Below are 71,218 nucleotides of genomic sequence, written 5' to 3' on the forward strand. Positions count from 1 at the left end.
AATCAATTCAATACATTGGAAAAGTATAGCATATATTACAATACAGTGTTAAGCTTCTGACAGCTATGATAGCAAATGATAACATGACACTGGATCCCAAAAATAGATGGGAGCTCGAGATGTCAGAGGAATCAGACGTGTTAATACTGACTGTAAATACACCCACGCTATGTTTAAAAGCCGCTGCTCTGTTTAAACGTAACACCTATTGCACCATATCTGCAATTCAGCTAATTCTTGCAGGCTTTTGGAGCACATGAGTGGTAATGTAAGGATTGAGAACCCCTCCCAGAGGGAATGGCTCGGCCATATCAATGACAAATATTTACATTTCATTGATTCGTTGTGGAAGACATTTGGCTTTCTAAAGAACAGGAGGGCCACCTGCATTGGTTCAAGAATATAGATTGACAGACAGACATATGTACGCACATCGTAGCCCGCCTGTTCACAACAACACCACTCACATATGAGTTTCCCCTTACAGTCAACCTTTCACTCACTCTCTACTCTCTCACACGGGCTATAAATACTGACTCCTATTAGTCCAGTGTTACATTCTCCCACTCAACCCCCGCCCTTTCTCTGTCTCTCTCTCTCTCTCTCTCACACACACACACACACACACACACACACACACACCACAGAGCGAGTGAGCTGCAATGACGTATTGCTGGCTATCTCATTAGACGATATCATAAAAAGCCTGTTGCCACAGCAACGGCTCCCTGTATTTCCATGGCAACCAACCGCCATGTCAAGATGGTGCATTCTCCCCCACTGAAAGGGGAGGAGACAATGACGACCAATGGTGAGCAATGGAACAGCCAGCAGCCTAAGAGGAGGAGGAGGAGGAGGAGGAGGAAGAGGGCGAGAGTTGGAACAGCCTGACCCCTGCTGGTTACATTGGAGTGTTGCAGGACACATCCTGAAAAAGATTTAGGGATGAGGGTGGGAAGATTTCAGAATATTACAGTGATGAAAGTGATAAGTGAAGCTGAGAGAGCTTAGAAGTATAATTAGTATTCATAGTGTTTAACTCACAAGTACAAAGTCTGTCTGGCCCAGAGTCTTGAGAATACGAAGCACTGCATCGTGAACTGTGACAAACAGTCTGCTCTTTGGGATGAACTCTGAGAAGAAACCTGCAGTTTCCAGCTGCTCCACGACACACGCTAATATTTGACAGAGAAGCATGCATGACATTGAGCACCCTCGTGAATGCACGAGACGGAAAGCATTTTATGATTCTAGAAATAAATATTTATGTTTGACTGATGCGTCCGACAGGGAACAATGTGGCGCCGCTGAGGCTGAGACCTTGACGCATTCATTATCTAAAGCTGCACTGCCTTGAGTCCACATTAAGGACATTAACTTTGTCTCTGTTTTGTCTGATGTGCTACTCACCTTGGCAGCCTGCGAGATAGATGTCCAAATCAATCTCTCCAAAGTCCCTGAATATCTGGGAGGAAAAGACATATATCACTTTATTCTTTTATCATATATTCCTTCTTTTAGAAATGTAGATGAACATGCATCCCTCTCTTCTCTCGTCACATATTAACCACTTTGTTGATTAAATTAACGATGTCAACACACACAGATCTTGGCACACACATACATTCTTCAAGGTCTTCACAGTGACTGTGTCCACAAAGCTGGTTGTCGAAATGTCCAAGATGATGCTGTGCGTGTCTGAACCGCAGGCACTTCTCTTTTCTTCATCACTGTGGTGGGATACCTGAGTGATGCTGTCATCCCTGTGGCAACCCGTGTCTGAGTCAGAGTCTAACATGGTTGTGTCATGCTGGTAAGCCCAGTTTACTTGGCCTTTACTACCTGTAGAGGTTTCTGTCAGGCTTAAGGCTACACCATTCCCCTGGCCCTTCAGTCCTGCAGAGACTTTCCTCTCATTCATCTCTGACTCCTTCAAAGAACATGTGCCAGTGGGCAGGTGGCTGACTGCTTTTTTCTGCCAAAAGGTTGAAAAAGTGGAAATAAGTATTAGTAACTTGTCAGTTCAAATCCATAATTTGTGTAATTTGAGGTAATCTCTAAATGTGTCATGCAGGATATCATACATGCTTCTTTGCCTCCTTTTTAGCTTTCTTTTTCTCTTTCTCTTGTTTACGCTTCAGCTTTGTGTCTTGTTTTTTCTTCGCCGTCAGCAGCTTCCCGATTTCAATTCCACTCTGCACATAAAGCCGAGCATCACATTAAAGAGAGAGAACAGAAAGTGAGACGAGTGAGAGAGATAATGAAAGCAATTAAGGGTGTTGTAGAGAGCGGACAGGGATTACATCTTGTAATCAAAACACACGTCCACGTTCATGGACACACACACACCTTCTCTTGCAGGGCGTCCAAGTACATCTCAGCATTTGTGTAGTAGATCGTTGTAGATGAACGGAAGATTTTAATTCCTGGAATCTCTTTAGCCTGCAGGGACACATAAAGGAGAGGAGTTCAAAAACTCACACCCTGTTCTGCTCTCATTTGCACTTTTTACCTCCCACAGGTATTGTCTGACTAAATGGACCTCTTAATGACTGAAAGTTGAACTAACTCTATCCACAGTGTTCAGTAAAGGGTCAGTTCAGCCAAATTTCATGGGAAAAAAAGCAGATTTTCTCATTTACCCGTAGTTGTAATCTAGTAATGCAATATAGTTTTGCTTTTGTTTGCCCAATTTTTGAGATATCAGTCTCTGAGATTTCTGCCGCCATCAAATTACAATGGATGTGAATTACTGTGTTTAAACAAGACTAAGAGTCTATAGCCATGCTAGCAGCTCTGTGAGGCTTTACCTAAGCACAGCCGTGCTTTGAGCTAAATGCTAGCATCAGCATGCTAACATGCTCACAGTGACAATGCTAACATTCTAATGTTAAGCAGGTAATGTTAACCATGTTCACCATCTTAGTTTAGTGTGTTAGCATGCAAGTATTCTCCTAAAACATAATATAAATTTGACCTGATGGTGATGCTATATGGGAAGTTATGGGATCATCATGCAACCTAGAGGTTGAGGAAAGGTCAGGGGATCACCAAAGTCATTAGGTTTCATTCACCATGGATGGTGCACTATTGATATCTGTGCCACATTTCATGGCAATCCATCCAATAGTTGTAGAGATATTTCAGTTTGGATCAAAGTGGTGGACTGACTGACAGACACTGCCATTCCTAGAGACACGCCGCTAGCATGGCTAAAAATTCAACAATAGCAATATGGAGTTACATTCGCCTGAAGAAATAGTCAGATGAAACCGTGAAACTGTAGATTATTGAATTGGGACATTTCTTTCTGGAAAGACATTCACCTCCATTTTACAGGGTTCACAGGTAGAGTTCTCAGCTGCAGATATCTATAATATCTATATATCTATAATGATATGGGTGAACCGACCCTTTAACTTTCTGTGGATGAATATGGTACTGAGCATCTGTCATTTATCACTAAAACACTCTTACCTGCTTGTAGGTGTCTGTGTCCAGATACAGGTCAGTGCCTGGCACGTGGCCCAAGATAGAGTAGCGGGGTCTGAAAGGTATTAAAATATAATATAAAAATCTGATCAAAATCTCTCATCGTATTTGCTTATACATCAATAATGAGTGGTGTGTCGTTACAGTTGTGTCCTGAAGATGACAGTGAGCATGGAAAAGCCAATGGAGACAGCCAGGCCCAGGTCCAGATTGAGCAGGATGGTGCTTATGAATGTTACCAGCCACACCAGCTAGAGGGCAGCATACACACTTACAGTCAGCAGGTTCAAAGAGCTACGAGGTTCACACAGTATTCAACTGAGCAGAATGACTCCTAAAGAGGATTTAGTCGTACCAAATCAACCTTGTTGGTTTTCCACAGCGTAGGCACGTCCATGAATTGCTTGAACATTCCTTTCAAATTCACAAACACTATTGTGGATAAGACAGCCTGAGGAACACACACACACACACACACACACACACACACACACACACACACACACACACACACACACACACACACACACACATACACACAGATGTATTTGCATATACCCACAGCCTTATTGTATATTCAATTGTCTAAATATGCCTAAATAGATACTGATCATTAGAGAAAATTGGTACTGGAGGGAGTGTGTTACCTTGGGAAGATCTTCAAAGAGGGAACCTATTTTCAAAATCGTGATCAGCACAATGATGGACGAAATCACTCCCGCAACCTGACAAAACACACACACACAATTATTGTACAATAAATGGTTAAGTTGAACATAAGAATTAGATGTAATCATAGATATTTGTGCTGTTTGTGTGTGTGGTTACTTGTGTCTTGCCCCCTGTGCTCTCCTGGACGAGGCTGCGAGACAAGGAGGACGTCACAGAGTAACACTGAAAAAAGCCACCAACAGTGTTACTAAGACCCAAAGCCACCAGCTCCTGCAAAAAGAGAAACAGCAAGTCAGACACAACATTTCAAATTAAAGCAACAACATGCACATTTAGGCTGAGAAACAGATCACCTTTGATGCTGACATTTGATGCTACTACATCTACGTGTGTAACCATGGGGTCAATAACATAATGTACTGTTCATTAATTGTATGGCCATGTCAACACATCACTGCCAGGCTGAGAGCGGTGCCAAGCATATTTAAGACACACTTGATTGCATAAAGCTTGTTGGGCATTAATGATTCAGCGGGCCAGCTCTTAGAGGCTGTGCAGTGCTCCCAGCCTGTCTCTCTCTGCAGAGCAGGATGATCCCAGTCACATGCCTCTGCAAGTGTGTGTTTGTGTGAATACGTCTGTGTGCTATAGACAAGAATAAGAGATAGAACATTAATAATTTTTTCCAATAAAGTGATGACAGGACCTGATGTACTAGCAAAGGGAAGCAGTTCAGACTCAGGCTGTGGTTTGGCATAAAGAATGAATAATCAGAAGAGAATGAATAAGCAAAAAAGAACATCTCCAGGACAGAGAGGGTGATACATACTCTTCTGTAGTATCTCACTTATACATATTTGTTTCATGCAACATGTATCTACATTTTATCTTGTGCAGATAAACTGCTAAATACTTTTTGTATGTGTCCCACTGTAGGGTGAATCCTGGATGGCTTTGTAACATGACGTTATGCACTGGGAGAGATTTGAAGCATTATAACATTTGGAGATGGAACTTGCGTAATTACTGGCGTAAATGCATCTTTGGCCGACTCATTAAGAGGTTTAGGCGATCAAATTTCAGTCTGTCATTAGTATTAGGATATAATCCAGTCATTGATGTTGCATAAAATTACTTTGAAAGGACTACACAGAAACAAGAGAAACGTCTTTTCATAAATTGCACAAACATGCAATATAACATTCAAATGCATAATTGCAATTTGTAAACAGCGCTGTTGAAAAACAACACCACACTTACAGTAAAATAGATAATCTGTTCTTTATAGCTTGAGAAACGAGACAGTTAAAATGGAAAAACATGTTGAGTTAGGGACTTGTTGCTTCTGTCATGGCTGCAGTCTGAATCTGACATGAAAGAATGTATTGCTTTTGTAACTCTTGCCGATAGAATAGATTAATTGATTTGATTTTAAATTGAACCGAGCACCTGAAACAAATATGCACAGAATGAAAAATAGGTCTGTGAAGTTATTCATGGCTCTGGTGTCAGTAGAACTCTCACAGCTATTTGTGAGCACCACCGTGTGTGTGTGTGTGTGTGTGTGTGTGTGTGTGCCTTTGTATATTCAAAGGTTTATGTGGGTGTCTATTCCTCACCTGGTTGCTATCCACCTTGTAGCCATGTTTGAGGGCAAATGTTTTGCCCAGTGAAATGTTGATGGCGTAGCCCACAATGGCCACTGCAAAAGCGTCGCCTATCACCTTTGAGAACAGTGTAGCATCTGGAGCTCGGGGGGCCTTGAGCCTGGAGAAGGAGGAAAAGCTGAATGTTTCAGGGTTTTATCAGTATCACCTTGTGCAGTACGAAGAGTCCTGACACAGGCATTTCTACAAACAGTTCGGGGTAGTAGGACAGCTCACATTTGCCCAGTAGTTGTTAAAAACTCTTGACATTAAAGGAAATTTAACATAAAAGCTTGCTTGACCTAAATGTAGAGGTGAATTATCTTAAACTCCAGCAGCATGTGCGACCCTTAGCTGACTTCCAATCTTAGCACAGGCAGTAATGCTGTTCTTATTCAACACACTTAGAAACAAATCTCTCTCACTTTTTCAATAATTTAGAAAAAACGCCCAACCTTCAACCTTCCATGAATATGAAAATCTGTTGGTTACCTAAAATTAAAGGCAAACACAAGAAGAGCACAGAGTATCTTTTGTGTATATTACAATAATCTGCTATTATATTCTGTGTTCACACGTCCCGGTTTCATGCCTTCTGGTGAACATCTGCTTGCTTATGGACTTTTCCGTCGCAGTAGCTTTTCCAGGAACAGAGGCCTTTTTTAGAGACTCACTCACACAAATACACACTCACACTCTGTGATCCTGTGTCTTATTTTGTCTTATCAACAGCTCCACATATCTGACAACCAGGAAATGTGGCACTTTTGTGTCAGTGATCTTGTTAAACAGTCTTGCACTAACAGCTGTCCTGAATCTCACCTCTACCCCCTCTCTGTCTCTTTCTCTTTTGTCCACACACACACTCACACACGCACACACATTTCAAACACACAAAGATGAACTTACCCACTGGGAATCTCTCCAACCACATCAATCATATATTTACTCGGAAGTCCGCAGAAGTGGGTGATGATTGTTGCTGCTATGATCTGTTGTGGCACAAGGAATGTTGATTCAGTGTGTGGGGTAAATCATTACTGTCAGCTCATACAACCCCTCTTTTTGGCAAGTGTAAAACACTGTCATCAGTCCCCCATTCCAGTATGATTACTGTGATCAAGGTGCCCCCTGCTGGACCATTAAATGAATGCACCTGCTGTATAAGTGACACAGAAAAGAGAGGAAACGGCAAAGCAGAGGACTTACCACTATGAGTTCTATCGGGATGGGCAGAGGCAGCTTCTGTCTGTAGCATTGATTCATTTCTTTGACTGCAATGAGAACAGAGAGCGCCACCAGGCTGACCACCAGCTCTGGCACTTTAGTCTCAGGCAGCAGCTGGCAAATATCCACCAGAGTCTGGGGGGGGGGGGGGGAATATTTGATTTGGATTCTAATCATTTTGTTGTGTTTTGCAAAGCGTTCCTGTGTCTGCCACTGGTAATCATGCTTTCTGAAACTGCTTTTCTTGTATAGTTTGAGAGTGATCATCAGAATGTCTTTTCAAAAATGGCCTATTGTTTAATCTTAATGTGACTCACTTGTTTAGCTGGTGGGTGTTAGTGAAGTTGCTTTTTGGGTGGAACAACTAACACCTATATATATATATATATATACAAATGAGAAATGCGCTCAAATTAGTGAGCTTTAGAGGTGCTGGAAGGCAAATTTTGTTACCTTTGGACAGAGCCAGGAGAGCTGCTTCCTCATTTCCAGTCTTTGTGCTAAGCTAAACTAACCAGCTGCTAGCTCTAGCTTCATATATAACGGACAGACACACGTATGGTCATAGTATTGATCTTCTCATCCACATCAGTTAGTTACTTTGTTAGTCAGAAAGGGAACATCTGGTTGAATCAACACCCCTGACAGTCCCATCAAAAACTAAACATTATCAACCAATCTCTTGTCAGTACCCATATGTGATTTGTGTAATGCATGACATACTCACATAAATAAGGGAGAGAGGACCAGTGAAGCGAGCCGGTGTGACTCCAAATAGGTACTTGAGCTGGGAGACGCATACGTGACATGCTGATCCTGTGGTGTATCCTCGAACCAGTGGCTCAGACAGGTAGGTGACCACAAAACCAAACCTCACCACACCCAACAGCATCTTAGAATGGAAAAAGAGAGAGAAGGTTAGCCAAAAGTCATGAAATATGACTTAAAATGGTTCTTCTGTACCTTCAGTAAAAGTTTTCACTTTGGTCAAAATGGTCACACTAACACACCTGAAAGATCCCTGCCAAGACTGTGAGGGAACATGCTATTTGTACTCTGTATGCGTCCCGAGCATCGATGTTCACACTTCCTGTTCCATTAGTAGCATTTACAATAAAGTTACTGTCTGGTGCCAGCCTCTCCGTCACGCTCCCAATCATGATGCTGATCACAGCAAACGTACCTGAACATACAAAACACGAGCATGTGGACACATAATCATGCACAAAGACACAAGCAAGGAGGAGTTTCAGAATCAGAATCAGAATCAGAATTACTTTATTGATCCCCGGGGGGAAATTGTACAATTGTAATTGAAATTGTAATTGTTTGTTGTGCATGTTCTTTCAGTTCTTTACTTTTGAATCACTGCCACTTTCTCACACACTTTTCTCGCTCACCTATGGAGATGTGTCTGGAAGTACCAAAGATGAAGTAGACCAGCACCGGGTAGAGGGAGGTGTAAAGGCCAAACACTGGGCGTAAGGAAGCCAGGAGAGCGTATGCCATGCCTGGTAAAAGAAAATAAGAAACAAAGACTGTCTCTTACAAAACAAATTCAATGATAGTTAGGATGGACACATTTTGGCTATTTAAAACATTTAAGGACTGGTCAATTGATACCACCCTCATATATGTTCATTAAATATGAAGCTACAGCCAAGAGAAAATTAGCTTAGCTTAGCATATAGACTGGAAACAGCTAGTCTGGCTTTGTCAAAAGTTACAAAAATCTGCCAACCAGAACCTCTAAAGCTTACTAATTAACATGTTCTATCTTGTTTGTTTAATCCATTAAAAAAGTGTAAAAACCAAATGGCCAAGTGCAGTGACTTCTGATCACCACTATTTGTCGTTTTGACACTTTGGTTTTGTATCAAACAAACGAGATATGACGTGTTAAGTAGTTAGCCAGGCTAGCTGTTTCCCCCAGTCTTTATGCTAAGCTAAGCTAACCCTCTCCTGGATTGATCTTCATACTGAACAGACACACATGAGCGTGGTGTCAATCTTCTCTTCTCACTCTCAGCAAAGAAAGAAAATAAGTGCAATTCCCAAAATGTGAAACTGTTCCTTTAGAGTGATACATTTGCTATGTTTGTGATGTGTGATGTGGATAAACTCCCTCCACTATACACATTCATACATACAAACCCTGTGGCAGATGCATGATGCCCACACTGCAGCCAGAGATCAGGTCTCCTATGGCATTTTCTCTGAAGGAGTACTGAGGCAGCCAGCTGAGAACGGGGACCCAACTCAGCACTGTGTGCTTCAGCCTGGGCACCGAACACCTGCAACAGTCATCCCAGAAATGCATACCATTCAAATTACTGAGCACATAATTTCACTTTCTAATTCTTCACTGATGTCTCACCGGGGAGAGTTTGTGTCTACCTGAAAAGTCACCAAAATGATATGTATATAAAGGTTTTTAGTTTTAATCTTCTATTTCATGTGTAAGGCGAGGATTGATTAATAGTGATAGTAATACTGTAAAACATATGAATACATTTGTGAAATATTTACATTATTGAGCATTTGTGTTTCAAAAATAGGAATAGTTATAAAAACAAATTCAAATATCCTAGAATGAGACTTGTAACACCTGCTACAGTTTTTATCAGCTGGCCTTTTAAAGCAGTGACACACTGGATAACACCAGCATGTAAATTAAAATGTAAGAATGGCTGCATAAACAAATATTGGATCTCTTATTCCTTGAAGAGGTTTAACAACTTGTTACCACCGCGAGCACAAACTTTTTTGTGTTTTCCCTCTCGGCTGAAGTGTTACTAGGTAACCGTTCATCAATTGAATTGGACATACTTGGTAAAATAAAATAAAGAATGTCTTGTATTATTGTGATTGCTTAATATTTGTCTTATATGGTGTGTCACAGGTTATTATGAAAGCTTCCAGCTTAATAAAACTGTGAACTTTGCTCATCCATTATCATTAAAGGTTTCAGATGAAACTATTGGTCAGCCTTTTTTAATCAGCACCGTTCTGCGTTGAGACCAAACTAAACATTCACACGCATAAATCTGCATCCAACCACACAAACTCATTCATGAGTCACTTTTCACAGGTTGAGTGAGCAGTTAGAGGCACACTAATGCAGAAATACATTCACATCCAAACCCAAACGTATCCTTTGTGTCCGTTTGTGTCATTGTTTATCTCACTGTTTTCCAGATTCCTCATTTGTGACACCTGCCTCCCCCGTGCCTTCTCCTCTTAATATTTACCTCAGGGACTCTTTCACCCGTTCACCCACGGTTAGTTTAGTGGACCATGTCCCTTTTTGTGCCACTTCATCCAGACGTAACTCGTCCAGAACCTGCCTCTGCACAAAATACTCCCCAGCCGAAGAGTCCCTCTCCTCCATGTCCATGTCTGTTAGACTGAATTCAGCAGACCTTCGTAAAGCCGGTGTCTCTTTGAGCTCCTCCTTTTCTGCCTGAGGGTCTTCTTGAATGGACAGGACTGTTGCAGCTGCACAATAAAAGCCAAACACAGTGTAGAGAGAGAGGAGCCTCCTCACGGTTCAATACTGATTGACAGTGCTTGTTTTTGGACTGTGGGAGTGACTGTACCTTTCCTGTCCTTATATGAGAATAACCCCCCCCCCCTTACAGTAAACACCGTAACAAACTGTCCCAACTGGCAAAGCTTGACACCTGGGGACACACTAAAACACTGCAACTGACAATGGAAATTCACACACGTTCTATGTTAAAGATTAAAGTTTGTCTTGTAGTGTTTTCTTTCATTGTGCTCCATGAACCTGACTCAGTTGTGGAACCAACAGTATGTATTATGTAGTATTTTGTCTTATTGTTTTCTGTGAATAAAGACGCCTCTACACATCAAGCAACCGTCTCCTATCCTGATCGCTGGACACTCTCTGTATAACATGTAAGGTCACTTACTCTCACACACACCATGTTCAGTGTCAGCACTGAATAACATAAAATAAAAGTACAAAACAGAACGAATTACTAGACACTAAAAATCAGAAACAGAACAAGAGGTGAAATGGTTCACACATTCTCATTTTAAGAACAAAGTCAAACCTCACAGATGGAGTATCATACACAATATGTATATATGTTTCTCTATATACATTATATATTTTAAAAGGACCCGATATATCACTTAAAAAGCCAGGTAACCTTATAACTTCAATTCATCAGTCACACACCTGACAGGGCTTTGATGTTTATGTTGAGCTGGTTAACGTTTAATAGGGTCTTTGTCAACACAGCCTTCATTATTGATTGAGGTTTATCTTCTTATCCAGTCTGTGTGAAAAGAAGCAGCATATACAAGCAGGTTTAAGAAGGATAAACTAGTGTAGAAAAACTCAAAATCTGATGAGAGTAAGGATGCTGTGGATACCACTTTCTAAAATAAAATAACTTATAGATAGAGTGGTTAACATAGCCAGTAAACTGAATAGAACAGCATTTTTTTTATTTCACTTTCTAGCATCACTATCTTCCTAGATTGCACCCTACACTCTGCGTATCAGGACATCTTTGTGATATCATTAATGTTTTACATTTTACATGTTGTCTTCAGTGTTTTATGTTTCAATGAATAAAGTTGGATCTTAAGTCGAGCAGCTGGTGGTGTACACTGTTTGTCATTAAAAAAGCCTGAATTAGAAACTTACAGTTACATGCCTCCGTCCTGCAGCACGCCTGTTCATAATGTCTTTTTTTTGTGCAATTCTAATTTAAGTTTATGTTGTCATTTCCGAGCCTCTCCTGGTTTTTATGTTTTCCAATGACCACCGGCAAAAAAAAAAAGCTTTTTACGTAAAGGAACAACTGACTCATGGGAGATTTCACTGTTGTGACTGAAATGACTAACAGCAATGGATGAGTGTTAGATGAGACAGGAAACTTTCTTGCACATATTAACCCCGACCCCTGTCACACACATGTAAATGTGTACTGTTAAAACTCGGGAACATTTTGATGACCAAGCACAGTTGAAAAGATAACTAGTATGAACTGAGGGGACATTCTACAGTCTCACTCACATCTCACCCCATTTACAGATTACATTCACAAAATTAGATCAAATGTTTCATTTTTAATTAAAGACGGAACTCATTTTAGTCAAGATTCATGCATGTTGTTCTTTTGGGTCCAGATACATTTGATGTGTATGTTTGATATGTTTACCTTTGATGTTATTCAACACTACTTATTTATATAAAAGTGGATATTGTTAGAAAAATCTTTTCATACAAGACATCGTATTCCTGGAAATGTAAGTAAGTTTGATACTTGTGCTACTACTACCACCACACAAAAGCTATCTTTTTTACTTCCCTGCTTGCTTGCTACAGTTTTGATGCATTCTCAATGACAGCGTGTGATGTTTAAGTGTTATAACTGACTCAGGTTGTGGGAGGTGTGTCCTGTGCCTCATCATAGTTGGTTGTTTATTAGTTATTATAACAAAAACTATACTGATGCCTTAAACCAACATATAATCCTAAAACACATCAATGAGCCACACACTGTTCTTTCATTATCATGAACATGGGCATCGAGTCGATCCAACATACACCGTCCGGCTGCTGTAAATGCACACTAGAGCACCAAAAGTGTATTAATCCGCCACTGAAAACAGTCCCCAAAAAATGCATTATTTACCCCTCATTGAGTAACATTTGCTAAAAACTAAAGTGCCTAAAACTAAAGTGTGGTGTTTTCATGGGATTCTTAGACTTTGAATAACACCAGCCTTTAAATCTATTATGGAACAGTCTCTGTTCTTCATGTCATGAACAGGACCACTATGGAAATAAGTAGTAGTAATAGTTTTTATGTTTTCATACTGTTTCATGCATCAGGTTTGTGCCTGGCAGCTTGATTTTGCTTCATGCATTTTCTGTTTTGTAATATGTCTTTGAACGTCTATAACCCACATAATATCGAATCTGTGTCCTTACATATTCTGCATATTTTTGTTACGTCTGTATTGATCAAATCAAACCAAATCAACCAAAACCAAACATTAGCATAGTAGGGCAGAAAGAGATAAAGGCGGAGAAGGACTAAAGGGAAAAGAATCTCAGGTTTATTATTGCTAATATTGCTGCTAATATCAAAAAGCTTTCAGGGGTATTTTTTTATTTGGTTGCCGAATAATGTTTGCTTTTCATCCTCAAAATGTGTTTTCTAAATGCAGGGAACACCTGCTGAACCTGACAAGCACAAAAGCAGAATAAAAGAAACCTACATATGTGCTGCACAGGATAACAAACAGAATAAGGGAGCTGAGCAAAGACAAGTATTCAGAAAAATAAACTCGTAAACCGTTATCTCGTGTTTGATGTGCCAATAACTCCATGCGAGATTTCCAAATACGGGATCTTCTTCTTTCTTCTTGTATTAACTCTTATCAATAGGTAAATAGCGAGATAAATCATTTAACTGCCAGGATGAAGAGGTGAGGTGCTTGATAACCTGTTATGGGTTACAGATTTCCTCGTGGCCAGAGAGGCAAAGTCGGGGGGGGTTTCTGACCTAGTTTCTCAAAAAGGTTTCATTTGTAGTTATAGGTGTAGTTGGGAAGGAGTACAAATGATAATGCTAGAACAATGTGACATTATGTTCATAACAGAGGAAGCAAGCAAACCTTATTTACACAGTATAGCACTTCTCAAAAATGACAAAGTGCCATGTGGGAAGGAGAAAGAAGGATATAAAAGAGAAGAGAGTATATAACAAGACTAAGATTATGGCCATGCTAGCAGCCCTATGAGGTTATGCTTTGAGCTAAATGCTAACGTCAGCATGCTCAGAATGACAGTGCTCACATGTTGATATTTAGCATGTACAGTATCATGTCTACCATGTTCACCATATTAGTTTAGGGTGTTAGCACAAATTACAACTGAGACTGATGCGAATATCATTCATTTTGCAGACCACCAGAAAGTTGGATAATTAAAATTGTTGACCTGATGATGACGCTGAATAAAATGTCTGGGGATCATTTAAGTTATTACGATTCAGCCTGAGGGGAACATGAATGTTTGTACAAAATTTCGGGGCAATCCATGTAATAGTTATTGAGACATTTCACTTAAAACCACAAATATTAACTTCATGGTGGCGCTAGAGGAAAAATCAGGGGATCAACAAAGTCAGTAGGATTCAACCTCTGGGGACCATGAATAGGTTTTGAGATATTTCAGTCTGGACCAAAGTGGTACAGACCAACAAACTAACGCCGCCATTCTTAGAGCTATGCTGACCTACTGAGAAGTGTCTAACAAAAAGTTTAAGAAAAGAATTGATACTTGAATTCATCAAATCTACATTCAATTTAAAGTTGAATCAGACATACATGAAACGATAGTTATTTTTAAAGCACACTTGTCAACAAAGTGCTATAAAATGGCTTAAAATGCGCTTATATATGATTATATATTCTCAAAACTTTCTGTTTGCAAATTAGCCTTTTTTGTTGTTGCAGTTTTAGATACTTTCACTTCATCAGTAAAATGAAGATCCCTGATCTGTGAACTGAGGCCTTCCTGAGGTGCTCACTTGGCCAAAGGTCCTGATGAAGAGCTAGGATTAGCGCTGGCAGCGTGACAGCACTGTCATCGACACATGAAAGAAAGCATGTTTCACATGTGGAGACAAGCTCACATTTACACATCGTGACCAGGAGTCACTGATTAATCTGCGCCGACTGTAAACAGCAAGGACCACATTGTTTTGCTCATGCTGTTGTGTAATACAGTATGCTCAACTGTCTGTGGAAAAACAATTAGCCTGAGATAACACTGTACTGAGATTCATGTCACCTCCAATAACCTGTCCAGGAAGCAGACACGTGTCCTGTCACAATTAGACCTGTGACAGAGTCTCCAAAATTGCAATTATGTGCTCAGTGTGTATGCATTTGTGTAAATATTTCACTGTATTGTGGTCTTCAGACACCCATAAAATGTGCCACTAAATGCAGTTATTTCTTAGTGTTTTTAACAAAGCTGCATGAAGTCACAATCAGAAGCAGCAAACAACTATATAACCATAAAATCTGCTTTCAAGTGTACTGTAACTTCAGGTGTGTTTTAAAGTGTAATGATTACCAGATAAAGTATAACTGCTTATGTAATTTCTTCATCTTCTATGTGAAGCCCTATAGGTATTGTCCTGTGTTCTCTGTGTTACCATAACAGTTAATGTGTGCTAACTATACACTGGGCTTTGCAATTGCTTTGTATCGTTGTCTTTCCATCAGATTGGAATAATTTGCCTGACTCATTCAGATTGATTCCTTTTTTTCTTTGCTTGTTTACCTTAAATCTACTTGCTCGTTTGTAATTGCATTTACCTTCATTTTTAGTTAATAACTTGACTCACTATTTTGACATAATGTTTTTTGGTCTGTTTTTTGTTTTTTTTTCAATTAATTTTTGTACATATGACACAGATGTAACAGATGTAGTAGGTGTGGTTTGGGATGGTGGGAGAGCCGTTATGTGTATGTCCTTGTTGATGTTACTATGTTATTTGTTTTGTGTCTTTGGATTGTTTGATTTATTATCAGTATAATTCTATCCCCTTGTAAACAAGATGGTGCATCTCAAGGGGTTTTTCCTCTATTCAAAACAACCTCTCAATTGTGTGTCCATATATGTATTTTCATGTACATTAGTTCTTGAAAGAGTGTGTATGACAGCGACTGCAGATTACTTCTATGTTCATACCAACCAACACTACCAACATAGTGTTTGTTTGGACTTCTCTCTAATTTTTGCTGATTTTGTAAAAACACATGGATCATTTAACCTCTTTTCTTAAAAACAAGTTACAGAAGACTCGTAGACTGTTTGCCCAGACTCTTCTAGAAACCTGAACAGACCAATAGCTCCGCTAGCACTTGCTGGTCTATTTTAAACCTTTTCACCAGTAAGCATGCTATTGCCCCCACTCACAGGCAGTAAATAGCACAGAACACAAGACAGACCCGCCAGCAAAACTATAACATCCTGTGAAGAGTAGTTAAAGAAATCAAACTGACGTCATCTCAATTCAGCAACTTCTGAATCCTGGCCCTCAGGACACCACAGGTATAAAAGCCGTTTCTTTTTTTGCCTGTGCTTAGCTAAAGTCATACTAACATACTCATACTCTGCACTGACTGTGCATGTCTGCCTGGAGTGAGGTGACCTGTGTATGTTTAGCACACCCACTGACAGTGTCACTATCGTCTCCATAAGTGTGTGAGTTGGTGGGCCAGCTGCTTGGAGGCGGAACCAGTTTACGACAGAAGAAAGGCCTCTACGAATACAGCAAGGCCATTCAGTACTTCTAACCAACCAAACAGCACCTGAGAGGCTCCCTTCTACTCTTTGTCCTGAAAAGTAATATTGTCAATGTCATACATTAGCCTATAATGAAACAATACAAAATACTAGAAACAACTTCCTGATGCTTCCCCTTTTGTGCATTCATGAGTATAAGTCGTCTCTTAGGTGATTGATGTATGTTATAGCTGAAATTGAGGTACGTGAAATCAAAGAGGGCTAGTAGACAAATTTCACCTGCATTCCCTCACTTGTGTCGCTTCAGGAAACAACCAAATGTCCCTAAAGGTTTGTGCATTCATTGTATTCATAATATAGTGACCATTGGAATCAGTAGCAGTAAACATACTCAAAAACATGCAAAACACCCCGTAGTGATTCTAAATATGTTCTGTACAAGGATCCTGTTCACTGAACATAATTACATAGTAAATTCTGCCTTCCATCTTCACCTTTTTCAATTTTCAAAATCTGGATTTATGTGTGATTAAAAATCTGTAATCAATATATTGTATGCTACCGCCATGTAAATGGCATGAGTATAAACCAAACTCCCCCCCTCATTTTCTGTCATATTTTATTCTCTTAGGTGTGTTCGTCACTACTCTGCCCCAAGGTCTTTCTCTTTATGCTGACTAAAGTGGTACAGACATCCAAAGCAGCAGTCGATGGATGCACTAGTGCTGGACTCTGCTCAGGCAGAGCACGGCTCACTTCTGCTCAGGCAGCTGGAGAAGATGAGAGCAGTTGAGGAGCTCACTGATGTGGTGCTAATGGCAGAGGGGATTCCCTTTTCTTGCCACAAGGTGGTGCTGTCTGCTTTCAGCCCTTACTTCCAGGTAAACGGCCATGCACAGTTACTGAAAGTTATTATGCTGATAGGAAAATACAAGATGATGCAACCTGTGTTTTGCAGAACTGTTAAAAGCAAATCTGTTGATGATGCCATGAGACAGAAATTGTTCAGTTATTCTGAGTCCTTTTTGTCCAGGCAATGTTTACATGTGGCCTGAAGGAGACCCGGGGAGGTGAGGTGCCCCTCAGAGACACTCCTGCTCAGAGCCTGGAGCTGCTACTGGACTACATGTACCGAGCTGAACTTCCGCTTTCCAATGATAACATCCAGGGAGTGGCTGTTGCTGCCTTCCTGCTCCATGTAGATGGAGCCTTCAGGTGGGGAAAGAGACTGGGAATTGATCATTGTTCCACATCAACAAGCCTTGTACAGTGCTCATTTATGGTATTGGGCTTGGACATTAGAGGCATCATCCTAGCTGTTGTCCTACTTTTAACTGCCTCTGTAAAACGCAGTAGTAAGATGTGTTGGTAGTGTAGGTTAGAGGGAAGTGACCTATGTTTGAAGTACTTACAATATCTTGTTGTTACTGCTTCAGGTTGTGTCAGAACCACATGGAGGCCAGCATGGACCCCTCCAACTGTGTCGGTCTGTACCACTGGGCCAGAGACCTGGGGGCCACTGGTCTGGCCGACTCTGCCTTGAGATACCTCTGCCAACACTTTGCACTGGTGGGTCATTCAGTATTATTAGTGTCAAATATTAGATAAAACATGTTACCTCATTTATAAAAATAACTGCTATGTAATGCATTTGTTTATAAATGTCTAGATATAGGCAAAACGACAGAGGGATGAAACATAAGACGAAAAGACAATTGCACAAAAAACCCAGCAAACAACAGCAGCATAACATTTTACCAGCCTTTCCAATTCTCAGTTTTTCAGCTACTTAATTCTGCCACTAGGGGGTCACTTATTTTCTTTGCACTGTGAGGCGCAGGTGTTGAGATGCTTTAGGAATTGCAGTGTTGATTTGGTGTAGATTTTACTGTTTTTCTTTAACTAATTATACCCCCATTCTTTATCCTGCTGTCTCGAGGTTTGTGAAGAAGAAGAAGTGCTGGAGCTGGATGCCCAAAGTCTTGGGGATCTGCTGGGTTCAGATGACCTCAACATATCGCAGGAGCAAGTCGTGCTGGAGCTGGTGCTGCGTTGGGTGGAGAGGCGAAGGGAGGACCCGCAGAGTGAAGCCCAGGCTGTGGAGTTACTCAGACGTGTCCGGCTGGAGCTTGTGGACCCTGGATTCCTCCGTAAAGCCAGGAGGAGAAACCCGGTAAGAGATGAAAGGGAGGGAAAGGCCATGTAATAAAAGTCTAGACTCCTTATCCCCATTTATCAAGGGATTAGTAGATTGTCAGACTACCACGCCCATAAATTTATCTTCCAGGTATTGCTGCGGGATGCTGAGTGCTTTGGGATGATTGATGCTGCTCTCCAGACCTCTGGCCTGTGCGAGATGTCAGCTCCACCTCGGCCTGCCCTTCGTTACGGCATGGAGACCACCGACCTGCTGCTCTGCTTGGGTGGAGTGAATAAGGAGGGAGTGCCTGCACGCCGTGGAGGACTTGCTGACCTCAGTTTATGCTTTTCCCCCCGTGGTAAAAGAAATTACTACATCCCCTCTCCACTGAGGGGCTGTGGAGGCATGGGACAGATCACAGCGGGGGCAGTGACACGAGACAACAACATCTTGGTGGCCATAGAGGTAGAAGACCAACACAGGATGAAGAGGGTGGATATCTACAGGTGTATATGTGTGCTCATATATAAGAAATCCATATTCATTGAGTGGCACTGCATTCAACACCACATTTAAAATGCCTGTTTATGTTCCAGGTACGATAATTCGGAGGAGAACAGCTGGGTGGAGTTGTGTTCAGCAGCACACAGGGACATGTATGCTTTAGGGCTGCTAGGCGACGCCCTGTATATGATAGGCGGTCAGATGAAAGTGCGTAATCACTACATCATCACAGACAGTGTGGAGAGATGGTCGCTGAAGAGGGGAGGCAGCTGGCTCAGCTTCGCCCCTCTGCCTCTCCCTTTAGCCTGCCACTCTGCTGTCAGCCTGAAGGAGCATCTCTATGTGCTGGGGGGCTGGACACCACAGGTACACAGACCTGTCAAAAGATACTGTGCATGCTAATATTAACTGCGCACTGAAGTGTCCTTGAGCAAGAGGACACCGGTTCATTATCAGGTTCAGGTGTTGACTACTGAAAACAGACTTTCCCCACAGGTATCAATAAAGGCTCAATTACTGAAATTTCTCAAACGCCTTCTTACAATATTCGATGGAGTCCAACATAAACTAAGAATTTTCTGACAAAGTACGAATAGTCATATATTTCTGCTCATCAATCAGGATTTGGCAATAGCAAAGTTTTTAGGTGTTAAATTCAATAAATAAGAATGTTTTTCTCTTGTGCCTTTAATTTCTCAATTCTCATCTCAATTTCTTGTCTTTTTCTCCCTCCCTATGTCCAACTCTTTCTGCTCCCCCCTCAGCACCTGCCAGATGATGAGCCTGACAAGCTGAGTAACCGTGTGTTTCAGTTTGACCCTGGCAAGGACAGCTGGACGGAGTGCACCCGGATGAAGTCCTCCAGGTACCGCTGCGGCACAGCTGTCCTCAATGGAGAAATCTACATACTAGGTCAGACTACAAGACAGACTGCAACTGTATTCCTAAGTGTTTGTTCTGTATGAGAAACAAATGGAGCCAAATGATGTGTGTGTGTGTGTGTGTGTGTGTGTGTGTGTGTGTGTGTGTGTGTGTGTGTGTGTGTGTGTTCCTCAGGTGGTATAGGATGTGATGGAGAGGACCGTGGACAATCACGTCGCTGTCTGAGCTCTGTGGAGATCTACAACCCAGACACAGACACCTGGAGGGCGGGACCGCCCCTGCCCACATCTTTACTCTCCCTCCGAACCAATGCCTCCAATATAGGAGTAGTGGAGGGCAAGATCTACCTCTGTGGATACTACAAGGGGGCCGGTCAGTTAGTGAATGCCTGTCAATTATTTTTTTAACTGCTTGTTTTGCATGGTCTCTCAGAAAAGTTCTCCCTAATAAGTTTAACTTCATGGCGAAATGGCCAAAAACAAAAACAAGACACATTTTGGGTCTGCATCAGAGTTAGGGAATGCCAGCTAACTGATGAGGCAGTATCTCTGGAAATTAGATTTTGGTGAGCCTCAACTTACATACTTTCTCTCATGACTGCAGGCCGTCATGAGATCATCACCAAGGAGATTTTGGAATTGGACCCTGCAGACAATGTGTGGACGGTGGTGGAAAGAAGAGCAGCCATGCATGACAGCTATGACGTCTGCCTGGTGGCTAACCTCAATCCTCGAGACCTCTTCACACCCTGATTCATCTCCTCCTGACTCTGAGCAACATTGCTAGGAGCCAGGATGTGTGGGAAATGAGCTTCTGTCCTCTAAGCCTCATACAGCTTTATCCAAACCTGACTTAACTCCTGGACCTCACACATATAAACAGCAAGGTCAAAATACATGTGAAATCTGGATATCTAGTTGGTTGATGTTGCTTTGGTGTTGAAACGATGTCAGTCTATATCCTCCCCCTAAAATTCAATACTCTATGTTCTTTTAAACTCATGTGTAAAATGTCTGCAAGGAGCTTTTGCCTTTTCTAAAAATCCTCATACCTAAACAACAAAATTGATTAGTTCCTTTGAAAATTACCCATATGACCTTTACAAAAAATATTCATGTGAATGTTTCTCATCTTCCACCACTATGGTTAAGGTTTAGTTTAGTTTAGTTTAGGCAATTTATACTACTTGAATAAGAGTGGGGAAAGACTGTGGTCATGGTTAAAAGACCCAGTGTTGTCTGTTGGAAGGAGACAGGATGCAAACTGCCATCTCTGGTGTCACACACTTCCTCCACCTTTGCTTCATGACCAGAAGAGATTTATTGTCACAAAACACATTTGGTGTTTTAAAGGTAAATAGTTCTTTGGAGGTCACTGTGCCCAGCCAAGAAATAGTACAGCATAACCCCATATAAAACGGACGTTTTAATTTAGTTTTTTTGCAACCTGTTAATCAGGGAGCTTAAGAGGTGCTGGTAGGCAGATTTTTTTTAACCTTTGGACAGAGCCAGGCTAGCTGTTTCCCCCTGTTTCCAGTCTTTGTGCTAAGCTAAGCTAAGAGTGGTACCAAATCTTCTCATCTAACTCTCAGCAAGAAAGTGAATAAGCATATTCCCAAACATGTCTACTTCTTTAAGCATTTCAATCACAGATGATGCCATTCAGCGCTTTACAAGACAGTATAATTGTAATGAGTTAATTAATAGTTACTAATGTCTTTATTAATGGTTAGTAAATCAGATCAGTACTAACGTGTTGTAGAGCATTAATAATTGGATTTTTAGGGTTGCAAGGTTATGAGCTCACATTTGAGGTGAAGAATCTTCCAAACTGGCTTGCTTTGCCCTTTAAGTTAGGATCCTTGTTACAGAGCTTTTGACCGTCCTGCCATCAGAAGAAAGGATGGAGAGTATCTGGGTCATTAACCATTTAATAATGATTTAGCCTACTGACGTTTGTTACTGCAGGCTTGATTTCTTGTTGCAAAGTAAATTCAGTAAATTGGACAATAATTACTTTTATAAAAGCTCATTACTGATTGGTGAAGCACAAATAAATGACTCATTAACTGTCTGTCACACTGACATTTTAGCCATAACAAATGATAAACCTAAGTAAGTCTTATTGTATAGTGTTCATGTAATCCTCTTTACATCGTCTTTATAAGGTTACATGTGGGGTAATAAATTGATTCCAGTTAAGTTGCCTTCACAACCTTTTATTTTATCTTTATTATTTATATGTAGATTTGAAATAAAACAAATTAATTCAATCCTGCAGTTTGACCAACCTACCATTACTCCTTCTCCTCTGACTTCAAAGTCTCTGCTTCCTCCCAATTTCTTCAAAGTATTTTCAAGGATTTATTTTCTCTGCGCTCACCGCATGGCAAAGCATCAACAAACATGTCTGACTGAAGTGGTGGATTTAGGGTGAGTGTCTGACCCGCATGACATTCCATACATGCCTTCTTCCCGTCTCTCCTGCTGCTGAGCCGGTCAAATATGAGCCCTCGGAAAAACCCAAAGTGATCCCAAATGAGGGTGACGCGCCGGGATGTTGCTATGAGAGCTGGCATTGGAATGAGGAGGCTCCACCCATCGCTCCGGACCATGTGGTTCCCATCGCTCCTGTTGCTGCGTGTTTGAGGAGAGGGGAGAAAAGGATCGGTTGTTCATGTTATGCCATTAGACTACTGGCTCTGATAACTGCGCTATATGGGCGACTTATTGGCCACTAACAAGCGCGTTAGTTGCTTTTGTTCAGAGCGCAAAGTAATTTGGCGATCCAGTCCCAGTGAAGGCTGCTCCTGAAGGCTGACAGGTGCGCACAGTGCGCAGAGAGGATGGGCAGACGTGAGGCAGACAGCAGAGGCGCGATGAACATCAGACACCACTACGAGCTCGGCTGTCTGCAGGACGCGGCGTCCAGCGGCCACAATGCCGGCGAGGAGTCGCCGAGGCTGGACAGCCGCCGTCCCTGCAGCGCGGACAAGCGGCACAGAAACCCAGACATGGAGGCGGTGGGCCGGGCACCGACTGCCACGGCGTCGATGGAGGTGAAGAAGCACCAGCACAAACACAACTTGAAACACCGCTACGAGGTGATGGAGACTCTGGGGAAAGGCACCTATGGCAAAGTGAAGAAGGCGGTAGAGAGAGCAAGCCTGAAGACGGTGAGTGTTGGTCAACATGATGCAAAATATTACTTGAAGCTTCCCACAGCTATGAACCTGAAGGATGCTTTCTCTAACAATCTAAATATTTATCATGCAGAATGAAATATAGTACATATATATTGTACATTATTATAACCTCTGCTGACCCATACAAAAGCTTTATAGGGACAATGTGATATGCTGCTGCTCATGCTTTTGTCTTCCTCAGAGGTATTCAGCAGTCTCCCTATGAGTGTGTGTGTGTGTGTGTGTGTGTTGCTGTTCCAAGAATGTTTCCCATTGGTTATTAAATATTGAACTGGGGGCAGAGTGAAACTCCTGGATGGCATGTATGTGTCTGTATATATATATGTGTGTGTTTGTGGGTGAGCTCATGGGGCCATGCTGAACCCAGTTCTTGTTTCCTGTGCTGCCAGGCTGAGATGCCTTTGGTCTGACTCACTCAGCACTTGAACAAGGGGATAAAATTACTGCAATAGGTCTCCTCTAATAGGGGTCTTTTCCCCTTTACCAGAACACATTCTCACACACACACACACACACACACACACACACACACACACAGACAGACAGACAGACAGACAGACAGACATAATAATGTATGTTTCTGTTTAACTTTACATTCTGAATATCCAGGTTAAAAAACCAGGATATGGAGCCAGATTACTTTGAATAATCATGGGTTTATGTCTGCAGTCAGACTTTAATCTCTCACTCTGCTGTGATCAGAGCACAAAGAGACAGATACCCCGTCAGCCTCGAATTCCCCTTCTGTTTTAGTAAACAAACACACTGTAATAGGGATAATCTTTTTGCAATCAGATTGTGGAAGTGAGACTGGCATAATTCCTCTGGCTGCTTTCACTGTAACTCTTGAGACCTACATTCGTGAGAGAGAGAAAGGGCAGAGAGAGGGAAGTGAAAGACAGAGGACACGTAGAAGATTGATGGAAGAATATACAGAGAGAGGGGAGCAGAGAGAAACAGCTATGCAGTGTGTGTGTGTGTGTGTGTGTGTGTGTGTGTGTGTGTGTGTAGGACAAGGGGAAAATGCTGAATTCTTTGAGCTATAGCCAGCGCATACCAAGGATTCTTTGAAACAAAATGGACATTATTTTTGGAAACAAGACCAGGGGGCTGTTGTTTGAGTGCGGGAAGGAGGCAGAGGAGGAGACAGTTTTAGAGCAAGAAGGAGGAAGAGGGGGAGGAAGGAGCAATGGTTTGAGATTACAGTAAAGAGCTGACTTGAGATTGTCCACGTAAAATGTCTGAGGTGCAGGAGGTGACCGCGACTGACATACAGGATGAAATGGAAGGAAAGGATGATGAATCCCGGGTCGCAGGGTCACTAATCTGTACTGTAGGTCACTTACATTGGCTGGGAGCCTGACTTGTCTTTCAAGTTGAAATAAATAACTTTAAAATGTTTTTGTTTTGTGCAACATACATTTTGATGTTTATATAAAGTTACATAACTTCACCAGATATGTGCAGCTTTTAACTTGTGTACCTCCACTTGGAAAGAAATTTAGTCTGCTCCAGGAAAGACTATGATTTGCTATATTGTTCATCAGATTAAAGGAGTAGTTTCACATTTTGAGAAAAACGCTTAGTTCCATTTCTTGCTGAGAGGTAGATGAGAAGATTGATACTATTGTCATATCTGTTCAGCATGAGCAAGCAGCTGGTTAGCTTTGCTTAGCATAAAGACTGGAAACCGGGGGAAAAGCTAGCCTGGCTCTGTTCGAAGGTAACCAAATCTGACAACCAGCAACTCCAAGGTTTACTACTAACATATTACATTTCATTTGGGTGTAACAACAACAATGTGTGGTTTTACTGAGGTATATGTGCTGGACTATTTCTTGGCTGGGAGCCATTGTGTGGTTTTAACAATCTATAATGTGTACATTAGTGAGCTTTAAAGGTGATTCTAGTCTGATTCTAACCAAAGCTAAGCAGCTGCTGGCTCCAGCTTCATATTTACCGGCAGATCTAACTCTCGGCAAGAAAGCAAACTAAGAGTATAAGATATATATATCTCATATATATATATATATATATATATATATATATATATAATATAAGATATTAAACATTTTGGGAAATTTCCCAAAATGTTTAACTATTGCTTTAACTAGGCTGTTTGTCTTGAAAAAGCAAACCATGCTAGTTTTCATTCGCTATCAAGCAGTTAAATAATTTCTGTTGTGCACGAGTATATTTGGATGTCCGTACTGAAACACGATATTGTTTGGCCCTACTTGTCTTTTTGCATTGAGTTTGTGTATTTGGCACAGTACTGTAGTTCCTGGTTATGGCAAGGGACATATGTGCCTGTGTGTAGCTGGATGATGATGAGGTCAAGGGTCAATTTGGCAAGGAGCCTGTATAATCCTGCTGTCAAATCTTTCACAGATGCAGCAAGGATCTTTAGTGATGCTCAGACTCTTGGGTTGTGTACTTATGTGTGTGTGTGTGTGTGTGTGTGTGAGGATAATATGAGAGGAAGTCAGTGAGTGGCCACCCCCAACCCCCATCATGACTGAACACACACTCTAACAAAACACCTGCAATAAGTCAGCAGTCTAAAGATTTGTGCAATAGGGGAACATTGTTGTCAAGACACAACCAGTGCACTGGAGCCAGTGCAGTAAATATGAAGAAGAGGAGGGCAGGAAAATAAATGTTCCACTTTGTCTGGTTTACATTAAGTCTTATATGGCTGTGCAGAACATCATGCATCCCTGTGTACATATTGTACATCTGGATTGACTGTACCATTACAACATGCACAGTATGTTCCTCTACTACACACATCCTGTAATAATGCAAAAGAATATCTGACAACATATGCATGACTCACACACATAGCTACTTGTGTTTCCTACATCTATCCTGTTACAGTCCTCTGGCATTTTTGGCCGATATCTCACACGCAGCACATTATTTGGATGAACAATGAGACATTGTTGGTTAGAAGGATACCTTAGAGGTCATACTTAGACATGACGCATACGCAGCACATTTGCATGCACAAGGGTGAGATCATGCACACACATAACCACACACACGTGCCCCTTTTAAAAATGCTCTTAGTGCCCTGAAGGCCGAACAATGCCCAGTGTGTCTCTCTTCTTTGTGTTCTGCCTTAATGCCAAGTCAAGCTCAGCAAGTGGGGGGGTCAGACTTTAGACAGACAGTAAAATATAAATGAGTCCACATACTTTGGCATACTTGATCCATTCCTTTTGCTGCCGCCTATGTCCTCCCTCCTCATCCCTGCAGCTTATTTCATTCCTTCCTCTCATTGCTTTCCCAGCCAGCAGGTACTTGGGTCAGAAAACACTCATGAGCATGCAAGCGTACACATGTTAATAGCCCCCCAAGCTTGGACATGCGCCATTCAGCTGACAACCACTGAATCTGTGTGGCCTAATCTCTGACCCAGTACCCCTGGATGGACAGAGATGCCACATCAGTCTGGAGAGTCTGGTGGTGTGAGAAAAAAATCCTCGTAGTTTAGCACTTGTAAAAAAGATACAAACCTAAAAACCTGAATATTCTCCTTCGCTAGATAGAGTCACATCAGTTATAGAAGATCAGCTCAACTCAGAGTTCCCTGGAGTGTGTTTGTGTTGTGTTGCATAACCACTGCAGTTGATGGAGCGTGTGAATTGTGTCTTCCAATGTTTCGTAGACGTTTTTCCGGCAGCTGAGAATGCTGGAGTTGCGACCCAGGGGAGAGGCCTGCTCACCCATAGGGACTTCGTAGGGGTTGACAGAAATATACAGGGGTACGATCAGTGCGATGTCAACCTCATAAAGTAGTCCTGTAGCCTCCCCACATCTCTCACTCTTTTGTTGTCCTGTTTTTAGCTTACAGTATTTCTAAATAGGACACCGTGATGTCTGTTTCTTTGTCCGCCTCTGTCTCGTGCTTGTATGGTGCCATTTTGGTGACAGTTACTCTATTCAAAGAGGTTTAGGGGCTCATGTTGGGGTGTCTGTTTTGGTGTGTATGTGTGTGTTTGGTGGTTGGGGGTTACATCGGGGTACAGTGAGTGCCTGGGATTAATGAAGCAGTGTGAACAGTGCAGCTGTCAACCTTCTGCCCCTGAGCGTGCTCAGATCACAGGAGACGTGCACTCACCATCCAGCCCTTAAAACCCACATAATCACCTCTAATACCCAGAGATTTCATTTGTGTACCTAACCCTGTGTGTGAGTGAGTGTAATTGTATCAACAGTATGTATGTCTTTGTTTCCATGCATGCAAGTAATACATGAAATGTATATTTATCAGCTGTTTGTGTTTTGAGTTGTTGTGAGGGAGTTAAAGGAGAAATTAGATAACAAAAGAATGAATTAAGGAGGAATCCGTGTTTGCTGTCACCAGATCTTCAATGAAAATGGTGCTAATGCTGTTGTCTTGCTGTGGAAGATGATGATATAGTATTGTCCTTTTTAAAGTTGTTAACCATCCACACCAGAGTGGTCGAAATATGTGTGATTCAAACACAAAGGTTCATATAACATGCACAGACTCAATAGTGTGTCTTCTTTCTCAGGTGGCGATCAAGTCGATCCGCAAGGAGCGCATCACAGACGACCTGGACAGAATTCACATCCAGAGAGAGATCGAGATCACCTCCTCACTCAGGCACCCCAACATCATACGCTTCCACGAGGGCAAGTCTGCAAACACCCATCACACATGCACACAAGTCCCAAATATCATTGTGAATTATTATGTGGTCTCATCACCAGACAGATTTTATAATTCATAATCAGTGACTTACAGTGCAGATATATGGTGCGGTGAAATCAAAGTTGGTGTCATACTCCTTTACCACATTAGTCAGGAGTGTTATAAAATAAGGATAATGCTGCCCATATCCTGTTTTTTTTAAATTATTATTAACAAATCCCATTTAAAGACCAAAACCAACTATGAATTGACCTTGAGTAGTCCTCCATTGAGTTCCAAAAACGATTAAAAACACATCAGTGAGGTACATAGTTGCACCATGTGACATATTTCTTCATTAACATAAACACGGCCACATGAATTGTCCTGCTGCTGTAAATACTCACTGGCGCACCAAATCTGCAGCTGAAAAGAGTCCCAACAAGTACACTACTTATGAACTAAACTATATACACTAAACTATATATTTGTGAACCATTTTCAAAGATTTTTGCCTTTAAAAACAGTATTGAGAGAAGTCTCTGATATTTAGAGTCCATTGTTGGATTTTATCCCAGTGACACCTTTTGTCATGTGAATGAGACATTTGTATGGGATTCATATGAGCACATGTCAAATTTATTCGGAGGTAAAAACATCAACAAGGAAGCAGCAATCCAGCACACTTGCTGGTCACTTGTACTCGCTTTACTTAATTACAAAGTTTTGGATGGTAAACCTTGAGCAAGCACGATTTCTGGTTCCTTCTTGGTTTAATTGATTCTGGGGAAGAGTATGTAGTGATTCGGAAAAAAACTGTATACATTCAAAAAGTAGACTCAAAGACTTTCACCAAAAGAATGTCAATTTACAAACTCCATTTAGCTGATATATACTATACACTGATCCACACATATTAAACTCTTAATTATTCATGTCTCCATTTCTACGCATGCAGAATGGCATCTCGTATTGTTGTATAGGGAAGATTTCATGCTCATATAAACACATCTGCATAATGCCGACCTGTAATTGTGTCCTGTGTCCTATGCAGTGTTTGAGAGCCGGGATAAGATTGTGATAGTGATGGAGTACGCCAGCAGAGGAGAGCTGTACGATTACATCCAGGAGAGGAGGAGACTGCCAGAAACAGAAGCCAGAGGCCTCTTCAGACAAATCACGTCTGCTGTCCACTACTGCCACAAGGTTTACACACACACACACACACACACACACACACACACACACACACACACACATACTGTAGATACACACATACTTTCTGCAAATGCACCACTGGAATTCAGTATAAATTAGGGAACCACATGTCGGCACGTGCTGAATTGCATGCTTGTATTCAACTGTGCACAAGCAAATACAGTACCACTAAATCCATTAAATCCTAATCCTAATACTGCAGGAAAACTTGACTTGAGTTTTCAGATCTCTCTGGGTTAAGAGCGCATTATCCCTTGATTGTTTTTTACAGTCACACACTGACACATTTAACAAACACGTTGCGCCTAAATGAGCTTCCTTCCTCCCTCCACATCACTTTAAGCTCCTGGCAAAGGAACACATTCTTCTTTGTTTCTTTGTTTTTATTGTTGTGTACATAAAATCAATAGCTGTGCCAGAAAACGGGAATTATCAAGGGAATACATTAATCCTATTAATACAGAAGTGCAATAGAGCAGAAGTGAGCGTCTCTGCCTTAGAGTCAGCTGAGTTGGATATTACAGAAATGTTTTTGTTTTCATATCATTCTTATTTTGGCAGTTTGGCTTCTCCATGAATCCCTCACATTAAACTCAGAGATTATCTTTCAGCTCCTGTAGCTTTGTAGTAGGCTGGGAGGTGGATTTTGTGCTCCTCGTGCCCTCAAATATTGTCCCAAAATAGACATGAATGTTCCGGCATGAATGAATAATTGAATGTGCCTTTGAGGTATGCAGGGCACATAGAGGGATTACTGAGGCTTCAAGAAGGGAATGAAAATAGAGTCATTGGCTGCTTTTCTTTTCCTTTTCGCTATTCTCCAAATCTGTTCGTGGTCATTTAAAAATAGCAAGAATAATAACCTGGTTAACCACATAGATTACTTACTTCTGCTTTTCTTTCTCCTTGTCTGTGCCTTGCAAACACACACATACACATACACACTCAGGCTTACATACTGTACATACAAAGCATTGTCAAAGGTCATGGGTCATTTCCTCCACTTAAGTGCTCTGAAGAGGATGTAATTAACGAAAGAAGGGAGGCTATTCTGGCTCATTAGCCTGTGGCTTTAAGAGATACTGACAGCAGAGTTTCCCTACATCCCACAGCTTCCTGGGTGGCCACCGTTATCTATAGCGGCATTGTCTCTTCTCATGATTTACTTCTTATTCAATGTCAAGGAAACTCGAGTCATCCTGCAACAGACATTTCCTCCCATCAAACATCCAGTGTACTCTGGCTCTTCCTCTCCAGGCTCCACAGCTGTCTACACTCTGTGGCCTCTCGTTGGCTCCCAGGTGCTTAATGCCATCAGTGAATCAAATCCCATCAGATGAATCAACCCAAACAAGGCACTTCCTCATGCCTCTCGACGATCAAACATTCTCAAGGCTCTCTGATAGATATGTGGCCCCGTAACACGAGTGGAATGTTGGTGGTTGTAAAATTATAAATGAGAGACAAACGCCCCGTGCACCACATGCTGGGTTTATATTGTAAACTTCACACCCTTCAGTCTTATGCAGCGCAGGGCCTCATGTGTCTCTGCTCTCTTGCAGAATGGTGTTGTGCATCGAGACCTCAAGCTGGAGAACATCCTTTTAGATCAAGATTTGAATGTAAAGGTAAGATGGATAAAACACACACAAACTGAGCTTTCATACCATTTTTTCGACAAAGAAGTGCGATTATGCATGTTTTGGAAAATAAACGAGAGTTTCCTTCCAAAAACAAGATATTTATCGCTGGATAAAAAGTAGTTAAGTCCTCTGACAAAAGTATTGTTGGCCTGAGCGTTAGATACATCATGGGTTATTGTAATTGATCATCTGAAAGCCCCTCAATGGTGTTTTATTTTGGAAAAACAAAGGCATACATCTTAATGACACACTGGCTGATAAAATTTAGGAGGCAATCTTTTTCCACTGCTGCTGTATTTAGCATGCTGGACTAAAGCTTCACATAGTGCAGCTGGTAATGGATTATCTCGCCAGCCCCAGAATAAAATGCAAACAAAGTGCACATTCAGAACATACATTGGAACACGTCCTGCCCACAGTTATTTTAATGTGTTGTTGAGCCATGCACACTGAACCAGCACCAACATACTGCCAGGTCTTATAAAAGAACCCAGGGGTCATTTTTTGCCTTATTTGGGTACTCCTCTCCTTATATGGGAGCTGTGCACGGCCAAAGGGGAATGCAGGGAATCCAGTGGCAATCGCGCCAATCAGAGGGTTTTAATATAAGTACGCCCTGTCTGTCCGTCAAAAGAAAACAATATGTGCAGACCTCTCAGCAGCTCTCCATTCATTGCAAGCCTCAGGTTCACCACGTCGGCCTCTGTGCAAAGCATGTGCGTTATGTCTGCACAATAGCTGCTTAATGGCAGGCAACCCTGACCCTAGGTCAGACAAACCAGATAATTTTGTCACACCAAAGTTCACTTTCTTCAACAAGAATCTCAAAAGGCAGCTCAGAAATTTGCCCCAACAGGCTACGAGCCACTGTAGCACATTTACCAGCGATCTGTTTCAGTCCAGCATGCATATGAGAGACGGTGGCTTCTCACAACAATCCATTTAATCCCCAGGCACGTGTACAGGAGTCGTTTGTATGTGTAGAAGAAAGAGTGTGTCTTATACAAGCATTCAGCACTGAGGAATGTCTCTGCCAAAGCACTGAGTTCAGGAGCCTCACACACAGATGTATCTCTGGTGGCGAATGACAATTTACACTGCAGGACGTACACACACAAACACACAGTAGCTTGTAGAAAGTAAAGCTGTATAAACTGCACAACTCACATGCTCAGTCTACACATTATTATTGCCACTGTACGCATAATATCAACTCTGAGCTGGCTTGTGTAATCATTGTCATCGTCTGTCTGTGAGGTCCCTGTTTCCCTGAATCTCTGTTCCACGGAAATAAAGCTGTCATGTATTTGTAACACCAGAGGGGCTGATAGTGGGCTGGTGCTCATGTAAATAATCTCTTCAGATAGAGAGGAACCTCGGTATGTCTGTGTATGACTCTCGTAGCTTTGAGTGAGTGATTGTTCCGTTACGTGCAGCCTGATGTTTTTGGCCGTCCTCTTTTTCCTCACTCACACTTACATTGGCAAAAACTCAGCATACCTATTTTTGGCTCCTTTAAAAGGAATTGCTTTGGGTTGTTGTGTTTTTGCCACATGGGTGAGGGTTTGCAGTACATACTCACTGAAAAGGAATCTGGATTGTGTGAGGATGAGGGAGTGTTGAGGTGAATGACTGAGTGAAATGTAAAAAGGGTCCAGTGTTAACAGATCAGTCCATTATGTGAAAACGTTTAAGCGCTCCGTGTTGGGCACGAGCTGACAGAAGTGTGGACTGAGATCTGCGGTGTTGAGTGTGACAGCAGTTAGGTCATCTATTACTGAGACTCACTGTCACATAAACCCTTTTGTTCGCTTGACACAAACACAAATACAAATGCTGGACTGGTCTTCTGTGCCCACAGCTGTGAAACCTTTGAATGACGTATGATATATTTTTTTTGTTGTAAGGTTTCGTTTCATATGGATTGTTTTTACAATTGTTAATTTTCAATGTTTCGTTTTATATGTATTGCCTGCTTTATGGGTCCCATTTTTAGCATCACTTATGGTCACTTGTTTGTCTAGTTTCCACTCTGGGGATTAATAGTTTGTTAGTTTTAATACATACATGTTTAATACAAAACACATCTAATCTTATACTAGCTCAGAAGCAGTGGGAGCAAAATTATTATAATCAAAATTCATAGTTTTATGTTCTCTCTTTCTCCGACTCTGCAGTTGGCTGACTTCGGCCTTTCCAATCATTTCCAGAGAGGCGTTCTGCTGCAGACCTACTGTGGAAGTCCACTCTATGCGGCCCCGGAGATAGTTAAAGGACTGCCCTACCGGGGCCCAGAGGTAGGTCACCACACCCTGCCATCGTTGGTTTCCTCATGAGAAACTGTTTCCAAACGTTATGGGTGTTTCATTGTTACATGATAGAGTGAATCGCTTTTGATTCAATACATCAATACGTATGCTGTATTGAACAATGTACCAAAACAGTAAAGCTGTGGGCAGCAAAACCAAAAACAATGAGCTGAAAGGCTGAGACTGAAAGACTGAAAGAAGGGCAACTGTAGAGTTGGGTGATAATTCGCCACTATGAGCAACACCTTTCGCATTACACATAGTTATTTGATTTTTAGATAAACAAATATTAATTAGTGCACTGATTTGTTTATCTTGTCTTGCATATGATGCAGAAGAAACAAAAAAATGGGTTAAATGGCTCATTTTCAGACACTCCCACTGTTAATGCTATTAAATCGAAGCCTGACTTTCTTTTGTGCATGGCATGTTCTTCATCGTGTGTGTTTGTGTATGCTAGGTGGACTGCTGGGCGCTGGGGGTGTTGCTGTATGCCCTGGTGTACAGCAGCATGCCATTTGATGGGGCCAGTCACGCCACGCTGACAGAGCAGATCAGCCAAGGTCGCTACCGCAGACCCAACCCCCCCTCAGGTGGGGTTCCTTCCTTTACAATGTCCATGTCTCCATCAACATTATATTTACAATTCTATTCACCAAGATGTGACTGCTTTGTGTGTTGTTCTTGTAACTATTCACTACTACTTCACATTGTTTTAGTCAGTTTGGCTGCTATAAATAACTGGTGAGTCTGTTCCCTCCAGATGCCTGCGCTCTTATCGACTGGCTGTTGACAGTGCGTGTGGATGAGAGGGCTACAATAGAGGACGTGTCCAACCACTGGTGGGTGAACTGGGGTTTTGAAGAGAGTGTGTGTGACTGCCCTTCGTCTCCACACCAAGAGTGCCCCTCCCCCCTGCTAGCTCGCTACATCGACTGGCAGAATCGGGTCGCAGCTACCAGCAACATGACTGTTGACCCAGGGTGCCTATCCTCAGACTCCTCCTGTCCACCTCAGCTCTCTCCCCACCCCTTTTACTTCAGCTTACCTCTGAAGAGCGACCGTGGAGGAGGAGGAGGAGGAGGAGGAGGAGGAGGAGGAGGAAGGATACGCGGAGGAATGTCAAGCCTCAGGAAGTCACGCAAGGAGAATGCAATTCCCCAGACTACATTGGGAGCTTGTGGTGGTGTTTGTGCAACAGCTGCCTCCTCTGCTGCAATTTCCTCTACTTCCACTATTGAAAGAAAGAAGCCCAAAGGTATTCTGAAACCCCAGAGGAGTTTTGACTCAGTCTTTCACAGCCCTCCTAAAGAAAACTCTCCCTCCAAACCCTGTAATGCTGCTCCCCAGCCTTATCGAACACACACACTTGTTCACACACATGCTGATGTCTTGTCCACCAGTCTGCCACCTCCCTCTACATTCAGTCAGCCCTCATCTAAAATGCCCAAAAAGGGAATATTAAAAAACTTGTATGGAGGGGAGTCGGGTTATGGCTCATCCTCAGAAAGAAGGATCTCTGGAGTGGGAGTCAAAGAGAGTGATGCAGCTGATTTGTGCTCCCACAAACAGCACTCTCGTCTCCCAGCGGCAGAAGACAGCCCAACCATGCGCACAGAGGCAGTAAGAAGAAGGAAGGGTATTCTGAAACGCAACGGCAAGTTCTCTCGCAGTCTTGATCTTCCTGATGACCACCACTCGTCTCCCTCTTCAGCCCCCACGATATTCCCAGAGGCTCTGCAGCAGCTCCTCCACGCCACAGGGGGCGCCGAGGGGCGCCGCAGCCGCCCTTCCAGTGTTGTGAGCGAGGATAGCCTCTTCTCCTCCGATTCCTTTGACCTACTAGACCTCAGCACCCAGTCACGTCGCAGGGTTTTCTCCCGGGGGAGGCAGCACAGCGCCTGCAGCTCTGAGGAGGACCTGGAGCAGCTGAGAGCTGAGGCAGACAGGGTTGGTGGAGACGGACAGAAGGAAATGCTAACATAAACCTTAGGAATAATGGAGACATCAGTGTGGAGAAAAATTGTGTTGAACACCAGTTCAGTTTTCTGTGATAATCAGTGCCTGCCATCTTGAAAAGACTTTAGTGTACTCTGGAAAGGTTGCATCTCGAGGATGTGGACTCTACTGTGCATTGTACTGTCAATGTAAAGCACCATTTCTTGGCATATTTGTTTGTATTGAATGATTAATTAAACTGTATTCATTGACATTTAAATTGCATTCTGAAAGCGAGGCAGTACAGAGAGTGACTAGACACTAAATGACACATAAAGGGGATCCAGTATCTGCCAAATTGCAGAGATGGGACCTAAATGTGGCAGAATGGGCAGTCCGTTTAATGAACTCACTCTGGCCTCAACTGCAAAGTAGATCCCCTCTTTAGATTTTACAGCAGATTTCTGTTCAGAAAATTCTGTGTGTGGATGAGATGTATAACCAAGTGCCATCTTGGATGTGTGAATCCATGTATCAGTATGTCAGTAGTGACAATAAACCAACAATACATATTAAGAGCATTTCCATCCACCTGTGTTTATGACCATTTTGCACATAAACCTGAGTGGAAACATCAAAATATTTTAAATAAAAACTCTGAAGTGAAAAGCTGAAGAGATGTGGAAAAGTTGGTGTATTGATAAAAGCAAAATTAATTGAATTGAAGAGACTGATGAATCCTGATCTGCCACATTTGAGGTTTGACTGGTGCTCTTTTAATTACGTCATCTTGTTGCAGCCTCTTCTTCTGCAGTGATTTTAATGGCACCCGACACCCGATTAGCTCCACTTACTGTTTGTCTTGATGCGCTCAACTCCTAATGTTCGCATAACGGTAGTGGATGGAAACACACACTAATTTGCATTTTCTTTTGCAAATTGTCTTGGAAAGTCAGTAAAAATTTGCTCTACTTTCGGATAGAAACCTGACTATAGACAGCTCTATTGTGAGGATAAATTCAGCTAAACTTAACTGTTGTGATACTTACACCACTTTTCTTTACCCTATATTATAAGCTCCATATAAACATTTAATAAATGGTTTATAATCCACTAAAAGCAGAAATAAGGACATTTTTAAGTTTTTGTTGATGTATAGTATTTGTCAACAATTATAACTTCTCCTATAAAGACATATTTTATATTAATACAACTGTGTTTTACTATATTGTCATTCATTATCTATTGGGTGTCCACAGGAGGAATTATAGTTAATATGTTAATAAATGCTTATATCTGTGTTATAAACCATTCATTAAATGTTTATGTACTGCCTATACATGCCATATAGGGGGAGTTAAAGTAAAGTGTTACCTATATGTTATTGAGTATATTTGTATGACACAGTAATGTTCAGTGCACAATTTGCTCCTTTGCGCCAACAGACACAGTGTGAATAGCAGATGGATCACCTTGCTTTTTTCCGTGACACCACCAATGCTGCTGTGGACATTTGAATAAGTGATGTATGCAGTAGATGTATACAATTTTAAATCTGTAATTTTCATACTGTGAGAAAAGAATTCTGTTAATTTTGTTCAAGCATTTCATACTTTCTTTCTTCTTTTTTGGGGAAAATTAAATAAATTATGTGAACCTGAATACTTTCCAGTTCTTTTTCTGGTAAGAGAATAAAGCAGACAGGGGATGAAATGAGCACATACTGCAGCTTTAAAAATGTTGTTCCGTGAAAAGGGACAATTTACAAGAAATCACGCTTTTATTCCAAATATTACTTCTTGTCTATAGTTTTCCTTTGGACGCTGAGCAGGACACAATACAGAGAATTCAAGGAACGTTGTTTATGAAAGACCAAAAGATATCCATTTCATTAACTTCCAGAGTCCTGTGTCTCCATAAACACAGAGCTCTATTTACACTACAGACTGTTTTCATTATGGTTCATGTGCTTAAATAAAAATGCATTTGAAAGAAGAAAACACTCAGCAGAAGAGGCCAGTAAAGGCTTTAGTGAAAACATTTAAATACTGTTTAAGGTCTGCGGTAATTTAGGATAAATGTGTTTTTGAAATCTAGAAATGTCACTTCATTTCAGGTCAAGGTTACATTTTATTTGATCATTTTGTATAAAGAGAAGGATTAATACGTGCAAAACTACACGTTGGAAAAAAGTGAGGCAATGAGTATGACGCATTCATGCTTTCCCTTTGTTTCCTTTATTGGCTTTCACAAAATACTTTTCTAAACACAGATCGCGTGTTTTGCAGGCTTCTCCTCTGTCTAATGGAGAGAGCCCATCATTGCTGTCAGGTAAAAACCTCATATCTCTCGGTTTTTGTGTTTTAAGATATATGTAAGGATTGCATTTTCCTCTATGGATTGACAAAGTCATGAAATCCCATTAGAGGTTATTAGATATTGTCAAAAATCTATGTGTTGCTTATTTCCCGAAAAGCTGCCCTTTTGGACATACAAGTTTTCACAGCGTTAAGATGAAACAAAGCAAAGCTCACTGGCAGGTCTTGTTTAGATGTGGAGAAGTCTGGTATGGCTGACATAAACATAGGGCTTACTTTATACCACCCACTTGCATGGTTTTAACACATTTAAGTGTTCCTCCTGATGCAATACATTGTCTAATGACTTTAATGTTAATGGTTGATTGATGGCAGAAGAGCACTTTGTTCATTTGGCCAGTGGATGAAGTCCAGAGCAGAGGTCTGATGGTGACAGGTCAAAACAGTCCTCATCTCCTGTCAGTCAGGGACCATTCTGTTACATATTAGCTGCCATTTAACCGTGTTTAATCATTGTAGGTTGTGGAATGTCCATTTTTGATGGTGGGATGTGCCTTCTAATTGGCTAAATGCTTAAGGACTGTGGGATTGATCGCTCATGGTTCCTGATTTGCTTCACCTGAGAAGTGTTGGCTATATCTGTTTGGAATGTTCTTTGTTCCTCAGTTTTACCTAAGGGCCGAAATGTTGTATCTCTGATAAAGATTATAGCAAGTAAAAGTACAGTGTCGGGAGTTATCTCTTCTCTAATCATTTAATAAGATAAATCATCCTGCTGTCTCGACTGTTTGCATTTGGGTCCTTCCCCTGTTGCAACTCTCCCGCACCCTTGTGACAGTATGAACTGACCAGCCATGGACCCAGCACCTGGAAATACACCTCCAGTAGTGAGGAAAGGGAGGCAGCCTTGTAATTGGCTAGCCTGCTAACCTTCAGTCTACGCCTCGGTCTGCTAGTAACCAGTCTGCACTCTGCTGCCTCCCCCGAACCACTGAAGCCTTCAATGGACTGGTCGAGGAGCCACCCTGACCCTGATACAGAGGTAACCTTTTGAAGGGACGCGCCTTGCTATTTTCAGGGGGTATGGAAGAGTCCCCAAGACAGGGTGTGGTCCCCGTGGCTCCCAAACCCCTGTTCCCCATCCTTACCAACATCCTACCTGATTCCCAGTTGGCCCTGACCGACCATCTCCTGCTCAGCTCTTTATTGGTCCGTCTGTCCTGCACCCTGCCTTGACCTGCTGCCGGATCTCAACCCGTCTACATCTAACTTAGTGATAATTCTGGTGTGCGTTTGAATGCAAAGTAACAAAGTATTGTTGGCTTGCAAAATATTTAAGAGCAAAAACAAAAAATTGATGGCCAATGCTCAACGTTAGAAAGTAACTAAATACAATTTACTTTGCTTCTAAGTATGCTACTTTATACTTTATACTCCACCACAATTCAGAAGGAAATACTGTACTTTTTACTCTGCAACATTTATTTACAGCTATAGTTACTACTTACTTTTCAGTTTACAATTTTACCTAAAAAACAAAGAGTTTATAAAATATAATGCATTGATAAAGATTAAACCATGTTTTTAGCTTGTGGCCCTTTACAAAAGAGTGCCTGCTTCTGGCACTTTTCAGGTGTCTTTGAGTTGTTAGAAGTCTCACCAAACTCACCAACCCCAATCTCACCAACTTGACACATTATTTCATTTAAATAACGGTTTTAGGCCCAAAGAGAAATTATCCAATGTTTCACAACATAAGCTAATAAAAAAGAAATCATCTCCTCAATCATAATAACCTTACGACCCCTCAGATTTGTGTTTTATAGTGTATCTGGACAGAAAAATGCAACAACGTTTAATACTTCTTGCCTCTTACATCTTTTCGTGTCATGTTATAAGGTTGATTTGAAATTTGAAATGTGAGCAGTCATGAGCAGTAAGCTGTATGATCCCAGTAATGGTCTCCTTCACTGGGGGGCTCAAGAAACTAAAACAAAGACTTGGCTTTAATAGTCAGAGGAGGATAGCTTTAGGGTAACAGCAGCTTAAAGCACTGAAGTTGTGAGGAGGCCCTCCTGTCAATCACATTGACGATTTCCCTAAACAGCATGGACACTATCACCAAGGACTTTAAAGATATCGAAGTATTCCAAATATCTGCAGTGATTACTAATGCAAACCGGGGGGAAGGGGTTCGCAGCTAAGTCTCGCAGGCCAAGAGGCTTTTCTTTCTGTTCCCTCACGTGTGGATAAAAGTACCGTTGAGTGAACAAAAGCAGCCAGACTTTACTGGTTTTTAGGCTGATTACTGGGGCTCAGGCAGTAAGGGAACAGTAGCATTACGATGGAGAAATCCTTCTGTGGCTATGAGTCCTTGAATTTGGTCTTTTAGAGGACACAGCCTTCAGAGTTGGAAGAAGTAGTCAAATCCAACAACAACGGTACTCCATTAAAAGTCCTCTATTTACAGTAAATTCCACGAATGTAAAAATAAAGTATTCACAGGAAAATGTGCTGAACTAAAAAGTACTGATGGTGACTTCCTTTACAGTGATACATTAGAAACATGTCATGCTTCAACCCCTAAGAACTACTTACAAATATACCATTTACCGCTGTTTACACTCTAGTCATCAACATTATGAACTCGTGTTTTGCATGTAAAACCTTTTGCTCTTAAGTAAGAAGAGCAGTCCGATAAATGTAGTGAAGTTAAACCTATAGCTCTTTCTAAAATGCAGCAAAGTAAAAGTACAGTCAAAATTACACCTACAGTAGTCCTCGTTTGAGGAAATCTGAATTGATGGATTGGAACGCAGGACAAGTAGGACTCTGTAGACTAAACTGAAGGTAAATTAAATGAGATTTACTTTGTAATACTGAAAGACAGCTTTATGACAAGTAGAATATATTTTTATACAGCTTTCTGGGCATTGTATGTGTATTGCATGTACGTCTAAATCTACATGAGAATATGTACATGTGGGTAGGTATGTCTGCTTTATCTTCTGGTCTTTACTTTTATTGTATTGTATGATTTTCTTACTGATCAAACCAAAATCAATAAAATAAAAATCCCAAAAAAGCACCACAAAATTACACTTACAGGAGTTGAGTAAATACTCAAGTTACTTTATACCTCTTGTGACCCTGACTGCTTATTCACCAGTGCTCTAAATTCAGGGTCACTTGATGCATTTTTTTAACAGATTAAATCCACATAAAAGGTTTTATCTTTATTTCTGCTCAGTATAATCAATTTCATCTTGACGCATTTCATTTTCAGTTCTTAACAAAACATCAGCCACAGCAGTGATAAAAATATATCAAGATAAATATCACAGTTTACCTTCACTTTTCTTATCTTTTTGTTGCTGCATTTTAATAAGCCCTATAAAGTTACTTTTCAAATATGGACCTTGACCCAGAAATAAGGTCATATCATCCTGATGACGCTAAGAAAACCAACCACTCAGCCTCGCCAGATAACAATTCTGATGTCAGTTGTCGAAGCCTCTGAGGTTATCTGACCTTACAACAACTACAGCGTAACAAAGTGATATCTGTCAGCACAGAAAGCATCTTAAAACCTCCGTCAATGACCACAAGTTGGAGCTGGTTTCCTCGCAGTTGATAGAGGCACGGCTATTATGTCATCATTTTGGATAGGACTGGAGGAGAACACAAAACATCTCGGGATAGACTCAATTTTTTATCTCAAGACTTTAGTCAAATGTATTGCTACAACTTACATCTCAAAAGCATCCACCTACCTATGATAATATTATTGGAGGGGTTCAACCTCCTTTGTTGGGATACAAATACGTGTGGATACATATTCTAAAATTTCATCATCATAGGTAGAGAAAATCTTTGACAAGCTTGTACAGTCACAGTACATGGTGTTCATGTCTGATTTTGAATTTTCCATCCAGGTTTAGTACATAAGTTATGACAAAAGATAAATGAGTACTTAGTTGAGCGTATGGTGCAGCAGAGCAGAGTTTTATTGGATCACTTACTGTGAAGCAAACAGAACCCTAAAGAATTGAACAACAGTGTCATCTTGTGGTCAATTGTAGTTAGCCAAAAGTACAATAGGCACAAAAGTGTGTAAACATTATTATACATAAATCAATGTAGACAGTGTCTTAACAACAGGGGAAAACTATCAGAACTTTAATGGACATTAATGTCCATGGAAATTAATGTTCCAGATGGATAATTTGTAGTGTTGATAAATGCTTAAATTGACTGTTGAAATGTTATGTCAAAAATCTGCATCTGTTTGTCACTCATAGGGAAGCTGAAAGCAACAGGTACATTAAAGTTTGACTAAAGTTATATTGAAGTCTATGAGTAGGTCTATTTTTATACAACTGGTCCCAGGTCAATCCAGCAAGAGTGACAAGAACTTGTGATGTAAGTTTGACCAAATATTTTTTTAGTTTAGTTTTAGTTTTATAGTTTTTTGTTGTTACAAAACCCTCTGTGTCTTCTGTGCAGGTCTGCCCTGATCAGCTGTTTAAATAACGTGACATAAGCTTCAAAATGCTAAAGAAGACAATGTCAACAGAGTTGCCGTACAACTTTGATGACTGGGGAGTGGAGGACAATAATCCTGTCACTGTGTACAATTAAAGTTGAAAATATTGAGCGTAGTTACGCTTTGTTGAGAGAATGGTACACAATTACATTACATAATTACAAAATAAAGTTTCAGTTTTACTTCTACTCCCTCTGATGAGTTGGGTAAATTACTTGTAAATGTCAGCATCATTAAGTGAAGGGTGTGAGTGCTTTCAGATCGTCTGGGCCAACAGGGACCCCTGTTATGTGCCTCTGCTGAAGCCTGCAACCATAAGGACAGTGAGGAGATGGTTGGAGGAGGCTTATGAGACACTTCAGGGGTGTTTTGAGGTGACTGACAGGCAGGCACTCTGTGAGCCGCATGGAGAGGACATTGATGGGCTCACAGAGTGCATCACAGACTACATCAACTTCTGTGTGGACTCCACTGTCCCAGCAAGGACTGCCCATTGGTATTCTAAAAACAAGCCATGGGTGACAAAGGACATCTAGGCCATCCTTAATGCAAAGAAGAGGGCTTTCAGAGCTGGCAACAGGGAGGAGGTGAGTACGATCCAGGGGGAACTGAAGGTAAAGCTCAGGAAAGCTAAGGAGAAGTACAGGAAGCCCCCCCCCCCGACTCTTCTGCTGTCTGCCTCCAACCTTCACCTATTCCACTCCCCCCTCTCCCTCCTGCTCCTCACAGCCCCCCACCCCCCTGTGAGAGGTTTCCTCACACCTCGTTCCCCAGTCCCCAGGCTGACAGCACTCTTCAACCTGACAACTCCACCCCTCCCCCACCGGTCACCTCTACAGAGTGCTTCACTGCTGACCATGTTAGGAGACAGCTGATGAGACTCCACTCAAGCAAGGCGGCAGGCCCTGAAGCTGTCAGCCCCAGGGTGCTTAAAGCCTGTGCCCCCCAGCTATGTGGAGCACTTCACCATGTCTTCAACATGAGCCTGAGTCATCAGAGGGTCCCCGTGATGGGGTAGACGTCCTGCCTCATTTCTGTGAAGACGCCGCGTCCCAGTGGCTCCAAGGACTACAGACCCGTGGAAGTGACCTCCCACATCATGAAGACCCTGGAGAGACTCGTCCTGGAGCAGCTCCGGCCCATAGTCAAGCCACACTTGGACCCCCTTCAGTTTGCCTATCAGCCCCGACTTGGAGTTGAGGATGCCATCACCTGCTCAACAGTGTCTATGCCCTCCTGGGGCTGTCTTGCATGAACTGCACGTTTGAGATCTCCCCAAAGTGGCTCAATGATATTGAGGCCAGGAGACTGTGATGGCCTCTCCAGAACCTTTTTTCTGCTGTAGCCAAAGACAGGTCGACTTGGCCTTGTGTTTTGGATCATTGTCATGTTGGAAAGTCCCATGCGCAGCTTCTGGGCTGATGAGTGCAAATTGTCCTCCAGTATTTTCTGATGACATGTTGCATTCATCTTGCCATCAATTTTGACCAAATTCCCTGTGCCGCTGTTCCAGAAGCTCTGAGGCTTGTCCAGGTGCTGTTTAGCATATTGTAAGCGGGCTGTTTTGTGGCACTAGCGTAGTAATGGCTTTCTTCTGGCAACTCAACCGTGCAGCCCATTTTTCTGTGTCACCTTATTGTGCATCTTGAAACAGCCACACCACTTTTCTGTAGAGAAGTCTGTCAGCTGAAGTTATTCGTGGGTTTTTCTTTGCATCCCGAACAATTTTCCTGGCAGTTGTGGCTGAAATTTTTGTTGGTCTACCTGACCGTGGCTTGGTGTCAACAGAACCCCTTATTTTCCACTTTTTAATCAGAGTTTCAGCACTACCGATTGGTATTCTCAAATGTTTGGATATCTTTTTATATCCTTTTCCTGTTTTATAAAGTTCAACTACCTTCTCTCACAGGTCCTTTGACAGTTCTTTTGCTTTCCCCATGGCTCAGAATCCGGCAAAGTCAGTGCAGCACTAGAGGAAATGTGCAGGGGTCTGTCAAGAGCCCAGAGACTTTTTATACACAGACACTAATTACATTACTCCCAGCGCTCTGCCAGCGACCAGAAGCTCCATCCCTGTGCCTTTTTCTCCCGCCGTTTGTCCCCGGCCGAGAAGAATTATGAGCATCGGTGAGCTTGTCCTCTGGTTTTCACCCACAAACTAACCAGGACCTGGGAGCAGCACTCCACTGTGTCGCCTTCAGGAACCCCTCCTCCTGGAGCACTCACCTATCATGGATTGAGTATGCACACAACTCCCTGTCCAGTGCTGCCACAGGTATGTCGCCATTCAAATGTGCCAGAGCTCTGGAGGAAGAAGTCTCAGTTCCCTCTGTCCAAGCCCACCTGTGCTGTTTCCGTAAGGTCTGGGAGGATACCCGTGCTGCCCTGCTCCGCTCTGCTGACCGCAACCGCCGCATTGCTGACCATCATCGGATACCAGCCCCTAATTACCAACCAGGTCAGAAAGTTTGGCTTTCCCCTAAAGATCTTCCTTTAAAGATGGTTTCCAAGAAACTCTCTCCTCAATATGTTGGTCCATATGAAATTGAATCTATCATAAATCCCACTGTCATCAGGCTCAAGCTTCCTCCTCATATGAAGATTCACACCATATTTCATGTGTCTCAGTTGAAACCTGTCTCCACTAGCCCACTGTCTCCTCCAGCTGCACTCCCCCCCACCCCCCCCATCATCAACGATCACCCAGCCTTCACCATCCGGCGGTTGCTGGACATGCGCCCCCAAGGCCGGGGCTACCAGTACCAGTACAGTACTTGGATTGGGATGGCTATGGACCTGAGGAACACAGCTGGATCCCCCATTGGAACATCTTGGATGCATCGCTGGTACGGGACATCCAGACAAGCTTGGTGGGTCGCCTGGAGGTGCCCGTTGAGGGGGGGTACTGTTGCGGCCGCGGCCATTCCCAGCAACCCCTAGTGTTTCCTTGTGTTTTCCCTTCCCTGTTCCCAGTGTTTGTCTGTGATGTGTGTGTGTGCGTGTGTTGGCGTGGGCGTGGCTCCCTTCCTCAATCTTCTGGCTTGAGATGGCTGGGAGAGGTGACAAGCTGATGGGAGACAGGTGCGCCGGTAACCAGGGAGCCGGGAGAGTGAGGAAGGGAACCACGCCCCAGCCAACACACACACGCACACATGCACGACAAACACTTGGAACAGGAAAGGGAAGAAACAAGGAAACACTAGGGAATGCCTGCGGCCGTAATAATAATAAACGTCTGTGTGTGTGTGTGTGTGTGTGTGTGTGTGTGTGTGTGTGTGTGTGTGTGTGTGGTGGTAAAGGGTGGGGCACTTGGCAGGACAGCTTATAGAGGCTCTGAGAACAAGATAGCCGGAACTCCTCATCACTGCCAGAGACATCCTTTGTGTGCAGATTGCTGGTCTTTGCCGTGACTTGGGTGAGTGATACACACCTTTTCACTTTTACATGTAATATGTTTTAAATGGTAATTGCTGAGTGTGATTAAGAGGGAAAATGAAAGTGAAACTACCCACGAATTGTCAAACAAAAGCTGATGTCGATATAATGGCCAGGGGTGATGCAGGCATTAACAACAACAATTTCTCTTCTTAATAAAACTACAATTCTCATTTCAGTGTTGAGCTACTGCCACTATTAAAACATTTGACTTTTAGTAATTGAGTCATTACTAAAAGTCGTAGAGTCAAATGTTTCTGGAAATTCAGCTTAAATTTGAGCTGCATTTGTAGTGGAGCTGTGAGTATGTTGTGGCGTTGATGAAAATAATGCTGGGAAAATGTACCTAGATAAACATGCAGGAAATGTTGAATTTGCATTAACAGCAAACAATATTAACCGCAAATGGCAGATTACAAAACAGTAATTTTATAAAAAATTTGCCTGTTGGTAACCTCTTGATCGACACAGCTGGAAACTTTTTGTTTGACGAGCGGATGAGCCGAGCAGGAAGTCAGACACATGATTATACTCTATATCTATCTATATATCTATATCTATCTGTATTATTGTCGTGGAAATTTTAGGAAAACAGAAGACTGGCAACAAGGGAGTAGTTTGTGGTTTTATTCACGCCTGCAGACAGACGGCCCCGACAGCAACTCAATTGCTCCTGCCCGGCTGACCGTACTGCATCTCAGAGTGGACTGCTTTTATACAGCATGTGCAGCAAGGAATGTGAACACTTGTAAGACCTATGTCACTCTCTTTTACAATCATCACCTCGAAGCCACAATAAAAGGTAATTACAGACAGCTGACAACACATAGCTGAGGAAACGAGAAAGAAGGCTATAGTCCTTTTACTTGGGTCAAATGTTCATTCGATGCTCACATCAGCAAAATTACAACACTAAACAAGGTAAAACCTAAACTAACATGACCATGCAATAATACAAATAATAGAGATCTCAGCACACAAGACATGTCTAATGTCAAACAGTCAAATAGTCTCAGTATCAGAATAAGTTGGAACCCAACCTGGTGTTGGAAACACATCGCAGTCATCTTGCATCTTTAATTGAAGATATTGTTGAAGGTGACCTCCTACAACATTATCAACCCATTTGTGTAACAGTGCTCTCATACAAGTCAAAAGGCAAGTGAGGAAACAAAGACATATACCCAAAACAAACAAACCTGGAATCAAAAGGTGCACTAACATTGCACCCATGGACCCAGTTTGTCATTTAACCACATATTAAAAGTATAACCTGCAGATTTAGATGGTCCATATGCATTCCTGATTTGCTGTAAGGCATCTATAACATTGGTGATATTATCTGTATTGTCAGGAATCAAAATTACACATGCCTCTCCTGTTAAATACATTCCCCCAGTTCTTACCATGAGAAAATCTAATGCCATCTCATGTTTAAGCAGTGTAAGTCTATGTGATTTATCATTAGCTGACAAAAACTCAAATCCTTTAATAGTTTCATTCGCAAATGCTGACATCGTATAAGTAATGTTATCAATGTGATCTGCAGGAAAAGTCACACCATACCATGGAAGAATTCCAATGCCCCATTTTTCACCCAGAGAAATGCACCAATGGTATGACTATATAGTGTGAAACTGAGCCATGTCACGTTTCTGTCGACTCATAAAGACTTCTTGCCTCTCATCATTAGAACATTATGCACTTCCAACTTTAACAAGTAAGTTAAAGCTTAAGTAACAACATCCATTCCACTTAGTTGGTAACATTTCATAGGTGTTATTACCACATTGCCAGTAATTAGAATACAGAAACCCAATACCAAGTCCCACATGATACCTAAGACTGTTATTTGCAATAACTTGCGTGTCCCCAGTTGTCATTGTAATATTCTGATCTACAGTGTTATCCACTGCTTATGCACACATCTGGAGTATCATCTGACCTGTCACATATGTGTGGCATTGCGATTGTCCCATGTATTGTCCCGTGCTGTTGATACATACACATATAAGATTGTTCGATACTGGTATTCGTGTCGGCGCTTCTACTGGTGTTACATTTACCAAGTTGAGAAGTGGTTGTGGACCAAAACTTTCTTCACAAAGCAAATCCCAACACAAACAAGATTTCTCTGGTGGGTTGTTGAAGTATGTTGCATTCAAGTATGCCTTCGAGTAAATGAAATGTGAGTTCCTTTGATTTAAATGCATTTATAGTGATCTTAGTAGATCATTATTCATCATATCATATTTCCCGATTCCTAGGTTTATAGTTATTGTGTTTCAAGTGAAATTACCTTTGTTGGATTATTAATTATAAATCAGGAATCATGATGTCTAGTTTAATATTCTTCATCCTTTTCTTCTGTTGTCAGACAATTAATTTTCCTGTGTAGTGTTGATAAATGCTTAAATTGACTGTTGAAATATTATGTCAAAAATCTGCATCTGTTAGTCACTCATAGGGAAGCTGAATGCAACAGGTACATTTAACTTTGACTAAAGTTATATTGAAGTCTATGAGTAGGTCTATTTTTATGCAACTGGTCCCAGGTCAATCCAGCAAGAGTGACAAGAATTATGATGTAAGTTTGACCAAATATTTATTTAGTTTAGTTTTATAGTTTTTTGTTGTTACAAAACCCTCTGTGTCTTTTGAGCAGGTCTGCCCTGATCAGCTGTATAAATAACCTGATATAACATTATAACTATCCTGATATATCTACCACCAACAGATCAACATAGAAGACGTCGGTTAGACACAGATATGGCCTCTGACAGCTTTAAAATGAAGACAAGTTCAATTGATTTGCCGCCCTGCTTTCTTGACTGGGACGTGGAGAAAACGTGTCAGTACCTGAAAGAGGAAAAACTTGAAAAATGGACAGATACATTTAGAGGTTGGTTTTTTGGTTTGCTAGGTTAAATTGATGTTTAATTTTAATTTAATGAATGGCCTAAATAAATTAGCTAATTGTGAGCTGTATTAACTCAGGACTTTCCTATTATTTTGAGATGTGAAGCATGGAAGCTAATATCAAAATCTATACATCTAACATCTTTGTTATAATAAATACCATGTATTACAGGACTGCTTTTAAATGTTTACTCTTTTACCCAGAAAACAACATCACTGGTGCCATGCTGCGAGATCTCACGCGTGACCGTCTGATTGGCATGGGCATAGGGTGAGTGTCTTCCCTTGTTAAACCAGGTGGCAATGTCTAAAAATTATAGCAATCCGGGATAAAAGGAATTGTGTAGAAAGCAAATTCCTCTGAAGTGGTGGCACTAATTTGGTGCAACAACAACCACCTGACTGGTTTTGTTTGGGGTTTCACACCTCACTTTTCTCTCTTTAACTCATTCCCTGCTAAGCTCATGTATATTTTCTTTTTTTTTTTCATTTCCTATAGAGAACTTGATGACCAACTAAAAATCCTGGACAGTATCAGGAAGCTCTGGGAGACACAAGGCAAGGTAAGGTACATCACACTACATTTTCAGGGCTAGAGAGATAAGAGAGATTAAACAGAGGAAAGATGAAGAGCTTGTAGAATGAATAGCAAAGGGATGTATAACATGTTGGGGTCAGAATGAACCTACACAACCACATAGTCAAGATTGTGCATGTTCGCTCTCTATTGTTGTGTCTATTGTCAGTCTAATGAAATGACTGATTACTCAGGAGAACTGGAGTGGTTTTTACTGGTACCCTTTTGGGTCATAAATAGACCAGATGTGTCCAATTTACCAGGTGCTCAATGATCCCATTGGCATGTTTTTAAGCCATTCCTTTGTAGTTTTAGCTTCATCTTTGGGCTCACTGGGCCTAATGCAATGTATTCTCCTTGGAGCTGGTTTTACTGGTTCTCTTCTGTGTAATAATTGGACTGGGGTTTTTTTCTTTGTGTTCTGCAGGTGTTTAATGATCCCATCCACGGGCATATAGAGTTACATCCACTTCTCGTCAAAATCATTGACACACCTCAGTTTCAGAGACTTCGATACCTCAAGCAGCTTGGGGGGGCCTACTATGTTTACCCTGGAGCATCCCACAACCGCTTTGAACATTCAATTGGGTATGTCCACATTTTTCAGATGGACACTGCTATGTGTCTCAAGGTGATCACAATCCAAATTAAGTGAAGACCAATTTGGAGCAAAGCACCTAATAAAACCAAAGTAAACACATTGCATACCTTAGTATATAGGTATAATAAACGTGTGTGTGTGTGTGTGTGTGTGTGTGTGTGTGTGGTGGTGGTAAAGGGTGGGGCACTTGGCAGGACAGCTTGCAGAGGCTCTGAGGACAAGACAGCCGGAACTCCTCATCACTGCCAGAGACATCCTTTGTGTGCAGATTGCTGGTCTTTGCCATGACTTGGGTGAGCGACACACACCTTTTCACTTTTACATGAAATTTGTTTGAAATGGAAATTGCTGAGTGTGATTAAGAGTCAATGAGAAGATGAAAGTGAAACTACCCACGAATTGTCAAACAAAAGCTGATGTCGATATAATGGCCAGGGGTGATGCAGGCATTAACAACAACAATTTCTCTTCTTAATAAAACTACGATTCTCATTTCAGTGTTGAGCTACTGCCACTATTAAAACATTTGACTTTTAGTGATTGAGTCATTACTAAAAGTGGTAGAGTCAAATTTTTCTGGAAATTCAGTTTAAATTTGAGCTGCATTTGTAGTGGAGCTGTGAGTATGTTGTGGCGTTGATGAAAATAATGCTGGGAAAATGTACCTTATAAAAGTGAAGCCCATTTAGCCTGAGTTTATCAAAACAACAGATAAACATGCAGGAAATGTTGAATTTGCATTAACAGCAAACAATATTAACCGCAAATGGCAGATTACAAAACAGTAATTTTATAAAAAATTAGCCTGTCGTAACATCTTGATCGACACAGCTGGCAGAGTTGATCGCGGTTACTCTCGATTAATGCTTGTGATTCACCAAACGCACCGCAGTGCGTTTCAAAAGCGTCTCTCCACTCTAAAAATAATCTAATATTCTATTTTTTACACGTGATTATACTCTATATCTATCTATATATCTATATCTATCTATATTATCTTGAAAGTTAAGCTTAGTGGTGGTGATGTTGAAGTAATGCGACCGTGGTAGTTTGTTTATAACCTAACATTCAACATCAATATAACATACATCATCCCTGATGTCATCCCTGCAACACTATTTGAAACAGGCTAGTATTACGCCTTTTTGTGTCTACAAAAAAGTAGACTCAAAAAATAGTTTGTAGGCAAACCCGGAAGTTAGCATCGCCCTGGTTCCCTCGACAAAAAGCCGGATTTTGGATTATCGAAGAAAATAAGCTCTGTGGCAAACAAAAGTTGATGATACTTACACGTTTTGTTCAGCAAGATAAACTTCACAAATGAACACCACTTTTATGATTTTTGAAGCGTAAATGGAATCGCCAGAAGTAAAAAAACGTCACCACTACTAAGCCTAATTTTTAAGAGAATATAGATAGACAGCTAGAGGATAAACACAACGAGGCTGTAAAGGCGGACTAGTGAGTAGATGACTTTACGTGTTCGGCATGAAGACGTTAATGTCCGCAACAACCACTGTGGTCTCATTTAGCCACTTGTTAGCAACCGCCTTTTTTAAGACACGTAAAAACCTTCAGAATTCACAAGTAGGGTATATACTGATGTATTTTATGTCGAAGAACAAAGCATGAAAACCTCTTAAGCTTGTGTTAACCACAGACCTTATATCAGGCATCTAACCAAAAACCCATTGACTTCAGGATGAGGGAATCGGAATTGTAAAAATGCAAACTAATTTCAGAGTTTTAGGACTCATTCCTGCACCACTCTATAAAACAGGCCTGATAAGATATAATCACAAATGGCTCACTTTACAGTTCACACACAATCATCATTAGGTAACTTGTATTTATTTATCCATATCTAGGACATGGGCCCTTCTCCCATATGTTTGATAACATCTTCATTGCCAAAACACGTCCAGAAAAGAAGTGGGAGGTAAGAATTAGTTATTTCTGTGACATATGGACATAATAACCAACCATAGCCAGGGACTTCATTAAGGTAGCAAATCAGTTGGACACAAATGGGAACTAAATAGCAAAAAAAAATTAACAAGTCAGTGTCTAGTTATCAGGGTGGCAGCAAAAAGAGCCAATGTAGTGCTGGCTTGCTTGTTTGTGAGCCAATTTCTCAACTGACAAGGAAAAATACTTGTATGGATTAATATTTGATATGCACTAGCACATACCTAAGTCTTTTAGGAGATTACGAACTATTCCTTTAAGCACAACTGTGGTATTTCTGGTATTAAGACCCATGCAGTATACTCTCTCAAAGGATATTGTGCCAACTACTTCTCTAGTAGATATGCTTATTTGCTTCGTTAAATATGAAACTACAGCCAGCAGCCAGATAGCTTAGTTATGATAAAGGAGCATAAGAAGAGCACAAGAGCATGGGCAAAGGATGTCCTTTGGGTTTGGACATCCTTTGCGTTGAAGGGGAGGTGACCAGGGGAGTCTTGGAACAAACCCTAAAATTACACCTCTATTAACAGATGTTCCTAAACGCAAATTTGGACATATCATGTATGTTGTACCAGACATATATTTGAGAGTATTCTTGATTATTTTTAATCATTATTTATGCTATTAAATGTCATCAAACATGACATGTGGAAATGGAAGTTATCATGACACTAATTATTCCTGTTGTCATATATGTCAGATATATCATTTTAACACCAGTAAAATGAACACAAAACATTGCAATACATGAAATTGTGCTATTCGTTAGGCAGAGTTTGTTCAGATTTTGGAGGGAAACACTCTTGGAGTCTCTGTTGTTGGTTTTATGGCAGAGGCCTGGAACCAAGGAATGCTTTTGAAGCCGAACTCCTTAATGGAAAGGGGATCATCCAAAACAGAGGTTTGTGTGTGGTATCAGATGTTGTCTCCCTCTTTCACACACACCAACATCCTGTGGCTCACTCTAAATGTATGGGGAGAGTGGGAGAGGTGAAGAGGTTAGAGATCTGGTTTAGGGGAGCAGGGAGAAACAGGTCGAATACACCACAAGGTTATGTCCACAGACCTGTCACATGGCAAACGTGAGAGATAAGACATGAATTCACATTCTGTGTATCCTGTCATGTTTTAGTAAAGATGAGCTATTTCTTCTTGAGCAGTGAGTCATTGTATTTTCACTTTGAATTCTCGTATTAATATATTAATGAGTCTGTGTATCTTGCAGCATGAGGAGGCCTCTTGTGACATGTTTGACCACCTGGTGAAACGTAATAAGCTGGAGCCGGTGATGAGGAAGTACGACCTGAAGCTGCCCGAGGACCTGATCTTCATCAAGGAGATGATTGCTGGACCTCTGAAACCTAACACAGCTGAAGGCCAGGTCAGTCCTGCTCATATGAATTGTGTAAGATCAGTCAGTATAATCACTGCTACAGCAGCCAATGTCTAATGCCACTATTGTGCTACCATCTCCACAGTGGCCATATGAAGGCCGTCCAGAAGACAAGTCCTTCCTCTATGACATCGTGGCCAACAAAAGAAATGGCATTGATGTGGACAAGTTTGACTACTTTGCCAGGTGGGGCTTGTTGAACAGCTACTGTAGAGCACTTTTTGATGTAGAATGATGAACTACTATGTATTATCTCCCCATAACAATTAGATATTCTCCTGATTATTTTAACAACATGCAGCATTCTGCAGGGTGCTTTGATTACATAATAAGTAATAAGGCCATTTTCTTCACATATTTCTTCGCTCTGTCTCTTCTCAGGGACTGCTACCACCTGGGCATGCAGAACAACTTTGACCATGGCCGCTTCATAAAGTTTGCCAGGGTGTGTGAGGTGGATGGGCTGAAGCAAATCTGCACTAGAGACAAGGTGCTGACTTTGTTACATCTGCTTTTTGATCAGCTTTTAAAACAGCAATCTATTTAATCCATTTATCTGAGTAGTTGTGACTAAACTATAGGCAATACTCTCCACAGGAGCAGGACAATATGTATGAAATGTTCCACACCAGGATGTGTCTCCACAGAAGAGCGTACCAGCACAAAGTGAACAAGATCATAGAGACTATGTGAGTACCTACTCTTCCCATATTGGTACTCTAAAACATTTAGCTTGGTCGGCTGTCGGATGTAGCTCATTTAATTTGCTTCATGATTCACTCTCTTGTATGGTATGCAGCAAAATGTTCTTTAAAGTGATATGATGGGTATGATCATCCAGGATCACAGAGGCCTTTTTAAAAGCAGACAAGCACATCCTGATCGAAGGCTCAGGAGGGAAGATGTTCACTCTCTCCACAGCCATTGATGACATGGAGGCCTACACCAAGCTGACAGGTCTGTAGATACCACTGTTAAGACACAGGGAGGAGTGGGCAGGATACACCAAGCACCATCTATGCAATGTTTAACAAATACTACATACTTTTAAAACATGTTGAATTGTCCAAACATGTTCTGCCAGTGAGCTGTCAGTATTATCATACTTTGTTTGTTCAGTTACTACCTGCACACAAGGGGATAAACTACTACTCCTATAAACTAACAGTCATCACACTGCAGCAGCATGCTATTCTCAGGCATGCTAGCATATAAATGCATCAGTGAGGAGCTGAAGAACTATAAATCAAAACCTACGCCATTGGTATCTGCTGCAGGACTCCCATTAACCCCTTGCCTCAACCATAGATCCAGCTTTACTTGTGCACTTTACCTGTTAAGTTACAACGATAACAGCTTATCTAGCTAACTAACAACTATTCATAAACTAGCACAAACACATGGATAAATCATATTTGTGACCCATGAACAAAATAAAGATCGTTTTCACAGGCTCTCATTTTTGACGCACGTTAAATGATAAATGATACCCAATCCTGTCAATTACAAAGTTGTGATGGGTGATAAATCTACATGCCAGATTGAGGCAGCTTTTATCTGGCATGTTTAAATAAAATGAATTTTGTAACCATAAAAAGTTTTTCATTTCATATTTAAGAACGAATGGAATAGAAGTATTTTTATGACATATTCATATTGCATTACTTTGTGAGTTTTGCCTCTTAGTTTAGGGTGTCAGTTATTTATTTGTGAAAAACTATTAATGATTTTGTGACCTTGTCTTTGGTTTGTCCTAATTCACCTCATCTTCCACTCTGTTTCTCTGTTGTCCTGTAGATCATGTGTTTGAGAAAATACTCAACTCTTCTGACAAAACTCTGGCTGAGGCGAGGGATATTCTACAAAGGATTGTCTCTCGAAACTTCTACAAGTTCCTGGGCGAAATTGAGAAACCCACCGAGGTGTGCACCACAAATGTCATTGTGTGCCTGTATTGCATTACACTTTGTTGACACATTATCTATTTCACTGTTTCAACAAAGCTGGATCTTATGCTCCTTTTGTGGTTGATAAAACAAAAAAACTAGCACATTGCTCATTTCTGTTGTCTCTATCATTCTACATTGCCTGTAGTCCCTCTTCTCAGCCTTTCTCCTCCCTCCCTAAGACGATAAACAATTGGAAAAAGGAATTGGCTCAAGCCCTCCCTGAAAGGAATGGCGCGCTGACACCAGAAGACTTTGAAGTTCTGGTGAGTTTTTAGTCTAATTACTTTAAGTTTTGTTGATTATCGTTTGATTGGTAAGATGTTGCCTACCTCCGTTTTGGCGTGATTTACTCGTGAATATAAAAACTGGCTTCTCTCTCCCCCTTCTCTTTTAGTTCATTACTTTGAACTATGGGAAGAAAGACAAGGACCCAATCAAGGATCTACATTTCTACAGCAAGTATGACACTACCAAGGCGTTCAAGATGAAGGTCAGAACTAAAGCAATGACAACCAAAATTCTAATCTTAGTCTTTCTTTGCATGAACTGTTCGTCCATTGTGTGTATTTCTTCATAAGGCAGCCTCTGTTGTCATTATTCTCAAATTTACGCTGCTTTCAATCTTGTCAGGTGTCCAGGTTTCGTCCAATGCGCTTTTATGAGCAATCGATCAGGTTTTACTGTAAGAAGACTGACGACAGCACTCTGGTGGCTGACCAGAGGTGTTTTGACGAGTGGTGTACAGGAAAAAGGTTTTCCAAAGTATCAGGTAATATTTAGATCTTGGCTGTTAAATAAAGGATAGGTACTGTGTGGGACCCTCAGGCTGGAGGTTCTATTAGGTGGCAGTGCTAGTCTGTATTTAGCATTAGGATGGGAACATAAGCAGGGAAGGAGCGATTATATAGGTTACATCTTGATCTGATTGCAGTTCTATTGTTCTCTGATCTTGGATCTGGAGTTAGTGCAGTCTAGGGCTGCAGCTAATGATGATTTTCATAATCAAGTAATCTAAAGATTATTTGCTTAATTGACTAATATAGTTTGCTCTATAGATGTAAGAAAACAGGGGAAAATGCCTGTAAAAATGTCCTAAAGCCAAAGGTGGGGTTTTCAAATTGCTTGTTTTTTTTCCGACCAACAGTCCAAAACCCCCAAAATGATCTATTTACTATCACATAAGACAAAGAAAAGCAGCAAATCCTCACAAGTCAGTTTTTCAAAGTAGCTAGCGATGAATTTTCTGTCGATCGACTAATCATTTCAGCTCCAGTGTAGTCTCTCACTAGGTACACTGCTCTTGTTAATACTGATGCACTTGTCTGTGCTGTCTTTATTTACAGGCAGGGTGGAAGATGGAGATCAAAACTGAAAAAACACCCCCTGATACTCATTGGGTCATTATGATTGAAAAATATTGTTCTATAAGGTGAGTAAGTTAATTAGCATAGAAAGTTTAAATCATGAGGATTTTAAAGTACCTGACAATATTTTCTCCAAAAACAAATGACATAAAAAGGTATAAATGAGGATGCATTATTACATATTCAGGCCCTGTACTCAGTTTTTTAAGAACCCTGTTATACACGTCTTTGTTTTAGTTTGATCATTTTCAGCTTTCTTTTACACTCCTTTCTCCATCTGCCGATGTCTATGTCACATTTTTAACCGAATCACTGTTTAACACCATGTTGGTACCAAAAGCATACCATTATGTGCTTCTGTTGTAAACAAAGAATCATGGTTACTTAAAGTGCCATCGCCTGAAACTGAATATGTACACAACATGTTTCAGGGCATTATTTTATTCACCCATCGGTCACATTTATACTACCGACATGTGTAATGGAGTCTGTCATTTAAAGTGAACATTTAATTTATGGTTTAGGGATTTTAATATATATTATTTTGACTAGATTAGATTTGATTGTTTGATTAGAAGTTGTTTTGGTGGTTGTTGTGGTTCTTTTATTGTATCTTTCCTAACATACAGCATTGTTACTTTTTCACTGTTTAAAATGTCTGTTTTATTGGTGGCATCTTATATTTTATCTTGTTGTTGTTTTTGAATTATTCTAATTTTTGAAACTGGCTGTTGGGAAGCACTTTGTAATGCATCTATCAATATGAAATAAGAAGTTAATAATATGATTATATATCGCTATTTCTCACTGCACTCGTACTATGTAGCGCAACTTGTTGCTCGATGAAACCATCTGTATGAATGTGGTTAAGACAAATTCTGGGTGTTGTTGTGTTTTGCTCATTGTGTGAAAATGTAATTATATTCTTAATATGTAATGGGGCTGTAAAGGGAAACCTACCAAAGGTTATTAGAACCTTTCATCTTTATTCCTACTGAGACGACTTGATAACAGATTCTGCTTTTTGAAATAAAGCTCTTTTTCTCTTTGTTGTGTGTCCTCATGCGGTTTAACTCGTAAACACCAGAGGAAATCATACACTTGTGTTTTTCAGCTATAACACAACAGCTGTGGTTTGAAACATGAAACATTTCTAATAGGCGGTTACAAAAACATGGATTCACAACTTCAATCAGAATATTCCAAAGTGTCCAATATAAAAAAACTATGCTCAAGTTGCTCAAATTCAAGTGGATCTGAAAAAAGTTAGAAACCCAAGTTGCTTGGTTAAATTCAGACACTAACACTTTAAGCATGAAAACCACATGAAATCAGACGTATTTCTAAAAGCTATCAATTCAGTGGTATTTAAATGTCAACATTTAGTCAAGTATTCAGTAGTGGTTAAAACTCAATTAGGTATATAGTTGCTTATTTAATTCTTAATTTCTTAGTCTCTTTATTGCACAACTCTGACAAAATCATGAGATGATCCGTGTCACAGGATGTCACATCGCCCTGGTGCAATGCAGACACACACATGCACACACTTCAACGTCCATCTTCAAATAATAAAACATCTAATCATCAATAATACACCCTTTTATTACACTTTATATTACTTAATATTACATGTGTACATCATTGATTTCATGTCATTCTGTTTCTCCACATTGCAATGCCCCCTCTGCTTATTACATAGGGTTGGGCAATATGACAATATGTGCTATGAGAAGATAGAAATCTGTCTGCCTTACTGTTTATACCATGAGAGCGTTCCCTTTAATATCACTGGCAGTAGGCTATTAGACCTGCACTGCTTTATGGATTTTTGCCTTCATTTGTCAGGTATTTAATTCACCACATTCCCATCTGGTTATTTCATCTATGAACAATTTCTCAATCGAGTTTTCTAGAAAAATGTATCATATCACAATATCTTGATATTAAATAAATAAATAAATATATACCATTATGATTTTATCCATATTGCCCACACCTACTATTGCACTGCCTTTCTCTTGTTCCTCCTGATGCTTCTCCCTTTTCCACTTAAGACATTTTTGTTTCTGTTGTATCCTTTGTTTGTTTGTTTGGAGTAAAGGATCGAGGGTGTAGTAGCATATGTATGTTGGGGTTTGAGCAGTAGATTATACCGGGTTATATATATGAGTTTCACTCCGATACATGGACAAGTAAGACGCTGTTCCAGGTTAACGCTAACACTTTTTGCTCACGATGTACAGTGATGTGTATTATTTGATACTAATCATAAAAGTAGTCTTTTCATAAAATAATATGCAGTACAAAGTTGCCACGTATGCAATGTTCCAGGTGAATAACTAGTAGATGTTGGGGCCCCATACTGATAAGATTCATTATTGTTTGGATGTCTCCCTTGGAATGTGGGAGTTATGCGATAGAGGTCTCTTTTCCTGACCCCTAGACTGCTGTCCAAATAACTTGTATATCATCGTTTTTGGGGTACTGAGGGACCCTAGGGAAAGATAAGTTTATAGATTTATGTGTTATAGTAGGAGCCCTGTATGCCTAAATGTATAAAAGACGAGTTTGAACAGTTTTCGAGGCAGCAGTACTGATTCGGCTACGGGTGCTGTACAGGCTAAGATGCGCATGCCTGTTGATCCTGATCTTTGATGCAAATAAAGAATATTATGTGAAAAGTCAGTATCAGCGGAGTTTCCTTCCATCATCAAATCATCGCCTACATCTGGGGAATGAAGAAGAAATGAACAACAACAGTATGTGAAGTGTCATATGTTAAGACTGCGCAGGCTCCAGGTCGGGGTGGCGGATAACTTACCGTCCCACTTACCGGAGAGTAGAGTTCGTGTCCCCTTAAGTGCTCCTAACCACTTGCGTTGAAATGATCCAACCATACTTGAATTGCAGCATGCGGATAGTAATAAACTGTTTTAAAAACGCCGGCATTACATGCCCTACATTGTATTCGCTGAACGTAATCCGGGGTTTTGGCGTCAACCCTCTGGCCTCATTCGCTCCGCTATATTTGGCTCCACCCTCCGCGTGCCAGTCAAAGGGGAGCGATCTGCGTCAAGGTATCTATTTGCAGCAAGTAGTATACCGGAAGCAGGGTGTTTTACTTGTGAAATAAAATAATAAATTATATTCCCATGTGCAATAGATTTGAGGTTAGCATTTACTGATGCTAATCAACAGTTTTGGTCAAGAGCGATTATCACAAAATGGCTTTTGTTTGTGATGTGTATTATTTGAAACTAATCATAAAAGTAGTCTTTTCAGAAAATGATATGCAGTACAAAGTTGCCATGTATGCAATGTTCCAGGTAAACAACTAGCAGACGTTGGGGTCCCATAAAGATAAGATGTGTTCCAGGAACACAACTAACAGATGTTGGGGTCCCATAAAGATAGGATGTATTGTTGTTTAGTGGTCTTTTTTGGTATGTGAAAGGTCATTCTGAGAGGTCTCTTTTCCTGACCCCTCGACAGGAAACAGAAGTTTACAGACTCATGTGTTGTAGTAGAACCCCATGTATGCTTAAAGGTATAAAAGATGAGCTTGAACAGTGTTCGAGGCAGCAGTACTGATTCGGCTACGGGTGCTGTACAGGCTAAGATGCGCATGCCTGTTGATCCTGATCTTTGATGCAAATAAAGAATATTATGTGAAAAGTCAGTATCAGCGGAGTTTCCTTCCATCATCGAATCATCGCCTACATCTGGGGAATGAAGAAGAAATTGACGACAGTTTGTTTGTTTGTAATTTTCTCTACAGTGGTAAAGCAAGTAAAACACTGTGATAAATATAAACTAATAAAAAAAGAACATTTTGTTACTGTTGTCCATTGCAACATAGTGCAGAAAGAGGCATCCCAACCAAAACTATTGTCTATTGTCTATTGCCTCTATACATACTTTTGTTTTATTCTTGCAAAGGCAAGAATTTTAGAGGACGTTGTGAAAATGACATAATGGAAACTTCATTTGTTGTATTCAGGGTCACCTTTGAGCTCATGTCCTTCGTAATTTCTTGGTCATGAAAATTAAAATGTTTGTATAAATATTTCATATTTTGCGTTATATATTTGCCTTGTTCTAAAAAAAAAAAAAAAAAGACAACTAACAAATGAATACTTCTTTTTTTTTTAATTGTGAAATTATTGTTTATTTCACCACCAAAACTTTATTCCTGTGGCTTTGAAAATTTGATATAATGTAACGTTGGAGATGGCCTCAGTGTTTCCTTGCTACGGGCTGTATGCTTCAGCGCTGGTTTTATTCAGCTAGCTAAGTGAAGAAGTTTCGCCCAGTTTCAATACACCTTTATTTTGAAAGCAGTGACCGGAAACGCTATTTATGTTTCAATTTAACTTCACGCACCCTGTGGAGAAACAAAACCCGGGTATTTTCACTGCCCTGGTGTCTTCTGTGCAGAGCTACTCGGTCAGCTGTCGCAGTCGACGTGGGAAACATTACCGGCTGTAATTCTGCGGGTCTCTACGCTTCTAACTAACCCAAATTACCGCCTCTTTGTCAAATCAACATGGAGAACCGAAAACGACCGTTTGAGGCAGTTTTGACCCCTAATGACAGCTTCAAAACGCCGGAGAAGAGAGTGTCAGTGGCCCGGCAGCCGGACTCGGACTCCATGGGATGGGGAGTGGAGGAAACGTGTCTTTACCTGCGAAGAGAAGGTCTTGAAGAATGGGAAGATATATTTAGAGGTTGGTTTTTCGGTTTGCTAGTTTAAATAGAGAGGGGGGTTTTTTTTTATCTCAGTGTTGGTCCAAATTCATCAAGTCAGTGTTTGGACGCTAACCTGCTCTCCATATCTGCGTTGTGACATGTAGCTAAGACAACATCTAAACATTTATGTTTTCTTTGTTATCCAGCACAAAAAATCTCAGGTGTCGGGCTGCGGTATCTCAGGGATGCTGATCTGGAGAAGATTGGCATACAGTAAGTATGTCCTCGTGTTGAACCGAGCACTGTGGGACTGCGGGTAAGAGGAAATGTGTGCAAAGCCACCAACAATAGTGTCAAAGAAGGTCAAGACCACGTTGGGTCCTCTTAACTGGGTTACTTTAATGTTTCACACCTCACTTTTCTGTCTCTTCAGCTCTTTCACTCCTTTTGATCCTTCATTTTTTCCAATCTGTCCAGGTACCTTGGTGACCGGCTGCAGATCCTTCACAGCATCAGCAAGCTGTGGCAGATAGAAGTGGAGCCAAATAAGGTATCAAGTGTATCACAATGCTGCACTTTCAAGGCTATAGAGATAAGGACCAGGGTCAGTGCATGAAACTGTGTGGTGTGAAATGAAGAAAGACCAGTTCCTGGATCCCTGAAAGTGAATTTTATGGGGCTTTCAGAGACACCGTAGCAAGGTGGAGGCTTTACTTCAGTGTTTCCTGTTTTATTTGTCTCCTCCCTATTCTGTCTGTTTGGTTTCAAATAGATTTTTCACATTGAAAGCATTGTATGGCCAGGCAGCTAGCTACATTACTGAACTGTAAGTCCATACTAGCCCTTCACGTAGCCTGAGATCCTCAAGCAGTGGACCCGTAGCTGTCCAAGAGTCATTGCTAAAGGCCAGAGGGGGGCAGAGCCTTTCCTGTCAGGGCCCAGAGGCTCAGGAGGGATCTGCATGAGGAGATCTGCTCATCATCATTTTATCATGTAACCTACCCTTATTTTAGTTAATTCATCTCCCTCGTATTTTTATCTAATTATCCTCGTCGTCTTTTTTTATTCTGCATTTTGTTTTTATGCTTGGAAGTTAATTTTTATATGTGCATAAGTTTCCCACCAAAAGATAAACACAGAGACTGAGTATATTGGCACTCTTTTGTGTTTTCATAGCTGTTTGTTGTCCTGTCTTCTGCCAGGTGTTTAATGATCCCATCCACGGGCATGTGGAGCTGCACCCTCTTCTCATCAGAATCATTGACACACCTCAGTTCCAGAGACTACGAAACCTCAAGCAGCTTGGAGGGACCTACTTTGTTTTCCCAGGAGCATCCCACAACCGCTTCGAACACAGCATTGGGTATGTCCTCAATTAGATACAGTGTTTATTGATTAGGGTTTATCGTCGGCCATCGTGACCCAACATTTCTTTGCTGTGAAATACATATATAAAGCAGGAAAACCATAGTGGGGGCACAGTGAAACTCGTATAGACCAACATGAATTAATGAGGCCAGACACTGAGTTGCCAAAGTGAAAAACAGACGTATAATAAAAGGTGGCTCACTAACACAAAATGTTTTCTCTCAGTAAACCTTTAATCTGAACTTATATTTGGAAGTTGCCTGCACTGTATTTTATAATGCTATAGTTGCACAACTTTAGTAAGACATCCAGCGGGCCAGGCCACACAAGAGCAACGGTCCTAAGTGCATTTCACAGGGGATAAACACCCACCCCTTGTCCCCTGTCCTCCTAGGTAAAAATGTTCTTCTTGTTATGTTGTTGTTGGCGTGAAAAAGATTGCTGGCAATGTGTCGATGAAAAATGTGGCAATGTTTTCTACAAGATGAGTCAGAAAATTATGTGGCAAATTCCACTGTGTATCTTACAGGGTGGGTTACTTGGCAGGACAGCTTGTACGAGCTCTGAATGAGAGGCAGCCAGAACTCCTCATCTCTCGCAGAGACATCCTTTGTGTGCAGATCGCTGGGCTCTGCCATGACCTGGGTGAGTGGTACGCAGGTCCTGACATGTGTCAGGCTTTGACCTCTTAGTCACTGGATGTGGGCACGAGTGGACGTGAAATTGTGTTTGTTATCTTCTATTTTCCAGATAGGAATAGAGGCAAAGTTCACTCAATAAAATCAATAACTTTTTTATGAACCCCCCCACCCCCTTTCCAGGACATGGGCCATTTTCCCACATGTTCGATGGAAAGTTCATCCCCAAAGCACGTCCCGGAATTCGCTGGAAGGTTCGAAACTGTGGTTTATATTTCTCTTGTCCTTTGCCATATCCCGTAAGTGTCAAACAAAACCAGCAGTTCAGGAGACGCACAAGGCCACATGTAGCGTATTATTAGTGATATCATAGGTCACCCTGCTTTTTAAATAAAAAATAAAGATGCTTTTATGGATTAGTTCTTGTTAGCATTGGTTTGTTGAGTTATTAGTTGCAAAAGCAGATTATCTAAAAGCACTTTTTGTCAGTGGGGAAAATCCAGTCTCCTCTTGTCCTCTGGCTGCTAAATTTCAACAAAATCCGCATGTTGTTAGCGTATTCTGTTGTGCTGAGGTTTCAAACTGCTGCTATGATTAATCAAAGAACTATTTGGTAATCAAGGAAATGCAAAAAAACACCCTTTGATTCACAGTTCCAACATACTAGCCCAGACGTGCACATCAGCTGAACTGAATTACAGCAGAGAATAGTTGTTTAAAAGGGCATCTCAGTTCAGTTTGTTCGACCACACCTCTCAAAGCTAAGTATTTGGCCTGACTCCCTCATTCCAGTGTTCTCTGGTGTTTGGGGGAAAAATGGGAACAACCAGAAAAGTCAGACTGACCCATAACAATAACTACTGTCCGGAAAATGTTGGCGGTCTTTTGTGGTGGCTATTTTTGAAAAGGAACTGGAAAAGGCCTTGAGCTCTCTCTTAGTCACCCACTGTGGAGATTGTCAAAGCTTGGGTGCTTTTAGCTGCTATATAAAGTAGTCCAATGAAACCAAAATCAGAATCTTCTGGGAGTCCGATAGATTTTAAAACGTTAGCATGCTGGAAAGATCTACCTATTACACACAAATCCTCTCATCAGCGTCCTCAAAATACCTAACTAAACTCCCTCCTTGACACAGTTTGCCCTCCTTTCCTTTTTCCTTTTTTCATATGCTAATTGACCCATAGTCATAAGGTTCTTTCCTGCTCTACCAGATGGCATGAAGTTACAGCAATAAACAGCATCTAACATCCCGTGATTTGTAAGCATGACAGTGGAGGGCACTGTTCAGGAGGATAAGTATAACTGATAAGAGCTACTAAACACACGGCCGTTATGTAATCTATGACCGCAGACCTGCCGCATGGCAAACATGAGAGATAAGACGAGTATTCACGCTTGTGTCCTGCTACATTCCCATATTAACATAATGAGCCTGTTTCTGTTGCAGCATGAGACTGCATCCCTAGCCATGTTTGACTACCTGGTGGAAAACAATGGCCTGAAGCCGGTGATGGAGGAGCACGGCCTGGTGCTGCCCGAGGACCTGGACTTTATTAAGGAACAGATTGCTGGACCACTGGACACTAATGCAGCTCAAGGCCAGAAGGTACCTGCCAGTTCTGTCTGTGTGTCAATAGCATCATTGCTACAACAGCCAGTGTCTGATTTGTATATAACGTAACTTATTACACTATCCATAAAATATTTATTCCAACTTTCCTTGGACTCTCACACACTCTCGGCACCATTATAACCCTGTACATCCAGTTTACAGTAAAAATTTATACATACAGCTTCTGTCCTTATGATTATGTATCAAACTCCAGAATTTCTTGCATTGGAATGAGAAGAAAAGCATAATTTAGTAAAAATCTGAAACACGCGATACTGTAAAAGTGGATTGTTGGCCAGGAAACATGCGAGTACCAAGCATGTGGATCAAAAGGAGATTTATAAAAGTGAAATTGATTTCATGGAGCAGAGGCTGGTGGCTTTTTTTTTCTCCCCCATTTGTTTTCCAAAATCTCAGTTTCTTCAGCCACAAAGCAGCTGATAAAGCCACAACCCAGAAAAGACGTCTAACATTAGCCATCTGTTGAAACTGGACTAAAGTGTGTTTAAAGTTTTTTTTGGATTAAAACCTTTATTTTAATCATTTGATTACTATATTTTCAACATATAAAAGGTTCTACAGGATTCACAGAAATCCTTTTGATACATCACAGTGTGATTCGCGGGTTTACTGTATGTTGTCCATTTGTTGTTGTGTGTATGTATGCAATTCCACACATACTGGCTTATATTTAATAATTACGCGTTTATGTCTGCTTATCTTTTAGCTTTGCTGTCTTTGTTTTAGCTGTTAGTCAAATTCCTTGTACGTTTAAATATGCTTGTCCAATAAAGCTGATGAAATCTGATGTTGTTGTGCTTTCGTCTCTCCGCAGTGGCCATATGAAGGCCGTCCAGAAGACAAGTCCTTCCTCTATGAAATCGTGGCCAACAAAAGAAATGGCATTGATGTGGACAAGTGGGACTACTTTGCCAGGTGTGGGTCATTGATCTGTTAGTTAATTTAATAATAATTTCCTAAATCGCATATTGAATATTCAAATTTTTCTGTTTAGTTAGTTAATTACCCATCTGTCCACATATTTCCTCGTCTAAGGGACTGCTACCACCTGGGAATCCAGAACAACTTTGACTATCGCCGCTTCCTAAAGTTCGCCAGGGTGTGTGAGGTGGACAGGCAGAAGCACATCTGCACTAGAGACAAGGTGCTGACTTTGTTACGTCTGCGTTTTGATCAGCTTTCCATTTATCGCATTATTTGTGACTAAAATACAGGAAATTGTTTTTAACAGGAGGTGGGCAATCTGTATGACATGTTCCACACAAGGAACTGCCTCCACAGAAGAGCCTACCAGCACAAAGTGAGCAACATCATAGAGACGATGTGAGTAGCAGCTAATCGCTCTGATGTGACTTATTTCATTTGCTTTGTGATTCACTCTATAGTATGGTATGTATGATATGCAGCAAAATGTGATAATATGATGGGTATGATCATCCAGGATCACAGAGGCCTTTTTAAAAGCAGACAAGCACATCCTGATCGAAGGCTCAGGTGGGAAGACGTTCACTCTCTCCACAGCCATTGATGACATGGAGGCCTACACCAAGCTGACAGGTCTGTAGATACCACTGTGGGCTGTTCGTGTTTTAAGGTACACCAATACAAAAGCTCAGCCACAAATCCTACCATTTACGCAGATAATAATGTTCAGTTTTGATTGACACTGTCAGAGAGGTATTCATGTAATTATACTACATTTATATTGATCGACATTTCAATATAATGCAGTCCAGTACATCACCACCACTGCATAGGTGTACCTAATAAAGTGATCAGGAAGTGTACAGTCCATTGATTGGTTTTGTGACTTACAGATTACCACAGATACTAAGTATACAAAACATTATCATCTTCTTTTTAAAATACTCCTCATGAAATGCCATATTTACCCCTCATTGAAAGAGAAATTTACAAGGAAAATATTAATTACAAAACATACAATATTACAGCGAAAAGCAGCAACGTGCTGGTTTGAAACTGTGGTCACTTGTGCCCAGGCGTGATGGTTCCTCCGCGCCAAGATGGCTGTTATCACAAAAAACAGCTCAATGATGGATCAAAGTGTGGTTATCAAACGGTTCATTCTTAAAAACACTAAATGCTCTGACACGTGTGATGAGCTGTTTGTGTCCTGCTTTTATCAAATCACACAAGTTCCAATCAAAGCATCCATGTCTTTTTCGTGACAAGTTAACGTTTGTGAACAAACTAACATATCATTTGTATATTATATGTTATCACATTATATTGTGTTTTATTCCTCAATTAATGATGCACAATTCTTATTTTGTATCTGTCCTGAATAAATAATAGCAATTTAATGCAACAGTTGGGTTACTGAAAAAGAATGTAATTCATCTTAAAATGTGACAACTGTATATTAAGCACCTTTACACTCATTGTTTTTGTGACATTTGTCTGTATTGAATATATTGAGGTGCTTTATCATGTCTGTCTTTATGCCTCTCTGCTAATTATTTACACAGTAAATTCTGTCTGGAAACCAAGTTTGTAATGCAGAACCTTAAAGTTAAATTAATGATTCAGTGTCTTTTGGGTTTTTTTGTTTTTTTTTTACCTGACCTGTCCCCTACTAATTTTCTGTTTGTCCTTTTTAGATCATGTGTTTGAACAAATACACAACTCCTCCTCCCCAGAGCTGGCAGAGGCGAGGAAGATTTTACGCAACATCCTCTGTCGACGCCTCTATAAGTGTCTGGGCCAAACCCAGGCAGACAAACACATGATTGTAACCCAGGTGTGTGTTTGTGTCTCTGTATGGCTTTATTGTAATACACACCTGCTTGTCACAGCATCCATATTGCATTATCTATTTATTTTTTTTCGGCACGTGATTGTTAGCTGGTCTTGTAATGTATTCTAACATGTTGGGCCACAGCTAACAATAATTTCCATTATCTGTAAATCTGTGATATCTAATTTTTGTTAATTAATTAATTGTCAAGTCTAAAACAATGTCAGAATATGATTTTTTTAAAATGCAATTTCAGCAAATTTCAAAAGCTTGAGATGTGTTCAAATTGCTTGCTTTGTCCGATCAAAAATAATTTATTTTAACCATGAATCGATTTATCAAAACAGTCAACAATTCATTTTATGTTGACCGTTATGTCGACTTTCACACTCAGTGTTTGTTTTGATGAAGCTAATGAACTTCCTGACAAATGAAATGAAACTTGTTTGTTTCTACAAAAATACTGGAGACTTTCATTCAGGAAAATGGATTGCAAATTAGATTTGAGCTAATAAATTGCTCATCTTGTTGAACATTGTGTCCAGATTTCAAGTACACAACACAGAATGTATTAATCATTTTTGCATATGTATATGTGAATTTATGACACCACTGTGATTAGATACTCAGGGGTCAAATTTCATGTAATGTCCCTGCTTGGATGAAACAAGTAACATCCGTTGACTCCTCCACTTCTTGCCCTTTCTCCTCTTTAAGGAGACGATTCAGCGCTGGGAAGGAGATTTGGCTCGATCCATCCCTCAGACTGGTGCCCAGGATGTCAATCTGCAGCCAGAGGACTTCATAGTTAGTGTGAGTTTTATTTTTCATTTTGAGCTTCTTTGTAAGCTGATGTCTTCCCCTTTGTGGCTTACTAATGATTGACAAACTTCTCTTTTAGGTCATTGTTATGGACTACGGCATGAAGGAAAAGAACCCCATCAACAATGTACATTTCTATTGCAAGGATGACCTAACCACAGCCATCCAGATTCTCAAGAACCAGGTCAGAACTCAAGAAACGACCACAGAATTCAAATGTTAATCTTTCTTTGCATGAGCTGCTCACGCTGTTTGTCCGTTTGTTTTTCTTCCCTTGCGTACATTTCCTTCTTAATGCATAGAAGCTGTTTGTCACTTCCTCTCTGTCTCAAATGTATGCCTCAAAATAAACTCTGTGCTGCTGTCATTCTTGTCAGGTGTCAAAACTTCTTCCAGAGCAGTTTGCTGAGCAGCTCATCAGGGTCTACTGCAAGAAGACAGATGACAGGACTCTGGAGGCAGCCAAGAAGCACTTTGTCCAGTGGTGCATGGACATGAACTTCTCAAAACCTCAGGTAGTCTTTATCTGCTAAAATGAGAAGAATTGTACAATCATATGCCGGGATGATGTTTCCTTTGCCCAAACTGGACAAATAGAATAGTAAATGTACAGCTCGAGTAGCACTGTGGAGCAATGTAATGAGCAGATCCCTGTGTTGTGTTCTGTTAGATGTGCACGTCGGCCACAGTGATGATATGACACACATTTCTGCAGACTGTAGAGGGCAGTAACAGTCGGTGGTAGTACGTTGATTTAAACAAAACGATGTTTAATGTGGCATAAAAGTCTGCATGTTTTGTCAGGCCTTAAAGATATACAAAATGGTACAAATCTGTCACCAAGAAGAATGCTGCAATTTGTAAGGAGAGCCGCAAATATCTTCATTATGCTGTGTGCATCAAAGGAAGGAAGTGATAGGCTGAGATGTAAATACTTCAAATTTACATTCCCACCTCTGAATCAGTCCTCTGCAAACGGCTGCTGGGATGAGCTTGCTGTTGTAGCTGCTGCCCAAGTAGCACAAGTCTACACAAACAATAATACATTTGTTCAGGAAAACTTTGAAATAAAAAGAGGCAGTGTGTGGTGGAGAAATAAGTAAAGGGGTCAAAATGTAAGGCAACAAGCTGTTTTAAGAGAGAGAATATAATTGCTGAATCTTTTGAGTTTTCCATATAAAACATTTTGTGAAAAGGCTGCAGTGAGGTGCTGCCACCCTCTTGTGGCTGGAGACAGTAAGTCAGTGTCCACATGAATTTAACATTCAGTGGTTAGATTCCCCCCTCAGTCCTGGAAAGGAAGAATTATGTTACAGAGTTCCAGGATGGCTAGCTGAGTTAGGAGTTACTGCAGTGTAGTGCCCTGCCCTGCTGTGTGCACTCTACACTGCTCTTATTAATACTGAGGTCTGTTGTTTTTATTCGCACACAGGACGGAGACATAATAGCGCCTGAGCTGACTCCTCTGAAAGCCAGCTGGTCCAACAACAACGAAGGCGAGGGCGGTGAAGGTGGCAGCTTCAGAAAAGTAAACTATGCTAGCGTAAATGGACAAAAGAAAGCCAAAACTAAGCTTTTTAAGTGAGAGAAAGAGAGCAGAGCTGTTACACATTTGGTAGACGAGACAGTTTTGAATGGAAATTCTATTTTTCTACGAGGCCAGTTTGTTGGTGAGCACGGCAAAGATTAAAATCATTAATTCTGTTTGAAAGACCAAAAAATGTTTCACTAAAGAGGATTCATGAATGCATATTCAGGGCCTGTTCTCAGGGTTTTTACAGACGTGGACCCCTCTTCCATATTATACTCACTCATATTTCTGTTTTAGTTTTTTAATCAGGTTTTTATTTTAGACTCCTTTTTCTATTTGAAGCTGCAATTGTCACATCATGTATTTTCATTATGAACAATAAATCATGGTCGGTTCAAAGGTTTAACTCTGAACATTAGTATAGTAACATAATATATTTGAGGGCAGTGCATGTTTTTACAGCTGATGTGTTTCAGGTCATTCTTTTATTCTGCTTTTTTAAAAAAGTATATCAAATCTGCCGTCAAAAGTTACTGTACATAAACAGACCAATTCTGACGTTTAAAGTGAGTTTTTGTTTTTACTTGTGGAATTCTTGGATATTCGATTTGATCTTATTGTCTTACGTATTTATTTTTCTGGTTGAGTGTGTTATGTAGTGCTTTATTATTTATTGTCCTGACAGTAAGTAGCACGGTTTGACCATTGTGTTATATTTTCTTCACCTTATAGATCTGTGCAAAATTTTAAAGGCTATTTTGGATACCATTTAAAACGTTTCCTCTTCCAAAAATGGGATGCAGCGTCATCAAACTTGCCTCATAGCTGGTTGTTTTGTTATGCTGATTGTGTACAAAAGAATAATATGTTTGAAAGAATGTAAAGGGAAACCTACCAAGGGGTTTGAGGAGATCCTGTAAATGGTGTTTCTATGGAAAGGTGTTGAAAACAGTTTGAAAATTAAACTCTCTTTCTCTCACTTGTGTCCTCCTGTAGTTAAAGTTGTTGAACACCAGGGGGCATCATGCACTCAGTTTAGAGAAAAGGTTTTGTTGTTGTTTTTTCTCCTAATAGCACTTTTGCGGTCTGGCATTTAAATTTACAGTTGTTGCTTTGTTTTCCCCACAGTTAATATTAATAACCCCACTAGTCACACAGGGACCCTTTTGTCTGTGTTATTGCAATATGAAAAACATGAACAGGAGAGAGCAACTCCCCTAATCTGTATATACATGTTGGATCATAAGGAAACGGGCAATAGTAATGCAATGTAATGGTTCCCTATAGCTTTTTAAAGCTAGCTATAGCTTCACAATCAAAACAGATGGCACAAAACATTGAACAGGCAAGATATTAACACTATATGGTACACTAGAATACAATGAAACTGTTTTAATCCAAGAGTGTACTTAAGTAAGGGGATGTATGTGAATCTTTTTCTAGTTTTTTTCAATTGAATTGGATTATGTAATGGTAAAAGACTATTCAAATGTTAAAGGATAGGTTCAAAAATGTTCAATTCAGTCTTAAAACAATAGTCAGGTGCCCATATGAACATTGAAGCAGGTTTTTCTTGCCGTAATCATTAAAAGATCCCTTGTTAATGTGCTTTCACTGGGGCACTAAATCCACAGTCATCTCTCTCCATGCAGAAAAATATATTCCAAAGTTTATCTGAAGTTTATATAAGACTTAAGTAGCCTCTTCCAGTCTTTTAACTCCGTAATATATTTTTTTCACAAAAGGAAGACGGTGGATTCATCACAGTGAAAGCACACGAGCAGTATGAACAAGAGGAATTATTACAGCAAGCAGAACCATGTTTCTATGTTCATATGAGCACATGACTTGTTT

General features: G+C 40.8%; 5 protein-coding genes across 5 annotated transcripts; 4 read left to right on the forward strand and 1 right to left on the reverse strand.

Annotated features, from left to right (window-relative positions):
- Positions 1-901: 901 nt before the first annotated feature.
- Positions 902-10,434, reverse strand: slc26a6l2 (solute carrier family 26 member 6, like 2). Its single transcript, XM_070909840.1, has 19 exons — positions 10,289-10,434; positions 9,192-9,331; positions 8,438-8,548; positions 8,048-8,220; positions 7,765-7,929; positions 7,020-7,172; positions 6,720-6,802; positions 5,784-5,931; positions 4,321-4,434; positions 4,140-4,217; positions 3,848-3,943; positions 3,637-3,743; positions 3,478-3,547; positions 2,350-2,442; positions 2,085-2,195; positions 1,625-1,975; positions 1,411-1,465; positions 1,045-1,175; positions 902-928 (listed from the first exon to the last, which is right to left on the reverse strand). Exons 1-19 carry the CDS (start codon positions 10,432-10,434, stop codon positions 902-904), a joined length of 2,352 nt encoding a protein of 783 aa, XP_070765941.1.
- Positions 10,435-17,051: 6,617 nt separating this feature from the next.
- LOC139289236 (kelch repeat and BTB domain-containing protein 12-like) lies at positions 17,052-20,625 on the forward strand. The gene is made up of 9 exons (XM_070910792.1): positions 17,052-17,228; positions 17,381-17,562; positions 17,784-17,916; positions 18,287-18,520; positions 18,635-18,993; positions 19,084-19,357; positions 19,756-19,903; positions 20,048-20,245; positions 20,477-20,625. The coding sequence occupies exons 1-9, from the start codon at positions 17,058-17,060 to the stop codon at positions 20,623-20,625; spliced, it is 1,848 nt and encodes a 615-aa protein (XP_070766893.1). The 5' UTR covers positions 17,052-17,057.
- Positions 20,626-22,718: 2,093 nt separating this feature from the next.
- Positions 22,719-34,897, forward strand: LOC139289235 (NUAK family SNF1-like kinase 1). The gene is made up of 7 exons (XM_070910791.1): positions 22,719-23,048; positions 27,623-27,743; positions 28,796-28,947; positions 30,522-30,587; positions 32,780-32,899; positions 33,372-33,504; positions 33,675-34,897. The coding sequence occupies exons 1-7, from the start codon at positions 22,719-22,721 to the stop codon at positions 34,895-34,897; spliced, it is 2,145 nt and encodes a 714-aa protein (XP_070766892.1).
- Positions 34,898-46,715: 11,818 nt separating this feature from the next.
- LOC139288531 (deoxynucleoside triphosphate triphosphohydrolase SAMHD1-like) lies at positions 46,716-55,930 on the forward strand. The gene is made up of 16 exons (XM_070909841.1): positions 46,716-46,764; positions 48,272-48,338; positions 48,567-48,630; positions 49,072-49,232; positions 49,423-49,538; positions 51,114-51,184; positions 52,442-52,597; positions 52,695-52,795; positions 52,991-53,099; positions 53,207-53,298; positions 53,451-53,566; positions 54,407-54,552; positions 54,738-54,821; positions 54,953-55,048; positions 55,189-55,327; positions 55,902-55,930. Exons 1-16 carry the CDS (start codon positions 46,716-46,718, stop codon positions 55,928-55,930), a joined length of 1,596 nt encoding a protein of 531 aa, XP_070765942.1.
- A 4,541-nt stretch (positions 55,931-60,471) lies between these two features.
- Positions 60,472-70,343, forward strand: LOC139288789 (deoxynucleoside triphosphate triphosphohydrolase SAMHD1-like). The gene is made up of 17 exons (XM_070910197.1): positions 60,472-60,652; positions 60,821-60,887; positions 61,092-61,164; positions 61,817-61,977; positions 62,512-62,627; positions 62,804-62,874; positions 64,068-64,226; positions 65,068-65,168; positions 65,289-65,397; positions 65,485-65,576; positions 65,695-65,810; positions 66,875-67,014; positions 67,729-67,824; positions 67,913-68,017; positions 68,211-68,348; positions 68,504-68,505; positions 69,241-70,343. Exons 1-17 carry the CDS (start codon positions 60,472-60,474, stop codon positions 69,416-69,418), a joined length of 1,905 nt encoding a protein of 634 aa, XP_070766298.1. The 3' UTR covers positions 69,419-70,343.
- The last annotated feature ends 875 nt before the right edge of the window (positions 70,344-71,218 follow it).

This window comes from Enoplosus armatus, chromosome 8 (genome assembly GCF_043641665.1).
Source record: "Enoplosus armatus isolate fEnoArm2 chromosome 8, fEnoArm2.hap1, whole genome shotgun sequence".
NCBI classification, from domain to species: Eukaryota; Metazoa; Chordata; class Actinopteri; order Centrarchiformes; family Enoplosidae; genus Enoplosus; species Enoplosus armatus.

Coding starts and splice junctions, on each gene's coding strand:
- LOC139289235 (XM_070910791.1), top strand. CDS start 22,719: ATGGGCAGACGTGAGGCAGACAGCAGAGGCGCGATGAACATCAGACAC. Junction 27,744..28,795: donor CATCATACGCTTCCACGAGG/GCAAGTCTGCAA, acceptor TGTCCTATGCAG/TGTTTGAGAGCCGGGATAAG. Junction 30,588..32,779: donor ATCAAGATTTGAATGTAAAG/GTAAGATGGATA, acceptor CCGACTCTGCAG/TTGGCTGACTTCGGCCTTTC.
- LOC139289236 (XM_070910792.1), top strand. CDS start 17,058: ATGGATGCACTAGTGCTGGACTCTGCTCAGGCAGAGCACGGCTCACTT. Junction 17,917..18,286: donor TCTGCCAACACTTTGCACTG/GTGGGTCATTCA, acceptor TGCTGTCTCGAG/GTTTGTGAAGAAGAAGAAGT. Junction 18,521..18,634: donor AAGCCAGGAGGAGAAACCCG/GTAAGAGATGAA, acceptor TTTATCTTCCAG/GTATTGCTGCGGGATGCTGA.
- LOC139288531 (XM_070909841.1), top strand. CDS start 46,716: ATGGAAGAATTCCAATGCCCCATTTTTCACCCAGAGAAATGCACCAAT. Junction 48,631..49,071: donor TCTGGGAGACACAAGGCAAG/GTAAGGTACATC, acceptor TGTGTTCTGCAG/GTGTTTAATGATCCCATCCA. Junction 52,598..52,694: donor CTAACACAGCTGAAGGCCAG/GTCAGTCCTGCT, acceptor CCATCTCCACAG/TGGCCATATGAAGGCCGTCC.
- slc26a6l2 (XM_070909840.1), bottom strand. CDS start 10,434: ATGGACATGGAGGAGAGGGACTCTTCGGCTGGGGAGTATTTTGTGCAG. Junction 6,803..7,019: donor TCCCGATAGAACTCATAGTG/GTAAGTCCTCTG, acceptor GTGCCACAACAG/ATCATAGCAGCAACAATCAT. Junction 4,435..5,783: donor ACAAGGTGGATAGCAACCAG/GTGAGGAATAGA, acceptor CTCTTTTTGCAG/GAGCTGGTGGCTTTGGGTCT.
- LOC139288789 (XM_070910197.1), top strand. CDS start 60,472: ATGGAGAACCGAAAACGACCGTTTGAGGCAGTTTTGACCCCTAATGAC. Junction 62,875..64,067: donor GTCCCGGAATTCGCTGGAAG/GTTCGAAACTGT, acceptor TTTCTGTTGCAG/CATGAGACTGCATCCCTAGC. Junction 65,169..65,288: donor AAGTGGGACTACTTTGCCAG/GTGTGGGTCATT, acceptor TCCTCGTCTAAG/GGACTGCTACCACCTGGGAA.